General features: G+C 50.0%; 1 protein-coding gene across 1 annotated transcript; it reads left to right on the top strand.

Moving 5' to 3' along the window:
- Positions 1 to 27527: 27527 nt before the first annotated feature.
- LOC143986944 (photoreceptor cilium actin regulator-like) lies at positions 27528 to 64721 on the top strand. Its single transcript, XM_077485357.1, has 2 exons — positions 27528 to 31596; positions 60417 to 64721. Exons 1-2 carry the CDS (start codon positions 27722 to 27724, stop codon positions 60538 to 60540), a joined length of 3999 nt encoding a protein of 1332 aa, XP_077341483.1. The 5' UTR covers positions 27528 to 27721; the 3' UTR covers positions 60541 to 64721.
- The last annotated feature ends 7368 nt before the right edge of the window (positions 64722 to 72089 follow it).

Raw genomic sequence — 72089 nt, 5'->3', positions numbered from 1 at the left:
CGTTGGCATTATAACAGCTCCCGCTGGCTGTCAGTTTTTACCGTATTCGCCACAATAGGCTGACCTCGTTGGCATAATAACAGCTCCCGCTGGCTGTCAGTTTTTACCGTATTCGCCACAATAAGCTGACCTCGTTGGCATTATAACAGCTCCCGCTGGCTGTCAGTTTTTACCGTATTCGCCATAATAGGCTCACCTCGTTGGCATTATAACAGCTCCCGCTTCCTGTCCGTTTTTACCGTATTCGCCATAATAGGCTCACCTCGTTGGCATTATAACAGCTCCCGCTGGCTGTCCGTTTCTACCGTATTCGCCAAAATTGGCTCACCTCGTTGGCATTATAACAGCTCCCGCTGGCTGTCAGTTTTTACCGTATTCGCCATAATAGGCTCACCTCGTTGGCATTATAACAGCTCCCGCTGGCTGTCAGATTTTACCGTATTCGCCATAATAGGCTCACCTCGTTGGCATTATAACAGCTCCCGCTTCCTGTCCGTTTTTACCGTATTCGCCATAATAGGCTGACCTCGTTGGCATTATAACAGCTCCCGCTGGCTGTCAGTTTTTACCGTATTCGCCATAATAAGCTGACCTCGTTGGCATTATAACAGCTCCCGCTGGCTGTCAGTTTTTACCGTATTCGCCACAATAGGCTGACCTCGTTGGCATTATAACAGCTCCCGCTGGCTGTCAGTTTTTACCGTATTCGCCATAATAGGCTGACCTCGTTGGCATTATAACAGCTCCCGCTGGCTGTCAGTCTTTACCGTATTCTCCACAATAGGCTTAGCTCGTTGGCATTATAACAGCTCCCGCTGGCTGTCAGTTTTTTCCGTATTCGCCACAATAGGCTGACCTCGTTGGCATTATAACAGCTCCCGCTGGCTGTCAGTTTTTACCGTTTTCGCCATCATAGGCTGACCTCGTTGGCATTATAACAGCTCCCGCTGGCTGTCAGTTTTTGCTGTATTCGCCATAATAGGCTCACCTCGTTGGCATTATAACAGCTCCCGCTGGCTGTCAGTTTTTACCGTATTCGCCACAATAGGCTGACCTCGATGGCATTATAACAGCTCCCGCTGGCTGTCAGTTTTTACCGTATTCGCCACAATAGGCTGACCTCGTTGGCTTTATAACAGCTCCCGCTGGCTGTCAGTTTTTACCGTATTCGCCACAATAGGCTGACCTCGTTGGCATTATAACAGCTCCCGCTGGCTGTCAGTTTTTACCGTATTCGCCACAGTAGGCTGACCTCGTTGGCATTATAACAGCTCCCGCTGGCTGTCAGTTTTTACCGTATTCGCCACAGTAGCCTGACCTCGTTGGCATTATAACAGCTCCCGCTGGCTGTCAGTTTTTACCGTATTCGCCACAATAGGCTGACCTCGTTGGCATTATAACAGCTCCCGCTGGCTGTCAGTTTTTACCGTATTCTCCACAGTAGCCTGACCTCGTTGGCATTATAACAGCTCCCGCTGGCTGTCAGTTTTTACCATATTCGCCATAATAGGCTGACCTCATTGGCATTATAACAGCTCCCGCTGGCTGTCTGTTTTTACCATATTCGCCATAATAGGCTGACCTCGTTGGCATTATAACAGCTCCCGCTGGCTGTCAGTTTTTACCGTATTCGCCACAATAGGCTGACCTCGTTGGCATTATAACAGCTCCCTCTGGCTGTCAGTTTTTACCGTATTCGCCATAATAGGCTGACCTCGTTGGCATTATAACAGCTCCCGCTGGCTGTCAGTTTTTACCGTATTCCCCACAATAGGCTGACCTCGTTGGCATTATAACAGCTCCCGCTGGCTGTCAGTTTTTACCGTATTCCCCACAATAGGCTGACCTCGTTGGCATTATAACAGCTCCCGCTGGCTGTCAGTTTTTACCGTATTCCCCACAATAGGCTGACCTCGTTGGCATTATAACAGCTCCCGCTGGCTGTCAGTTATTACTGTATTCGCCATCATAGGCTGACCTCGTTGGTATTATAACAGCTCCCGCTGGCTGTCAGTTTTTACCGTATTCGCCATAATAGGCTGACCTCGTTGGCATTATAACAGCTCCCGCTGGCTGTCAGTTTTTACCGTATTCGCCATAATAAGCTGACCTCCTTGGCATTATAACAGCTCCCGCTGGCTGTCAGTTTTTACCGTATTCGCCACAGTAGGCTGACCTCATTGACATTATAACAGCTCCCGCTGGCTGTCAGTTTTTACCGTATTCGCCATAATAGGCTGACCTCGTTGGCATTATAACAGCTCCCACTGGCTGTCAGTTTTTACCGTATTCGCCACAATAGGCTGACCTCGTTGGCATTATAACAGCTCCCGCTGGCTGTCAGTTTTTACCGTATTCGCCATCATAGGCTGACCTCGTTGGCATTATAACAGCTCCCGCTGGCTGTCAGTTTTTACCGTATTCGCCATAATAGGCTGACCTCGTTGGCATTATAACAGCTCCCGCTGGCTGTCAGTTTTTACCGTATTCGCCATAATAAGCTGACCTCGTTGGCATTATAACAGCTCCCGCTGGCTGTCAGTTTTTACCGTATTCGCCACAGTAGGCTGACCTCATTGACATTATAACAGCTCCCGCTGGCTGTCAGTTTTTACCGTATTCGCCATAATAGGCTGACCTCGTTGGCATTATAACAGCTCCCGCTGGCTGTCAGTTTTTACCGTATTCGCCACAATAGGCTGACCTCGTTGGCATTATAACAGCTCCCGCTGGCTGTCAGTTTTTACCGTATTCACCATAATAGGCTGACCTCGTTGGCATTATAACAGCTCCCGCTGGCTGTCAGTCTTTTCCGTATTCTCCACAATAGGCTTAGCTCGTTGGCATTATAACAGCTCCCGCTGGCTGTCAGTTTTTACCGTTTTCGCCATCATAGGCTGACCTCGTTGGCATTATAACAGCTCCCGCTGGCTGTCAGTTTTTACCGTATTCGCCACAATAGGCTGACCTCGTTGGCATTATAACAGCTCCCGCTGGCTGTCAGTTTTTACCGTATTCGCCACAATAGGCTGACCTCGATGGCATTATAACAGCTCCCGCTGGCTGTCAGTTTTTACCGTATTCGCCACAATAGGCTGACCTCATTGGCTTTATAACAGCTCCCGCTGGCTGTCAGTTTTTACCGTATTCGCCACAATAGGCTGACCTCGTTGGCATTATAACAGCTCCCGCTGGCTGACAGTTTTTACCGTATTCGCCACAATAGGCTCACCTCGTTGGCATGATAACAGCTCCCGCTGGCTGTCAGTTTTTACCGTATTCGCCACAATAGGCTCACCTCGTTGGCATAATAACAGCTCCCGCTGGCTGTCAGTTTTTACCGTATTCGCCATAATAGGCTGACCTCGTTGGCATAATAACAGCTCCCGCTGGCTGTCAGTTTTTACCGTATTCGCCACAATAGGCTGACCTCGTTGGCATTATAACAGCTCCCGCTGGCTGTCCGTTTGTACCGTATTCGCCATAATAGGCTGACCTCGTTGCCATTATAACAGCTCCCGCTGGCTGTCCGTTTTTACCGTATTCGCCATAATAGGCTCACCTCGTTGGCTGTCAGTTTTTACCGTATTCGCCATAATAGGCTCACCTCGTTGCCATTATAACAGCTCCCGCTGGCTGTCCGTTTTTACCGTATTCGCCATAATAGGCTCACCTCGTTGGCTGTCAGTTTTTACCGTATTTGCCATAATAGGCTCACCTCGTTGGCATTATAACAGCTCCCGCTGGCTGTCAGTTTTTACCGTATTCGCCATAATAGGCGCACCTCGTTGGCATTATAACAGCTCCCACTGGCTGTCAGTTTTTACCGTATTCGCCATAATAGGCTGACCTCGTTGGCATTATAACAACTCCCGCTGGCTGTCAGTTTTTACCGTATTCGCCATAATAGGCTGACCTCGTTGGCATTATAACAGCTCCCGCTGGCTGTCAGTTTTTACCGTATTCGCCATAATAGGCTGACCTCGTTGGCATAATAACAGCTCCCGCTGGCTGTCAGTTTTTACCGTATTCACCATAATAGGCTGAACTCGTTGGCATAATAACAGCTCCCGCTGGCTGTCAGTTTTTACCGTATTCGCCATAATAGGCTGACGTCGTTGGCTTTATAACAGCTCCCGCTGGCTGTCAGTTTTTACCGTATTCGCCACAATAGGCTCACCTCGTTGGCATTAAAACAGCTCCCGCTGGCTGACAGTTTTTACCGTATTCGCCACAGTAGACTGACCTCGTTGGCATTATAACAGCTCCCACTGGCTGTCAGTTTTTACCGTATTCGCCACATTAGGCTGACCTCATTGGCATTATAACAGCTCCCACTGGCTGTCAGTTTTTACCGTATTCGCCACAGTAGACTGACCTCGTTGGCATTATAACAGCTCCCGCTGGCTGTCAGTTTTTACCGTATTCGCCACAATAGGCTGACCTCGTTGGCATTATAACAGCTCCCACTGGCTGTCAGTTTTTACCGTATTCGCCACAGTAGGCTGACCTCGTTGGCATAATAACAGCTCCCGCTGGCTGTCAGTTTTTACCGTATTCGCCACAATAAGCTGACCTCGTTGGCATTATAACAGCTCCCGCTGGCTGTCAGTTTTTACCGTATTCGCCATAATAGGCTCACCTCGTTGGCATTATAACAGCTCCCGCTTCCTGTCCGTTTTTACCGTATTCGCCATAATAGGCTCACCTCGTTGGCATTATAACAGCTCCCGCTGGCTGTCCGTTTCTACCGTATTCGCCACAATAGGCTGACCTCGTTGGCATTATAACAGCTCCCGCTGGCTGTCAGTTTTTACCGTATTCGCCACAATAGGCTGACCTCGTTGGCATTATAACAGCTCCCGCTGGCTGTCAGTTTTTAACGTATTCGCCATAATAGGCAGACCTCGTTGGCATTATAACAGCTCCCGCTGGCTGTCAGTTTTTACCGTATTCGCCACAATAGGCTGACCTCGTTGGCATTATAACAGCTCCCGCTGGCTGTCAGTTTTTACCGTATTCGCCACAATAGGCTGACCTTGTTGGCATTATAACAGCTCCCGCTGGCTGTCAGTTTTTTCCATATTCGCCACAATAGGCTCACCTTGTTGGCATAATAACAGCTCCCGCTGGCTGTTAGTTTTTACCGTATTCGCCACAATAGGCTGACCTCGTTGGCATTATAACAGCTCCCGCTGGCTGTCAGTTTTTACCGTATTCGCCACAATAGGCTCACCTCGTTGGCATGATAACAGCTCCCGCTGGCTGTCAGTTTTTACCGTATTCGCCACAATAGGCTCACCTCGTTGGCATGATAACAGCTCCCGCTGGCTGTCAGTTTTTACCGTATTCGCCACAATAGGCTCACCTCGTTGGCATAATAACAGCTCCCGCTGGCTGTCAGTTCTTACCGTATTCGCCACAATAGGCTCACCTCGTTGGCATAATAACAGCTCCCGCTGGCTGTCAGTTTTTACCGTATTCGCCATAATAGGCTCACCTCGTTGGCATAATAACAGCTCCCGCTGGCTGTCAGTTTTTACCGTATTCGCCATAATAGGCTGCCCTCGTGGCATTAAAACAGCTCCCGCTGGCTGTCCGTTTTTACCGTATTCGCCATAATAGGCTGACCTCGTTGGCATTATAACAGCTCCCGCTGGCTGTCCGTTTGTACCGTATTCGCCATAATAGGCTGACCTCGTTGGCATTATAACAACTCCCGCTGGCTGTCCGTTTGTACCGTATTCGCCATAATAGGCTGACCTCGTTGACATTATAACAGCTCCCGCTGGCTGTCAGTTTTTACCGTATTCGCCACAATAGGCTCACCTCGTTGGCATGATAACAGCTCCCGCTGGCTGTCAGTTTTTACCGTATTCGCCACAATAGGCTCACCTCGTTGGCATAATAACAGCTCCCGCTGGCTGTCAGTTTTTACCGTATTCGCCATAATAGGCTGACCTCGTTGGCATAATAACAGCTCCCGCTGGCTGTCAGTTTTTACCGTATTCGCCACAATAGGCTGACCTCGTTGGCATTATAACAGCTCCCGCTGGCTGTCCGTTTGTACCGTATTCGCCATAATAGGCTGACCTCGTTGCCATTATAACAGCTCCCGCTGGCTGTCCGTTTTTACCGTATTCGCCATAATAGGCTCACCTCGTTGCCATTATAACAGCTCCCGCTGGCTGTCCGTTTTTACCGTATTCGCCATAATAGGCTCACCTCGTTGGCTGTCAGTTTTTACCGTATTCGCCATAATAGGCTCACCTCGTTGGCATTATAACAGCTCCCGCTGGCTGTCAGTTTTTACCGTATTCGCCATAATAGGCGCACCTCGTTGGCATTATAACAGCTCCCACTGGCTGTCAGTTTTTACCGTATTCGCCATAATAGGCTGACCTCGTTGGCATTATAACAACTCCCGCTGGCTGTCAGTTTTTACCGTATTCGCCATAATAGGCTGACCTCGTTGGCATTATAACAGCTCCCGCTGGCTGTCAGTTTTTACCGTATTCGCCATAATAGGCTGACCTCGTTGGCATAATAACAGCTCCCGCTGGCTGTCAGTTTTTACCGTATTCACCATAATAGGCTGAACTCGTTGGCATAATAACAGCTCCCGCTGGCTGTCAGTTTTTACCGTATTCGCCATAATAGGCTGACGTCGTTGGCTTTATAACAGCTCCCGCTGGCTGTCAGTTTTTACCGTATTCGCCACAATAGGCTCACCTCGTTGGCATTAAAACAGCTCCCGCTGGCTGACAGTTTTTACCGTATTCGCCACAGTAGACTGACCTCGTTGGCATTATAACAGCTCCCACTGGCTGTCAGTTTTTACCGTATTCGCCACATTAGGCTGACCTCATTGGCATTATAACAGCTCCCACTGGCTGTCAGTTTTTACCGTATTCGCCACAGTAGACTGACCTCGTTGGCATTATAACAGCTCCCGCTGGCTGTCAGTTTTTACCGTATTCGCCACAATAGGCTGACCTCGTTGGCATAATAACAGCTCCCGCTGGCTGTCAGTTTTTACCGTATTCGCCACAATAAGCTGACCTCGTTGGCATTATAACAGCTCCCGCTGGCTGTCAGTTTTTACAGTATTCGCCATAATAGGCTCACCTCGTTGGCATTATAACAGCTCCCGCTTCCTGTCCGTTTTTACCGTATTCGCCATAATAGGCTCACCTCGTTGGCATTATAACAGCTCCCGCTGGCTGTCCGTTTCTACCGTATTCGCCAAAATTGGCTCACCTCGTTGGCATTATAACAGCTCCCGCTGGCTGTCAGTTTTTACCGTATTCGCCATAATAGGCTCACCTCGTTGGCATTATAACAGCTCCCGCTGGCTGTCAGATTTTACCGTATTCGCCATAATAGGCTCACCTCGTTGGCATTATAACAGCTCCCGCTGGCTGTCAGTTTTTACCGTATTCGCCATAATAGGCTGACCTCTTTGGCATTATAACAGCTCCCGCTGGCTGTCAGTTTTTACCGTATTCGCCACAATAGGCTGACCTCGTTGTCATTATAACAGCTCCCGCTGGCTGTCAGTTTTTACCGTATTCGCCACAATAGGCTGACCTCGTTGGCATAATAACAGCTCCCGCTGGCTGTCAGTTTTTACCATATTCGCCACAATAGGCTGACCTCGTTGGCATTATAACAGCTCCCGATGGCTGTGAGTTTTTACCGTATTCGCCACAATAGGCTGACCTCGTTGGCATTATAACAGCTCCCGCTGGCTGTCAGATTTTACCGTATTCGCCACAGTAGGCTGACCTCGTTGGCATTATAACAGCTCCCGCTGGCTGTCAGTTTTTACCGTATTCCCCACAATAGGCTGACCTCGTTGGCATTATAACAGCTCCCGCTGGCTGTCAGTTTTTTCCGTATTCGCCACAATAGGCTGACCTCATTGGCATTATAACAGCTCCCGCTGGCTGTCAGTTTTTACCATATTCGCCATAATAGGCTGACCTCATTGGCATTATAACAGCTCCCGCTGGCTGTCTGTTTTTACCATATTCGCCATAATAGGCTGACCTCGTTGGCATTATAACAGCTCCCGCTGGCTGTCAGTTTTTACCGTATTCGCCATAATAGGCTGACCTCGTTGGCATTATAACAGCTAACGCTGGCTGTCAGTTTTTACCGTATTCCCCACAATAGGCTGACCTCGTTGGCATTATAACAGCTCCCGCTGGCTGTCAGTTTTTTCCGTATTCGCCACAATAGGCTGACCTAGTTGGCATTATAACAGCTCCCGCTGGCTGTCAGTTTTTACCGTATTCGCCACAGTAGGCTGACCTCGTTGGCATTATAACAGCTCCCGCTGGCTGTCAGTTATTACTGTATTCGCCATCATAGGCTGACCTCGTTGGTATTATAACAGCTCCCGCTGGCTGTCAGTTTTTACCGTATTCGCCATAATAGGCTGACCTCGTTGGCATTATACCAGCTCCCGCTGGCTGTCAGTTTTTACCGTATTCGCCATAATAAGCTGACCTCGTTGGCATTATAACAGCTCCCGCTGGCTGTCAGTTTTTACCGTATTCGCCACAGTAGGCTGACCTCATTGACATTATAACAGCTCCCGCTGGCTGTCAGTTTTTACCGTATTCGCCATAATAGGCTGACCTCATTGGCATTATAACAGCTCCCGCTGGCTGTCAGTTTTTACCGTATTCGCCACAATAGGCTGACCTCGTTGGCATTATAACAGCTCCCGCTGGCTGTCAGTTTTTACCGTATTCGCCATCATAGGCTGACCTCGTTGGCATTATAACAGCTCCCGCTGGCTGTCAGTTTTTACCGTATTCGCCATAATAGGCTGACCTCGTTGGCATTATAACAGCTCCCGCTGGCTGTCAGTTTTTACCGTATTCGCCATAATAAGCTGACCTCGTTGGCATTATAACAGCTCCCGCTGGCTGTCAGTTTTTACCGTATTCGCCACAGTAGGCTGACCTCATTGACATTATAACAGCTCCCGCTGGCTGTCAGTTTTTACCGTATTCGCCATAATAGGCTGACCTCGTTGGCATTATAACAGCTCCCGCTGGCTGTCAGTTTTTACCGTATTCGCCACAATAGGCTGACCTCGTTGGCATTATAACAGCTCCCGCTGGCTGTCAGTTTTTACCGTATTCGCCATAATAGGCTGACCTCGTTGGCATTATAACAGCTCCCGCTGGCTGTCAGTCTTTACCGTATTCTCCACAATAGGCTTAGCTCGTTGGCATTATAACAGCTCCCGCTGGCTGTCAGTTTTTTCCGTATTCGCCACAATAGGCTGACCTCGTTGGCATTATAACAGCTCCCGCTGGCTGTCAGTTTTTACCGTTTTCGCCATCATAGGCTGACCTCGTTGGCATTATAACAGCTCCCGCTGGCTGTCAGTTTTTGCTGTATTCGCCATAATAGGCTCACCTCGTTGGCATTATATCAGCTCCCGCTGGCTGTCAGTTTTTACCGTATTCGCCACAATAGGCTGACCTCGTTGGCTTTATAACAGCTCCCGCTGGCTGTCAGTTTTTACCGTATTCGCCACAATAGGCTGACCTCGTTGGCATTATAACAGCTCCCGCTGGCTGTCAGTTTTTACCGTATTCGCCACAGTAGGCTGACCTCGTTGGCATTATAACAGCTCCCGCTGGCTGTCAGTTTTTACCGTATTCGCCACAGTAGCCTGACCTCGTTGGCATTATAACAGCTCCCGCTGGCTGTCAGTTTTTACCGTATTCGGCACAATAGGCTGACCTCGTTGGCATTATAACAGCTCCCGCTGGCTGTCAGTTTTTACCGTATTCTCCACAGTAGCCTGACCTCGTTGGCATTATAACAGCTCCCGCTGGCTGTCAGTTTTTACCATATTCGCCATAATAGGCTGACCTCATTGGCATTATAACAGCTCCCGCTGGCTGTCTGTTTTTACCATATTCGCCATAATAGGCTGACCTCGTTGGCATTATAACAGCTCCCGCTGGCTGTCAGTTTTTACCGTATTCGCCACAATAGGCTGACCTCGTTGGCATTATAACAGCTCCCTCTGGCTGTCAGTTTTTACCGTATTCGCCATAATAGGCTGACCTCGTTGGCATTATAACAGCTCCCGCTGGCTGTCAGTTTTTACCGTATTCCCCACAATAGGCTGACCTCGTTGGCATTATAACAGCTCCCGCTGGCTGTCAGTTTTTTCCGTATTCGCCACAATAGGCTGACCTAGTTGGCATTATAACAGCTCCCGCTGGCTGTCAGTTTTTACCGTATTCGCCACAGTAGGCTGACCTCGTTGGCATTATAACAGCTCCCGCTGGCTGTCAGTTATTACTGTATTCGCCATCATAGGCTGACCTCGTTGGTATTATAACAGCTCCCGCTGGCTGTCAGTTTTTACCGTATTCGCCATAATAGGCTGACCTCGTTGGCATTATAACAGCTCCCGCTGGCTGTCAGTTTTTACCGTATTCGCCATAATAAGCTGACCTCCTTGGCATTATAACAGCTCCCGCTGGCTGTCAGTTTTTACCGTATTCGCCACAGTAGGCTGACCTCATTGACATTATAACAGCTCCCGCTGGCTGTCAGTTTTTACCGTATTCGCCATAATAGGCTGACCTCGTTGGCATTATAACAGCTCCCGCTGGCTGTCAGTTTTTACCGTATTCGCCACAATAGGCTGACCTCGTTGGCATTATAACAGCTCCCGCTGGCTGTCAGTTTTTACCGTATTCGCCATCATAGGCTGACCTCGTTGGCATTATAACAGCTCCCGCTGGCTGTCAGTTTTTACCGTATTCGCCATAATAGGCTGACCTCGTTGGCATTATAACAGCTCCCGCTGGCTGTCAGTTTTTACCGTATTCGCCATAATAAGCTGACCTCGTTGGCATTATAACAGCTCCCGCTGGCTGTCAGTTTTTACCGTATTCGCCACAGTAGGCTGACCTCATTGACATTATAACAGCTCCCGCTGGCTGTCAGTTTTTACCGTATTCGCCACAGTAGGCTGACCTCATTGACATTATAACAGCTCCCGCTGGCTGTCAGTTTTTACCGTATTCGCCATAATAGGCTGACCTCGTTGGCATTATAACAGCTCCCGCTGGCTGTCAGTTTTTACCGTATTCGCCACAATAGGCTGACCTCGTTGGCATTATAACAGCTCCCGCTGGCTGTCAGTTTTTACCGTATTCACCATAATAGGCTGACCTCGTTGGCATTATAACAGCTCCCGCTGGCTGTCAGTCTTTTCCGTATTCTCCACAATAGGCTTAGCTCGTTGGCATTATAACAGCTCCCGCTGGCTGTCAGTTTTTACCGTTTTCGCCATCATAGGCTGACCTCGTTGGCATTATAACAGCTCCCGCTGGCTGTCAGTTTTTACCGTATTCGCCACAATAGGCTGACCTCGTTGGCATTATAACAGCTCCCGCTGGCTGTCAGTTTTTACCGTATTCGCCACAATAGGCTGACCTCGATGGCATTATAACAGCTCCCGCTGGCTGTCAGTTTTTACCGTATTCGCCACAATAGGCTGACCTCATTGGCTTTATAACAGCTCCCGCTGGCTGTCAGTTTTTACCGTATTCGCCACAGTAGCCTGACCTCGTTGGCATTATAACAGCTCCCGCTGGCTGTCAGTTTTTACCGTATTCGCCACAGTAGCCTGACCTCGTTGGCATTATAACAGCTCCCGCTGGCTGTCAGTTTTTACCGTATTCGCCACAATAGGCTGACCTCGTTGGCATTATAACAGCTCCCGCTGGCTGTCAGTTTTTACCGTGTTCTCCACAGTAGCCTGACCTCGTTGGCATTATAACAGCTCCCGCTGGCTGTCAGTTTTTACCGTATTCGCCACAATAGGCTGACCTCGTTGGCATTATAACAGCTCCCGCTGGCTGTCAGTTTTTACCGTATTCGCCACAATAGGCTGACCTCGTTGGCATTATAGCAGCTCCCGCTGGCTGTCAGTTTTTACCGTATTCGCCACAATAGGCTGACCTCGTTGGCATAATAACAGCTCCCGCTGGCTGTCAGTTTTTACCGTATTCGCCACAATAGGCTGACCTCGTTGGCATTATAACAGCTCCCGCTGGCTGTCAGTTTTTTCCGTATTCGCCACAATAGGCTGACCTCGTTGGCATTATAACAGCTCCCGCTGGCTGTCAGTTTTTTCCATATTCGCCACAATAGGCTCACCTTGTTGGCATAATAACAGCTCCCGCTGGCTGTTAGTTTTTACCGTATTCGCCACAATAGGCTGACCTCGTTGGCATGATAACAGCTCCCGCTGGCTGTCAGTTTTTACCGTATTCGCCACAATAGGCTGACCTCGTTGGCATAATAACAGCTCCCGCTGGCTGTCAGTTTTTACCGTATTCGCCACAATAGGCTGACCTCGTTGGCATTATAACAGCTCCCGCTGGCTGTCAGTTTTTACCGTATTCGCCATAATAGGCTGACCTCGTTGGCATTATAACAGCTCCCGCTGGCTGTCAGTTTTTACCGTATTCGCCACAATAGGCTCACCTCGTTGGCATAATAACAGCTCCCGCTGGCTGTCAGTTCTTACCGTATTCGCCACAATAGGCTCACCTCGTTGGCATAATAACAGCTCCCGCTGGCTGTCAGTTTTTACCGTATTCGCCATAATAGGCTCACCTCGTTGGCATAATAACAGCTCCCGCTGGCTGTCAGTTTTTACCGTATTCGCCATAATAGGCTGCCCTCGTGGCATTATAACAGCTCCCGCTGGCTGTCCGTTTTTACCGTATTCGCCATAATAGGCTGACCTCGTTGGCATTATAACAGCTCCCGCTGGCTGTCCGTTTGTACCGTATTCGCCACAATAGGCTGACCTCGTTGGCATTATAACAGCTCCCGCTGGCTGTCAGTTTTTACCGTATTCGCCACAATAGGCTGACCTCGTTGGCATTATAACAGCTCCCGCTGGCTGTCAGTTTTTACCGTATTCGCCACAATAGGCTGACCTCGTTGGCATAATAACAGCTCCCGCTGGCTGTCAGTTTTTACCGTATTCGCCACAATAGGCTGACCTCGTTGGCATTATAACAGCTCCCGCTGGCTGTCAGTTTTTACCGTATTCGTCATAATAGGCTCACCTCGTTGGCATTATAACAGCTCCCGCTGGCTGTCCGTTTTTACCGTATTCGCCATAATAGGCTCACCTCGTTGGCATTATAACAGCTCCCGCTGGCTGTCCCTTTTTACCGTATTCGCCATAATAGGCTCACCTCGTTGGCATTATAACAGCTCCCGCTGGCTGTCAGTTTTTACCGTATTCGCCACAATAGGCTGACCTCGTTGGCATTATAACAGCTCCCGCTGGCTGTCAGTTTTTACCGTATTCGGCACAATAGGCTCACCTTGTTGGCATAAAAACAGCTCCCGCTGGCTGTCAGTTTTTACCGTATTCGGCACAATAGGCTCACCTCATTCGCATTATAGCAGCTCCCGCTGGCTGTCATTTCTTACCGTATTCGCCACAATAGGCTCACCTCGTTGGCATAATAACAGCTCCCGCTGGCTGTCAGTTTTTACCGTATTCGCCATAATAGGCTCACCTCGTTGGCATAATAACAGCTCCCGCTGGCTGTCAGTTTTTACCGTATTCGTCATAGTAGGCTGCCCTCGTGGCATTATAACAGCTCCCGCTGGCTGTCCAGTTTTTACCGTATTCGCCACAATAGGCTCACCTCGTTGGCATAATAACAGCTCCCGCTGGCTGTCAGTTCTTACCGTATTCGCCACAATAGGCTCACCTCGTTGGCATAATAACAGCTCCCGCTGGCTGTCAGTTTTTACCGTATTCGCCATAATAGGCTCACCTCGTTGGCATAATAACAGCTCCCGCTGGCTGTCAGTTTTTACCGTATTCGCCACAATAGGCTGACCTCGTTGGCATTATAACAGCTCCCGCTGGCTGTCAGTTTTTACCGTATTCGCCATAATAGGCTGACCTCGTTGGCATAATAACAGCTCCCGCTGGCTGTCAGTTTTTACCGTATTCGTCATAGTAGGCTGCCCTCGTGGCATTATAACAGCTCCCGCTGGCTGTCCAGTTTTTACCGTATTCGCCACAATAGGCTCACCTCGTTGGCATAATAACAGCTCCCGCTGGCTGTCAGTTTTTACCGTATTCGCCATAATAGGCTCACCTCGTTGGCATAATAACAGCTCCCGCTGGCTGTCAGTTTTTACCGAATTCGCCATAATAGGCTCACCTCGTTGGCATTATAACAGCTCCCGCTGGCTGTCAGTTTTTACCGTATTCGCCACAATAGGCTGACCTCGTTGGCATTATAACAGCTCCCGCTGGCTGTCAGTTTTTACCGTATTCGCCATAATAGGCTGACCTCGTTGGCATAATAACAGCTCCCGCTGGCTGTCAGTTTTTACCGTATTCGCCATAATAGGCTGCCCTCGTGGCATTATAACAGCTCCCGCTGGCTGTCCGTTTTTACCGTATTCGCCACAATAGGCTGACCTCGTTGGCATTATAACAGCTCCCGCTGGCTGTCAGTATTTACCGTATTCGCCATAATAGGCTCACCTCGTTGGCATTATAACAGCTCCCGCTGGCTGTCAGTTTTTACCGTATTCGCCACAATAGGCTGACCTCGTTGGCATTATAACAGCTCCCGCTGGCTGTCAGTTTTTTCCGTATTCGCCACAATAGGCTGACCTCGTTGGCATTATAACAGCTCCCGCTGGCTGTCAGTTTTTAACGTATTCGCCATAATAGGCTCACCTCGTTGGCATTATAGCAGCTCCCGCTGGCTGTCAGTTTTTACCGTATTCGCCACAATAGGCTGACCTCGTTGGCATAATAACAGCTCCCGCTGGCTGTCAGTTTTTACCGTATTCGCCACAATAGGCTGACCTCGTTGGCATTATAACAGCTCCCGCTGGCTGTCAGTTTTTTCCGTATTCGCCACAATAGGCTCACCTTGTTGGCATAATAACAGCTCCCGCTGGCTGTTAGTTTTTACCGTATTCGCCACAATAGGCTGACCTCGTTGGCATTTTAACAGCTCCCGCTGGCTGTCAGTTTTTACCGTATTCGCCACAATAGGCTCACCTCGTTGGCATGATAACAGCTCCCGCTGGCTGTCAGTTTTTACCGTATTCGCCACAATAGGCTGACCTCGTTGGCATTATAACAGCTCCCGCTGGCTGTCAGTTCTTACCGTATTCGCCACAGTAGGCTGACCTCGTTGGCATTATAACAGCTCCCGCTGGCTGTCAGTTTTTACCGTATTCGCCACAGTAGACTGACCTCGTTGGCATTATAACAGCTCCCGCTGGCTGTCAGTTTTTACCGTATTCGCCACAATAGGCTGACCTCGTTGGCATAATAACAGCTCCCGCTGGCTGTCAGTTTTTACCGTATTCGCCACAATAAGCTGACCTCGTTGGCATTATAACAGCTCCCGCTGGCTGTCAGTTTTTACCGTATTCGCCATAATAGGCTCACCTCGTTGGCATTATAACAGCTCCCGCTTCCTGTCCGTTTTTACCGTATTCGCCATAATAGGCTGACCTCGTTGGCATTATAACAGCTCCCGCTGGCTGTCAGTTTTTACCGTATTCGCCATAATAGGCTCACCTCGTTGGCATTATAACAGCTCCCGCTGGCTGTCAGATTTTACCGTATTCGCCATAATAGGCTCACCTCGTTGGCATTATAACAGCTCCCGCTGGCTGTCAGTTTTTACCGTATTCGCCATCATAGGCTGACCTCGTTGGCATTATAACAGCTCCCGCTGGCTGTCAGTTTTTACCGTATTCGCCATAATAGGCTGACCTCGTTGGCATTATAACAGCTCCCGCTGGCTGTCAGTTTTTACCGTATTCGCCACAATAGGCTGACCTCGTTGGCATTATAACAGCTCCCGCTGGCTGTCAGTTTTTACCGTATTCGCCACAATAGGCTGACCTCGTTGGCATTATAACAGCTCCCGCTGGCTGTCAGTTTTTACCATATTCGCCACAGTAGGCTGACCTCATTGGCATTATAACAGCTCCCGCTGGCTGTCAGCTTTTACCGTATTCGCCACAGTAGGCTGACCTCGTTGGCATTATAACAGCTCCCGCTGGCTGTCAGTTTTTACCATATTCGCCACAGTAGGCTGACCTCATTGGCATTATAACAGCTCCCGCTGGCTGTCAGTTTTTACCGTATTCTCCACAGTAGGCTGACCTCGTTGGCATTATAACAGCTCCCGCTGGCTGTCAGTTTTTACCGTATTCGCCATAATAGGCTGACCTCGTTGGCATTATAACAGCTCCCGCTGGCTGTCAGTTTTTACCGTATTCGCCACAGTAGGCTGACCTCATTGGCATTATAACAGCTCCCGCTGGCTGTCAGTTTTTACCGTATTCGCCATAATAAGCTGACCTCGTTGGCATTATAACAGCTCCCGCTGGCTGTCAGTTTTTACCGTATTCGCCACAATAGGCTGACCTCGTTGGCATTATAACAGCTCCCGCTGGCTGTCAGTTTTTACCGTATTCGCCAAAATAGGCTGACCTCGTTGGCATTATAACAGCTCCCGCTGGCTGTCAGTTTTTACCGTATTCGCCAAAATAGGCTGACCTCGTTGGCATTATAACAGCTCCCGCTGGCTGTCAGTTTTTACCGTATTCGCCACAATAGGCTGACCTCGTTGGCATTATAACAGCTCCCGCTGGCTGTCAGTTTTTACCGTATTCACCATAATAGGCTGACCTCGTTGGCATTATAACAGCTCCCGCTGGCTGTCAGTTTTTACCGTATTCGCCACAATAGGCTGACCTCGTTGGCATTATAACAGCTCCCGCTGGCTGTCAGTTTTTACCGTATTCGCAACAATAGGCTGACCTCGTTGGCATTATAACAGCTCCCGCTGGCTGTCCGTTTTTACCGTATTCGCCATAATAGGCTGACCTCGTTGGCATTATAACAGCTCCCGCTGGCTGTCCGTTTTTACCGTATTCGCCATAATAGGCTCACTTCGTTGGCATTATAACAGCTCCCGCTGGCTGTCAGTTTTTATCGTATTCGCCATAATAGGCTCACCTCGTTGGCATTATAACAGCTCCCGCTGGCTGTCAGTTTTTACCGTATTCGCCATAATAGGCGCACCTCGTTGGCATTATAACAGCTCCCGCTGGCTGTCAGTTTTTACCGTATTTGCCATAATAGGCTGACCTCGTTCGCATTATAACAGCTCCCGCTGGTTGTCAGTTTTTACCGTATTCGCCATAATAGGCTCACCTCGTTGGCATTATAACAGCTCCCGCTGGCTGTCAGTTTTTACCGTATTCGCCATAATAGGCTGACCTCGTTGGCATAATAACAGCTCCCGCTGGCTGTCAGTTTTTACCGTATTCGCCATAATAGGCTGACCTCGTTGGCATAATAACAGCTCCCGCTGGCTGTCAGTTTTTACCATATTCGCCATAATAGGCTGACCTCGTTGGCATTATAACAGCTCCCGCTGGCTGTCAGTTTTTACCGTATTCGCCACAATAGGCTGACCTCGTTGGCATAATAACAGCTCCTGCTGGCTGTCAGTTTTTACCGTATTCGCCATAATAGGCTGACCTCGTTTAGGCTGGTGGTGGGACTGTAATGGCGCGGGGGATGGGGTATCACTGGTTCAGGCTAGTGGTGGGGGTGTAATGGTGTGGGGGATGGGGTATCACCGGTTGAGGCTGGTGGTGGGGTGTAATGGTGTGGGGGATGGGATATCACCGGTTCAGGTTGGTGGTAGGAGTGTAATGGTGTGGGGGATGGGATATCACCGGTTCAGGCTGGTGGTGGGGGTGTAATGGTGCGGGGGATGGGGTATCACCGGTTCAGGCTAGTGGTGGGGGTGTAATGGTGTGGGGGATGGGGTATCACCGGTTCAGGCTGGTGGTGGGGGTGTAATGGTGCGGGGGATGGGGTATCACCGGTTCAGGCTGGTGGTGGGGGTGTAATGGTGCAGGGGATGGGGTATCACCGGTTCAGGCTGGTGGTGGGGGTGTAATGGTGTGGGGGATGGGGTATCACCGGTTCAGGCTGGTGGTGGGACTGTAATGGTGTGGGGGATGGGGTATCACTGGTTCAGGCTGGTGGTGGGACTGTAATGGCGCGGGGGATGGGGTATCACCGGTTCAGGCTGGTGATGGGGGTGTAATGGTGTGGGGGATGGGGTATCACCGGTTCAGGCTGGTGGTGGGGGTGTAATGGTGTGGGGGATGGGATATCACTGGTTCAGGTTGGTGGTAGGAGTGTAATGGCGCGGGGGATGGGGTATCACTGGTTCAGGCTGGTGGTGGGGGTGTAATGGTGTGGGGGATGGGGTATCACCGGTTCAGGCTGGTGGTGGGGGTGTAATGGTGTGGGGGTGGGGTATCACCGGTTCAGGCTGGTGGTGGGGGGTGTAATGGTGTGGGGGATGGGGTATCACTGGTTCAGGCTGGTGGTGGGGGTGTAATGGTGTGGGGGATGGGATATCACCGGTTCAGGCTGGTGGTGGGGGTATAATGGTGTGGGGGATGGGGTATCACTGGTTCAGGCTGGTGGTGGGGGTGTAATGGTGCGGGGGATGGGGTATCACCGGTTCAGGCTGGTGGTGGGGGTGTAATGGTGCGGGGGATGGGGTATCACCGGTTCAGGCTGGTGGTGGGGGTGTAATGGTGTGGGGGGTGGGGTATCACCGGTTCAGGCTGGTGGTGGGGGTGTAATGGTGCGGGGGATGGGGTATCACCGGTTCAGGCTGGTGGTGGGGGTGTAATGGTGTGGGGGTGGGGTATCACCGGTTCAGGCTGGTGGTGGGGGGTGTAATGGTGTGGGGGATGGGGTATCACCGGTTCAGGCTGGTGGTGGGGGTGTAATGGTGCGGGGGATGGGGTATCACCGGTTCAGGCTGGTGGTGGGGGTGTAATGGTGTGGGGGTGGGGTATCACCGGTTCAGGCTGGTGGTGGGGGGTGTAATGGTGTGGGGGTGGGGTATCACCGGTTCAGGCTGGTGGTGGGGGTGTAATGGTGCGGGGGATGGGGTATCACCGGTTCAGGCTGGTGGTGGGGGTGTAATGGTGTGGGGGTGGGGTATCACCGGTTCAGGCTGGTGGTGGGGGTGTAATGGTGTGGGGGATGGGGTATCACTGGTTCAGGCTGGTGGTGGGACTGTAATGGCGCGGGGGATGGGGTATCACTGGTTCAGGCTGGTGGTGGGGGTGTAATGGTGCGGGGGATGGGGTATCACCGGTTCAGGCTGGTGGTGGGGGTGTAATGGTGCGGGGGATGGGATATCACCGGTTCAGGCTGGTGGTGGGGGTGTAATGGTGTGGGGGATGGGGTATCACCGGTTTAGGCTGGTGGTGGGGGTGTAATGGTGCGGGGGATGGGGTATCACCGATTCAGGCTGGTGGTGGGGGTGTAATGGTGCGGGGGATGGGGTATCACCGATTCAGGCTGGTGGTGGGGGTGTAATGGTGTGGGGGATGGGGTATCACCGATTCAGGCTGGTGGTGGGGGTGTAATGGTGTGGGGGATGGGGTATCACCGGTTCAGGCTGGTGGTGGGGGTGTAATGGCGTGGGGGATGGGGTGCCCCATCTTCTGATGGCTCCTCCCAGCAGGATAATGCCCCATGTCACAAAGCTCCAATCATCTCACCACTGGACAATGAGGTTCCTGTCCTCCAATGGCCTCCACACTCACCACATCTCATCCAATAGAGCCCCTTTGGCATGTGGTGGAACGGGAGATTGGCATCAGGGATGTGCAGCCGACAAATCTGCAGCAACTGTGTGATGTCATCAGGTCACTATGGAGGAAAATCTCTGAGGAACGTTTTTAACACCTTGTTGTATCTCTGCCACCAAGAATGAAGGCCAAAGAGGGTCCAACCCACTACTAGCAAGGAGGACCTAATAAAGGGGGTCCAACCCACTACTAGCAAGGAGGACCTAATAAAGGGGGTCCAACCCACTACTAGCAAGGAGGACCTAATAAAGGGGGTCCAACCTGCTACTAGCAATGGGGACCTAATAAAGGGGGTCCAACCCGCTACTAGCAAGGGGGACCTAATAAAGGGGGTCCAACCCACTACTAGCAAGGAGGCCCTAATAAAGGGGGTCCAACCCGCTACTAGCAAGGAGGACCTAATAAAGGGGGTCCAACCCACTACTAGCAAGGAGGACCTAATAAAGGGGGTCCAACCCACTACTAGCAAGGAGGACCTAATAAAGGGGGTCCAACCCACTACTAGCAAGGAAGACCTAATAAAGGGGGTCCAACCTGCTACTAGCAATGGGGACCTAATAAAGGGGGTCCAACCCGCTACTAGCAAGGGGGACCTAATAAAGGGGGTCCAACCCACTACTAGCAAGGAGGCCCTAATAAAGGGGGTCCAACCTGCTACTAGCAATGGGGACCTAATAAAGGGGGTCCAACCCGCTACTAGCAAGGGGGACCTAATAAAGGGGGTCTAACCCGCTACTAGCAAGGAGGACCTAATAAAGGGGGTCCAACCCACTACTAGCAAGGAGGACCTAATAAAGGGGGTCCAACCTGCTACTAGCAATGGGGACCTAATAAAGGGGGTCCAACCCACTACTAGCAAGGAGGACCTAATAAAGGGGGTCCAACCCACTACTAGCAAGGAGGACCTAATAAAGGGGGTCCAACCCACTACTAGCAAGGAGGACCTAATAAAGGGGGTCCAACCTGCTACTAGCAATGGGGACCTAATAAAGGGGGTCCAACCCGCTACTAGCAAGGGGGACCTAATAAAGGGGGTCCAACCCACTACTAGCAAGGAGGCCCTAATAAAGGGGGTCCAACCCGCTACTAGCAAGGAGGACCTAATAAAGGGGGTCCAACCCACTACTAGCAAGGAGGACCTAATAAAGGGGGTCCAACCCACTACTAGCAAGGAGGACCTAATAAAGGGGGTCCAACCCACTACTAGCAAGGAGGACCTAATAAAGGGGGTCCAACCCACTACTAGCAAGGAGGCCCTAATAAAGGGGGTCCAACCTGCTACTAGCAATGGGGACCTAATAAAGGGGGTCCAACCCGCTACTAGCAAGGGGGACCTAATAAAGGGGGTCCAACCCACTACTAGCAAGGAGGCCCTAATAAAGGGGGTCCAACCTGCTACTAGCAATGGGGACCTAATAAAGGGGGTCCAACCCGCTACTAGCAAGGGGGACCTAATAAAGGGGGTCTAACCCGCTACTAGCAAGGAGGACCTAATAAAGGGGGTCCAACCCACTACTAGCAAGGAGGACCTAATAAAGGGGGTCCAACCCGCTACTAGCAAGGAGGACCTAATAAAGGGGGTCCAACCCGCTACTAGCAAGGAGGACCTAATAAAGGGGGTCCAACCCACTACTAGCAAGGAGGCCCTAATAAAGGGGGTCCAACCCGCTACTAGCAATGGGGACCTAATAAAGGGGGTCCAACCCGCTACTAGCAAGGAGGACCTAATAAAGGGGGTCCAACCCGCTACTAACAAGGGGGGCCTAATAAAGGGGGTCCAACCCTCTACTAGCAAGGTGGATCTAATAAAGGGGGTCCAACCCTCTACTAACAAGGAGGCCCTAATAAAGGGGGTCCAACCCGCTACTAGCAAGCAGGATCTAATAAAGGGGGTCCAATCCGCTACTAGCAAGGAGGACCTAATAAAGGGGGTCCAACCCGCTACTAGCAAGGGAGACCTAATAAAGGGGGTCCAACCCGCTACTAGCAAGGAGGACCTAATAAAGGGGGTCCAACCCGCTACTAGCAAGGAGGATCTAATAAAGGGGGTCCAATCCGCTACTAGCAAGGAGGACCTAATAAAGGGGGTCCAACCCGCTACTAGCAAGGAGGACCTAATAAAGGGGGTCCAACCCGCTACTAGCAAGGGGGACCTAATAAAGGGGGTCCAACCCGCTACTACCAAGGGGGACCTAATAAAGGGGGTCTAACCCGCTACTAGCAAGGAGGACTTAATAAAGGGGGTCCAACCCTCTACTAGCAAGGAGGATCTAATAAAGGGGGTCCAACCCGCTACTAACAAGGGGGGCCTAATAAAGGGAGTCTAATCCACTACTAGCAAGGAGGCCCTAATAAAGGGGGTCCAACCCGCTACTAGCCAGGTGGATCTAATAAAGGGGGTCCAACCCGCTACTAACAAGGAGAATCTAATAAAGGGGGTTCAACCCGCTACTAGCAAGGAGGACGTAATAAAGGGGGTCCAACCCGCTACTAGCAAGGAGGATCTAATAAAGGGGGTCCAACCCGCTACTAACAAGGAGGATCTAATAAAGGGGGTCCAATCCGCTACTAGCAAGGAGGACCTAATAAAGGGGGTCCAACCCACTACTAGCAAGGAGGCCCTAATAAAGGGGGTCCAACCCACTACTAGCAAGGTGGATCTAATAAAGGGGGTCCAACCCGCTATTAGGAAGCAGGATCTAATAAAGGGGGTCCAATCCGCTACTAGCAAGGAGGACCTAATAAAGGGGGTCCAACCCGCTATTAGGAAGCAGGATCTAATAAAGGGGGTCCAATCCGCTACTAGCAAGGAGGACCTAATAAAGGGGGTCCAACCCGCTATTAGGAAGCAGGATCTAATAAAGGGGGTCCAATCCGCTACTAGCAAGGAGGACCTAATAAAGGGGGTCCAACCCACTACTAGCAAGGAGGCCCTAATAAAGGGGGTCCAACCCACTACTAGCAAGGTGGATCTAATAAAGGGGGTCCAACCCGCTATTAGGAAGCAGGATCTAATAAAGGGGGTCCAATCCGCTACTAGCAAGGAGGACCTAATAAAGGGGGTCCAACCCGCTACTAGCAAGGGAGACCTAATAAAGGGGGTCCAACCCGCTACTAGCAAGGAGGACCTAATAAAGGGGGTCCAACCCGCTACTAGCAAGGAGGACCTAATAAAGGGGGTCCAACCCACTACTAGCAAGGAGGCCCTAATAAAGGGGGTCCAACCTGCTACTAGCAATGGGGACCTAATAAAGGGGGTCCAACCCACTACTAGCAAGGGGGACCTAATAAACGGGGTCCAACCCACTACTAGCAAGGGGGACCTAATAAAGGGGGTCCAACCCGCTACTAGCAAGGAGGATCTAATAAAGGGGGTCCAATCCGCTACTAGCAAGGAGGACCTAATAAAGGGGGTCCAACCCACTACTAGCAAGGAAGACCTAATAAAGGGGGTCCAACCCGCTACTAGCAAGGAGGACCTAATAAAGGGGGTCCAACCCACTACTAGCAAGGAGGCCCTAATAAAGGGGGTCCAACCCGCTACTAGCAAGGGGGACCTAATAAAGGGGGTCCAACCCACTACTAGCAAGGAGGCCCTAATAAAGGGGGTCCAACCCGCTACTAGCAATGGGGACCTAATAAAGGGGGTCCAACCCGCTACTACCAAGGGGGACCTAATAAAGGGGGTCTAACCCGCTACTAGCAAGGAGGATCTAATAAAGGGGGTCCAACCTGCTACTAACAAGGGGGGCCTAATAAAGGGGGTCCAACCCTCTACTAGCAAGGTGGATCTAATAAAGGGAGTCTAATCCACTACTAGCAAGGAGGCCCTAATAAAGGGGGTCCAACCCGCTACTAGCAAGGAGAATCTAATAAAGGGGGTTCAACCCGCTACTAGCAAGGAGGACCTAATAAAGGGGGTCCAACCCGCTACTAGCAAGGAGGACCTAATAAAGGGGGTCCAACCCACTACTAGCAAGGAGGCCCTAATAAAGGGGGTCCAACCCACTACTAGCAAGGAGGCCCTAATAAAGGGGGTCCAACCCGCTACTAGCAAGGGGGACCTAATAAAGGGGGTCCAACCCACTACTAGCAAGGAGGCCCTAATAAAGGGGGTCCAACCCGCTACTAGCAATGGGGACCTAATAAAGGGGGTCCAACCCGCTACTACCAAGGGGGACCTAATAAAGGGGGTCTAACCCGCTACTAGCAAGGAGGACTTAATAAAGGGGGTCCAACCCTCTACTAGCAAGGAGGATCTAATAAAGGGGGTCCAACCCGCTACTAACAAGGGGGCCTAATAAAGGGGGTCCAACCCTCTACTAGCAAGGTGGATCTAATAAAGGGAGTCTAATCCACTACTAGCAAGGGGAACCTAATAAAGGGGGTCCAACCCGCTACTAGCAAGGAGGACCTAATAAAGGGGGTCCAAACCGCTACTAGCAAGGGGGGCCTAATAAACGGGTCCAACTCACTACTAGCAAGGAGGCCCTTATAAAGGGGGTCCAACCCACTACTAGCAAGGTGGATCTAATAAAGGGGGTCCAACCCGCTACTAACAAGGAGAATCTAATAAAGGGGGTTCAACCCGCTACTAGCAAGGAGGACGTAATAAAGGGGGTCCAACCCGCTACTAGCAAGGAGGACCTAATAAAGGGGGTCCAACCCGCTACTAGCAAGGAGGACCTAATAAAGGGGGTCCAACCCTCTACTAGCAAGGAGGATCTAATAAAGGGGGTCCAACCCGCTACTAACAAGGGGGGCCTAATAAAGGGGGTCCAACCCTCTACTAGCAAGGTGGATCTAATAAAGGGAGTCTAATCCACTACTAGCAAGGAGGCCCTAATAAAGGGGGTCCAACCCGCTACTAGCAAGGTGGATCTAATAAAGGGGGTCCAACCCGCTATTAGCAAGCAGGATCTAATAAAGGGGGTCCAATCCGCTACTAGCAAGGAGGACCTAATAAAGGGGGTCCAACCCGCTACTAGCAAGGGAGACCTAATAAAGGGGGTCCAACCCGCTACTAGCAAGGAGGACCTAATAAAGGGGGTCCAACCCGCTACTAGCAAGGAAGACCTAATAAAGGGGGTCCAACCCACTACTAGCAAGGAGGCCCTAATAAAGGGGGTCCAACCTGCTACTAGCAATGGGGACCTAATAAAGGGGGTCCAACCCGCTACTAGCAAGGAGGATCTAATAAAGGGGGTCCAATCCGCTACTAGCAAGGAGGACCTAATAAAGGGGGTCCAACCCACTACTAGCAAGGAAGACCTAATAAAGGGGGTCCAACCCGCTACTAGCAAGGAGGACCTAATAAAGGGGGTCCAACCCACTACTAGCAAGGAGGCCCTAATAAAGGGGGTCCAACCCGCTACTAGCAAGGGGGACCTAATAAAGGGGGTCCAACCCACTACTAGCAAGGAGGCCCTAATAAAGGGGGTCCAACCCGCTACTAGCAATGGGGACCTAATAAAGGGGGTCCAACCCGCTACTACCAAGGGGGACCTAATAAAGGGGGTCTAACCCGCTACTAGCAAGGAGGACTTAATAAAGGGGGTCCAACCCTCTACTAGCAAGGAGGATCTAATAAAGGGGGTCCAACCCGCTACTAACAAGGGGGGCCTAATAAAGGGGGTCCAACCCTCTACTAGCAAGGTGGATCTAATAAAGGGAGTCTAATCCACTACTAGCAAGGAGGCCCTAATAAAGGGGGTCCAACCCGCTACTAGCAAGGTGGATCTAATAAAGGGGGTCCAACCCGCTACTAACAAGGAGAATCTAATAAAGGGGGTTCAACCCGCTACTAGCAAGGAGGACGTAATAAAGGGGGTCCAACCCGCTACTAGCAAGGAGGACCTAATAAAGGGGGTCCAACCCGCTACTAGCAAGGAGGACCTAATAAAGGGAGTCCAACCCGCTACTAGCAAGGAGGATCTAATAAAGGGGGTCCAACCCGCTACTAGCAAGGAGGATCTAATAAAGGGGGTCCAACCCACTACTAGCAAGGAGGATCTAATAAAGGGGTCCAACCCGCTACTAGCAAGCAAGACCTAATAAAGGGGGTCCAACCCGCTACTAGCAAGGAGGACCTAATAAAGGGGGTCCAACCCACTACTAGCAAGGAGGCCCTAATAAAGGGGGTCCAACCCGCTACTAGCAAGGGGGACCTAATAAAGGGGGTCCAACCCGCTACTAGCAAGGAGGACCTAATAAAGGGGGTCCAACCCACTACTAGCAAGGAGGCCCTAATAAAGGGGGTCCAACCCGCTACTAGCAATGGGGACCTAATAAAGGGGGTCCAACCCGCTACTAGCAAGGGGGACCTAATAAAGGGGGTCTAACCCGCTACTAGCAAGGAGGACTTAATAAAGGGGGTCCAACCCTCTACTAGCAAGGAGGATCTAATAAAGGGGGTCCAACCCGCTACTAACAAGGGGGGCCTAATAAAGGGGGTCCAACCCTCTACTAGCAAGGTGGATCTAATAAAGGGAGTCTAATCCACTACTAGCAAGGGGAACCTAATAAAGGGGGTCCAACCCGCTACTAGCAAGGAGGACCTAATAAAGGGGGTCCAAACCGCTACTAGCAAGGGGGGCCTAATAAACAGGTCCAACTCACTACTAGCAAGGAGGCCCTTATAAAGGGGGTCCAACCCACTACTAGCAAGGTGGATCTAATAAAGGGGGTCCAACCCGCTACTAACAAGGAGAATCTAATAAAGGGGGTTCAACCCGCTACTAGCAAGGAGGACGTAATAAAGGGGGTCCAACCCGCTACTAGCAAGGAGGACCTAATAAAGGGGGTCCAACCCGCTACTAGCAAGGAGGACCTAATAAAGGGGGTCCAACCCGCTACTAGCAAGGAGGATCTAATAAAGGGGGTCCAACCCGCTACTAACAAGGAGGATCTAATAAAGGGGGTTCAACCCGCTACTAGCAAGGAGGATGTAATAAAGGGGGTCCAACCCGCTACTAGCAAGGAGGATCTAATAAAGGGGGTCCAACCCACTACTAGCAAGGAGGATCTAATAAAGGGGTCCAACCCGCTACTAGCAAGGAGGACGTAATAAAGGGGGTCCAACCCGCTACTAGCAAGGAGGACGTAATAAAGGGGGTCCAACCCGCTACTAGCAAGGAGGATCTAATAAAGGGGGTCCAACCCACTACTACCGGTAGCAAGGTGGATGTAAGAAAGGGGGTCCAACCCACTGCTAGCAAGGAGGCCCTAATAAAGGGGCCGGAGATTGAATACATTTTTTGATGCAGCTCAAAATCTAAATGACACATTTTTACTGGTTGTAATTTTGTTGGTCTTATTGTTGAATTCTTTGCTTCTAATACTCGCGTTGGTTTTATGGGATCCGTTGTTTGCGTTGTATGCGTTGTCTGCGTTGTCTGCGTTGTTTGCGTTGTTTGCGTTGTATGCGTTGTTTGCGTTGTATGCGTTGTTTGCGTTGTTTGCGTTGTCTGCGTTGTCTGCGTTGTCTGCGTTGTTTGCGTTGTGCATTTTTGTGATTCAACAGATGAAAATGTCGGTTTTATTAGACGGATGTTTCACGTCTCTCAGTGACAGACTTTGACTTCTATTAGGGAAATACTTCCCCTGACAAACGTGTGAGAAGTGCTGGAATGTCTTACGTGTCGCTTCGTTTCTTCGGATGAAGGATCGGTAATCTAGTAAGCTCTAAATCCTATTTGCACTTGGCATCTGTCATTGGATGGGAAAAACAAAGAGAGAGCCTTCAGTCCGTCTTCTATGGAGCTGCTGAGCTGACTGGTAACTGCTGAAAAAAAAACAAATCTTACATTGGAATCTAAGAACTACTCTAAAGAAGACGGAATATTTCAAGCGGGGGACTCGGGAGGATGAGGAGGATGGTGGAGCTCCAAGAGACCACCGAATGTTCCGACCGTTGACCGGCTTGCTGAGCTGCTACTTTTAGAGTCACACTATGGGCTGCTCACCTTCTCACAATGGGATCGTTCAAATTCTCGCAAAGAATGCAGCCAAACCTTTGAAGAAAAACAAAGCCATACTTCCACCTGAGGAGCACATCAATGGAATTACAATTCCTTTGGCCAGCGATAAATTTCCAAGCTGCCACGACCTCGGCGATGAGAATAAACAGAAAACCGGACCGAAAGATTCCGATCGCGAAATCAGCCCCCTGGAACGGGGGTTTTCTGTTGGCAGCGGTGGGCCGTCTAGGAGCGGGTCGTTGTCAGAAGACCAAAGGAAGTACGAAGCGCACGGTACGGCTGATGAAGGGATGGTCAATCTGACGTACCAAAGGAGAAGAAGTGCGAGGAAATACAGTTCCACCTGCTCAGAGCAAGAGCTGCCACAAGACGCCCAACGAGAGGGCAACCCCAAGAGAGGCAGGAAATCCAAAAGCCGTAAGTCTGGGAAGCACGGCCGCCATGCCAAGCAGGGTCACATCGTTTTTCCTGAAACAGAAAAGAAAGTTGACTTTCCAGAACTACTCGTCAAGGCTCACCAGGATGCCTACGCTTTCTTGAATCCCAATCTGTCGAAATATGAAGGTATCATTTCCATGGCCAACCAGGCAACCCAGACCCAGCTTATCATGCAGCAGATGGTTAGTTTCATGGCCCTGAGATTTGAAGAGATCAACCAGTGTTTGGGAGAAATTGTGGAAGATGGGGAAAAACTCTTGAAAGATGTGGGAGGCAACCTTATCTGGCCAAGCGCAAAAGACAACCTCACAGAACATCCGGACCTACTGCAACAGCTGCTCCAGTATACGGTAAACAGAATGCAGACTGTGAATGGCACCGTGTCATCGTTAACCACCAATGCCTTGCAGGAGACCTGTCATTTTTTACAGTCCACCGTGGACAGTTTTCAGGAAAAGCTAAAGGAAAAGAAACACCATGACGAACGCCTTCTAAAGATGATCAAGGCACTGGAGGACTCCACAGCTGGTTCTACGCAGCCCCGTCCAAATGATATGACCCTTTATTCCGAGGACAGCGGATTTGGGGGTGACGGGGAATCCATCAGAGGATACAGATCTGGAAAAACAGAAAGCCAAGCAAGCATTGCCACATCTGGATGTATAAGTTTGGCAAAAAGTGTAGGAACCATATCAAAAGGAGGGTCAGCCTGTGCAACCAACATGGACGATTCTCCAAAACAAATGGACAATCCGAGAGTTTCCAAGCAAATCAGCATAACCAGTAATAATTCAGCGAGCTCTCTTGGGACCTGTGCAACTCTAGAACAAGAGAGCGTCCATAGCCAAGACCCAGAAGATTCAAGTAGCAGCGACGACAGCTATGAAGAAAGCGATGATAACAAAAGTTTATCGAGTCTGATTACCTTACCGCAAAGGCCTCTCACCTCTCCAGCAGGAACATGCGCTTATAGGCACTCTCCTAAATGGATAGAAAACCCAGAAAATGAGGAAATGACGCTTAAAATGAAAGAAGCTATCAGTGAAAAAATCAAGTTTGTCCCTGGCAAGTCCAATAGGGACGTGTGGACTAGAGAGGAGATAAGCCCAGAGCCGGTGCGGCCTAGTTCAGCAGATGGAAGCAACAGGAGGACGGCTCGGCACAGAAGGTCCAGGTCTGCAGAGTCACTGAAAAGCCAGGGCGAAGATCCTACTCTTTTGGAACTTCAGAGGACTCAAAAAGAACTCACCAAAAAGTTGGAACAGCTGTATTTACCAAATGGAGCTAGAAACAAAGAAGCACCGCAGAACCGCAGTAGTAAATCCTTTGGGCATACAGGATGCATCAGTGCTGCTTCAACCAACAAATTAAAGGCCTGCCTTGATAAGAGGTTTCATATATTGCCTAGTCAGGAATTAATTCCTTTAAGGAAACCTAATATCGATGTAACGAAGTACCCAAATACTAACCAAGACAGTCATATGGAAAGTACACAATTACCTAAACAGGACACAAAGATTACAGACAATCCTACCACAGTGGAGCAAAGGCTGGAGGGTATTATTTCTCCGAGGCAATCTGTGCGCAAACTGATTCAAGCTTTTAGCCCAGAAGACAATTCATTGAAAAGCCTAAATCGGAAAACATTGGGACCACTTAGATGTGTTCGAAAAGTTGGAGTACCTGTCCTACCACCCACAATTCCTGCCTGTAAAGGATTACTGGATTTAGATACCATCAGTGATAATTTGTCAACCGTTGATGAGAATCCTTCAAATTCAAGTCCAAACATCATAGAAGGTTTATTTATCACTTCTTTGGGATCTTCAGCAGCTCAGGATTCTAACAGGCCTTACACTAATGAATCTGGGATTGAAGACCTGGAGAACCTGCCTCCTCCTCCCCTCGAAATACTGATGGACGATTCCTTCAGTTCACTTCAGTGTGATGGCCCTTACCGTAACAACTTACCTTGTCTAATGAGGAACGCTTCCACGGCTTCAAAAATTAAAACATCTATGAACATAAAAGACTTGTTACCAAATAAAAATAGTACTGAATCGTTTATGCCCACCTTTAAGACTTCTGGTAAAAAAGAGCCAGTCACTGGACTTACAAAATTCTCGGTGCAGTCTGATCAAAACAACAGAGTAAAAGACCTAGGACTGGACCCTATGAGGAGAAATGAATTTGAGGACGTTGCACATTTATACAGGCAGTCACATAAAATAATTCCTTTGCAGAACCCAGGTGATGGTGAAACACTGAAGTCAATTCCTCATATTGATTCTGTGGAGCAGAGTACTTTACTTAAGCAAAAGCTATTTTCTCCTATGTTACAACGGAGTGAAAAGAGTGCAGTAACACAGAGAAGAACTTCACCGACAAGAGCAACAGCTTCTTCCCCAACAAGAGCAAAAGCCTCCTCCCCAACAAGAGCAACAGCATCCTCCCCAACAAGAGCAACAGCCTCCTCTCCAACAAGAGCAACAGCATCCTCCCCAACAAAAGCAAAAGCCTCTCCCCCACCAATAGAGAGAAAAGCAGTAAGCCCTCCAACTGGCAGAGCTATGATTAAAACTCGCTCCCAGGTACACCCTAGTCCTCCGCCAGTTCAGAAAAGCACCAGTTCTTCATATCCTTCCAGAGTACCAAGCCCTCCAAATCAATCCAAGCTGTCTAGTCCTACAACCCTGCGCAAGTTGACAAGCCCTCCTCAGATACAGAGACAACAAAGCCCACCAAGTCATCAAAGAACACCAAGCCCCCCTCAGATACGACGACAACAAAGTCCACCAAGTCAGCGTAGGCTGCCAAGCCCTCCTCATACACAGAGACAACAAAGTCCACCAAGTCAGCGTAGGCTGCCAAGCCCTCCTCATATACAGAGACAACAAAGTCCACCAACTCATCAAACAATGCCAAGCCCTCCTCAAATACGAAAGCAACAAAGTCCACCAAGCCAACCTAGAGCATCAAGCCCACCAAACAGTCGACGCGAACCTAGTCCTCCTTCACATTTCACACCTTCTCCTCCACTTTCTCCATCCTTTACGCATGGGGGGCTAAGACGTAGTTCGGAGGAGTCACAGGCTTCCCCAAAAATGTTCGGCAATGCACAATCAATATTTTGTCCATCGTCTTCATCCTTATTTGAAACAAAACCTGCTTCTCCACCGTGCACAAATAGTTCAGAAACTGCACCCAACCAAGCTTCAGTTTCTGTACTGAAACACAATTTATCGGGACGCCAGTATGATGACCGGCGCAGAAGTCTTGCAACAAGTGCAGCAAATCCCCAACCTTTCGTTCGAAGATGTTACTCAGACCGTAGACCGAGAGTCCAGCTACGTCTCCCAACGTCGACCTCTACTTCTGCACTTCGTGAACCTGCTCTCCACCAAACAGGGTAAGAAATATTTACATTTATTACTGTTAGTAGTTCAATTGTGTTAAGAGGCAAGCTACAAAGTTCTATTGCAGGCACCACTCCTCCATCTCCTGCAGGCCCCACTCCTCCATCTCCTGCAGGCACTACTCCTCCATCTCCTGCAGGCACTACTTCTCCATCTGCTGCAGGCCCCACTCCTCCATCTCCTGCAGGCCCCACTCCTCTATCTGCTGCAGGCCCCACTCCTCCATCTGCTGCAGGCCCCACTCCTCCATCTCCTCCAGGCACTACTCCTCCATCTGCTGCAGGCATCACTCCTCCATCTCCTGCAGGCCCCACTCCTCCATCTCCTGCAGGCACTACTCCTCCATCTGCTGCAGGCCCCACTCCTCCATCTCCTGCAGGCCCCACTCCTCCATCTGCTGCAGGCACCACTCCTCCATCTCCTGCAGGCACTACTCCTCCATCTCCTGCAGGCCCCACTCCTCCATATCCTGCAGGCCCCACTCCTCCATCTCCTGCAGGCACTACTCCTCCATCTGCTGCAGGCACTACTCATCCATCTGCTGCAGTCCCCACTCCTCCATCTTCTGCAGGCACTACTCCTACATCTGCTGCAGGCACCACTCCTCCATACAAATTGTTTCATCTTGTATATGTAAGCACTGATGCTACTTGTAGGGGGTAAGGTCCACATTGAGTGAAATGCGTGAAAGAATGAAATGTATTGGAGCTTGCATACACCAGGTGGAAAAGTCTGGGAGGGGAGCTTCATAAACTGGAATTAAGGCATTTAAACGGTGAGCTGCCAGACATACCAGTCCTTCTATGTGATGGTGGCATTTATTTGTTCCAGGCTTTTTTTCCCCTTAATTGTCACCTGGCGATCCTGCCAGTAACAATCTTCTTTATCCCAGGATGGCAACTATTATTCACCTAAGACTGATCTCCTGATTTGGACTATAAACCCGTACCACCCACCACCCCCTCAATATTTTCCATACAGGGGAGTTGTTTTGTCATTTTTAGAAGATAGCTGGGAAAACTGATAACATTTTTGAGGTCTACGTTTAGTGCAGGGGGGTCTCCAAACTTTATAAACAAAGGGCCAGTTTACGGTCCTTGAAAAGTCAGCAGCTACAAATACTGCAGCTGCTGACTCTTAAAATAAAAACACTTACCTGTCCAGGGAGCCTGCGATGTCGGCACCCGAAGCCGATCTGTCCCTTGGTACTCGGTTTCACTTCCTGGTTCCCTACTGCACATGTGCGAATCGTGCTGCGTGCCCTCACTGGTCCCTGGTGTCTTCTGGGGACCCGCGTGTCTCCCAAAAGACTGCGGGGGGGTGGGGGGGGGGTGGGAAGTGGCATAGATACCTGTGGGTGGCTCCTGTATCTATGCCCAGAAGTGGGAGCGAAATACCTGTATTAGACTAGACTGTATTAGACTAGACTGATTAGTATCTGCTCGCCCCTCCCCCCTGCAAGGTGCCAAATGTGACACCAGAGGGGGGGGATTCCGAAAAGCGGGAGTTCCATCTTTGTGTGGAACTCCGCTTTAAGATGTGTTTAGCAGCACTGCCCATCATTTAATAATCCGCACCTCACCGTCAAAATCGGCCGATAACGAACGGTGTATACTGTGTTGAAGGCACACAGAACACCCACTAACTCCTACAGATGCCAACACACTACACAAGGCATTGATGGCGCAGTGCATTGTGGGCCGTGAGAGCCACATAAATTTGGCCCATAATGTTCGGTATTCGCCGAACAGGCGAACAGTCGATATTCGAGTCGAAGCTCATCCCTAGAGGCACATAAACTGACCACAGTATAATGGATCAGCAGCCATGATTACCGTGGTCAGCGCCCCTAGTGGGACACAGGAACAGGTAGGATCAAACGGGTATATTACCACATCGATGGGGACAAATGACACTGCAGAAGCACTACGCTGTTTATCATGCTTTAAAGGAACAGGAGCATTTTTAATTTTTTTTATAGTTACAACCGCTTTGAGTCCTTTGCAGGTGATCATTCCAGAACCTAATGAATTTCTTGAGAGGATGTGTTTTCTGATGGATTTGATGCTGGCGATTGGGATTTTCTATCTCTTCGCCCCAGTCACCCTTCTCAGGGCCGGTATCAGGACTGAGTGGCATGTTTAGTCTTTTTGCCATTTTCACATATGCAGGAACCCTGCAGTCTCTGGATTTATTGTCACCATTGTTCTGCCTCTCCAATCTAAGCTTTGAAAGTGTGATCTCTGTAACTTACAGTTGTGATGAGATATCGATAATCCACAATCTTAGCTGAATTAGCAGACAGTGACTCAATCCAGATGACAGTTTGCAGATCTTGTGAAGTTTAATCGGACCGTAAACTCTGAGGATCTTTACAGCAATGAAAGTCGGGATAGGTCAAAAGATCATAATGTGATCCACTCCATGAGACATGTGGCTGAGATGCATTACTGGGAAAAATGAAGGGTGGAGCTATCTATAAATGGTGAAACTTAGCTATCAGGAGGAGCCAGGGAAAGAAGACTATAAATAACATTTAAAGGTATATTACAAAGGATGTGAAACATGACAATCATGATTGTCCTGGGAAAAGTTGGACCCGGGGTGGGTGCCGGACTCACCGAGATGGAACCTTGGCTCATTTTTAGTTTCTGTAACATTCCTGAGGAAATCACAGAAATAGAAGGATGTCAGAAAGGGAATTCGTACTTCTATTTGTACTCTGAACCCATGGTTGATCGCCCCTGTATGCTGTATGGAGGCTTTGACACTACTGGATTCACACCACAAGCCCATTCTGCACCCGCGGCCTCCCATTCTAAAGTATAAAGAATTGAATAATAGTTTTACATAATGCAGCAACATCCACACACATGGGACCCCCAATGTTAGGCCCCAATCCCCCTGAGCATAGCGAAAATCTGCATTCCTACTCGTGTTTTTTGCGCATTTTTAATGTTAATGTGTAGCAGCCCATTCACTTGAACAATCGTAGCTCCAAAACCTTTTCGGCCGCAGAGCATTGGGCGTTTTTTTTTTTTTCAGTGTGCAAAATGCATGTCTGCTTCCCATGCTTGGGGCACCATCAACAATTAAGTGCGACCCGCGATTGCAGCGCATTTCTAAAATGAGCAGCAAAATGCGACTTTTTCTGTGTTTTGTCGCCCGTTTCTAAAATGCACATCAGTGAATGCATCCTTAGAGGCGATTTAATGAACAGATTTGTTGTATCATAGCACAGAGTGGTACTGTGGATACAAATAGGGTATAAAGGTGCCACGTCCGATAGACAATTGTATAGTTGGCAGGGCTGGACTGGGACAGAAATTTGGCCCTGGACTTCATCCAGACCGGCCCACTTTCATTTTGAGTGTCCCATCACCAGCCCCCTTACATCAGAGTGTCCCATCACCAGCCCCCTTACATCAGAGTGTCCCATCACCAGCCCCCTTACATCAGAGTGTCCCATCACCAGCCCCCTTACATCAGAGTGTCCCATCACCAGCCCCCTTACAACAGAGTGTCCCATCAGCACCTCCTTACATCAGAGTGTCCCATCACCAACCCCCTTACATCAGAGTGTCCCATCACCAGCCCCCTTACATCAGAGTGTCCCATCACCAGCCCCCTTACAACAGAGTGTCCCATCAGCACCTCCTTACATCAGAGTGTCCCATCACCAACCCCCTTACATCAGAGTGTCCCATCACCAACCCCCTTACATCAGAGTGTCCCATCACCAACCCCCTTACATCAGAGTGTCCCATCACCAGCCCCCTTACATCAGAGTGTCCCATCACCAGCCCCCTTACATCAGAGTGTCCCATCACCAGCCCCCTTACATCAGAGTGTCCCATCACCAGCCCCCTTACATCAGAGTGTCCCATCATCAGCCCCCTTACATCAGAGTGTCCCATCACCAGCCCCCTTACATCAGAGTGTCCCATCACCAGCCCCCTTACATCAGAGTGTCCCATCACCAGCCCCCTTACATCAGAGTGTCCCATCACCAGCCCCCTTACATCAGAGTGTCCCATCACCAGCCCCATTACATCAGAGTGTCCCATCACCAGCCCCCTTGCATCAGAGTGTCCCATCACCAGCCCCCTTGCATCAGAGTGTCCCATCATCAGCCCCCTTGCATCAGAGTGTTCCATCACCAGCCCCCTTACATCAGAGTATCCCATCACCAGCCCCCTTACAACAAAGTGTCCCATCACCAGCCCCCTTACATCAGAGTGTCCCATCACCAGCCCCCTTACATCAGAGTGTCCCATCATCAGCCCCCTTGCATCAGAGTGTCCCATCACCAGCCCCCTTACATCAGAGTGTCCCATCACCAGCCCCCTTACATCAGAGTGTCCCATCAGCACCCCCCTTACATCAGAGTGTCCCATCACCAGCCCCCTTACATCAGAGTGTCCCATCACCAGCCCCCTTACATCAGAGTGTCCCATCACCAGCCCCCTTACAACAAAGTGTCCCATCACCAGCCCCCTTACATCAGAGTGTCCCATCACCAGCCCCCTTACATCAGAGTGTCCCATCACCAGCCCCATTACATCAGAGTGTCCCATCACCAGCCCCCTTGCATCAGAGTGTCCCATCACCAGCCCCCTTACATCAGAGTGTCCCATCACCAGCCCCATTACATCAGAGTGTCCCATCACCAGCCCCCTTGCATCAGAGTGTCCCATCATCAGCCCCCTTGCATCAGAGTGTTCCATCACCAGCCCCATTACATCAGAGTGTCCCATCACCAGCCCCCTTGCATCAGAGTGTCCCATCATCAGCCCCCTTGCATCAGAGTGTTCCATCACCAGCCCCCTTACATCAGAGTGTCCCATCACCAGCCCCCTTACAACAAAGTGTCCCATCACCAGCCCCCTTACATCAGAGTGTCCCATCACCAGCCCCCTTACATCAGAGTATCCCATCACCAGCCCCCTTACATCAGAGTGTCCCATCACCAGCCCCCTTACATCAGAGTGTCCCATCACCAGCCCCCTTACATCAGAGTGTCCCATCACCAGCCCCCTTACATCAGAGTGTCCCATCACCAGCCCCCTTACATCAGAGTGTCCCATCATCAGCCCCCTTGCATCAGAGTGTCCCATCACCAGCCCCCTTACATCAGTGTCCCATCACCAGCCCCCTTACAACAAAGTGTCCCATCACCAGCCCCCTTACATCAGAGTGTCCCATCAGCACCCCCCTTACATCAGAGTGCCCCATCACCAACCCCCTTACATCAGAGTGTCCCATCACCAACCCCCTTACATCAGAGTGTCCCATCAGCACCCCCTTACATCAGAGTGTCCCATCACCAGCCCCCTTACATCAGTGTCCCATCACCAGCCCCTTACATCAGAGTGTCCCATCAGCACCCCCTTACATCAGAGTGTCCCATCACCAGCCCCCTTACATCAGAGTGTCCCATCAGCACCCCCTTACATCAGAGTGTCCCATCAGCACCCCCTTATATCAGAGTGACCCATCACCAGCCCCCTTACATCAGAGTGTCCCATCAGCACCCCCCTTACATCAGAGTGTCCCATCACCAGCCCCCTTACATCAGAGTGTCCCATCAGCACCCCCTTACATCAGAGTGTCCCATCACCAGCCCCCTTACATCAGAGTGTCCCATCACCACCCCTTACATCAGAGTGTCCCATCACCATCCCCCTTACATCAGAGTGTCCCATCAGCATTAAAAATAAAATAGTCTTTGTATATTGTAATTTGATGATATTGCGCTCTTTTTCTGTATGATCCATTTAAATGCAGCATTTACTTTATAGATCGTCCTCCCAATGAAGCGGTTCTTCCGCGAAACTAGTAGAGGAAACCTTGAGCACCCCTTTTTTTAACCCTTCCTGGGGGGGGGGAACCCACTAGGAACTCATCAACTATGGTGTACATACCATTGTATTGTAATGTATTTCTGTCTGTAATTGTTCTTTTTCTTTGTGTCTTTATTAAATGATATACATTTTTATCAGTTTGTCTTTTGTTGATTATCACGTACCGGCAGGGGCGGACTGACCATTTGGCTACTTGGGCACTGCCCGAGGGCCCCGGGCCACTAGGGGGCCCCATCAGGGTTGCCAGCCTCAATAAAACCAGGGACAGTATGTAAAAATCTTTGTTTTTTTTTACATCTGTCTCTGAAATGTCCCTCACCGACATCCTTTTGGTCTACAAATCCTGAGATTATAGCTGCCCCACCTCTCCAGTACCTTCTCAGCCAATAGAAACATGTCTGTGTATACTGTGTGTACATTAGGGTTGCCACCTTTTCTTCAAGTCAAACCCGAACACTTCGGTGTCGCACAGCAATTTTTTTTTCATAGTATGCATAGATAAACAATGTATAGATGTTGCTATTGAAAGAACATTTCTAATCCTATGAAGTTAATCACAAGAGTCCCCCTTTACAGAGTTCCTCTTTTTCATCTGAATCTGCAGAACTCCCCTTTTACATCTGAATCCGCAGCGCTCCCCTTTTACATCTGAATCTGCAGAGCTCCCCTTTTACATCTGAATCTACAGAACTCCCCTTTTACATCTGAATCTGCAGCGCTCCCCTTTTACATCTGAATCTGCAGCGCTCCTTTTTACATCTGAATCTACAGAACTCCCCTTTTACATCTGAATCTACAGAACTCCCCTTTTACATCTGAATCTGCAGCGCTCCCCTTTTACATCTGAATCTGCAGCGCTCCTTTTTACATCTGAATCTGCAGAGCTCCCCTTTTACATCTGAATCCGCAGCGCTCCCCTTTTACATCTGAATCTGCAGAGCTCCCCTTTTACATCTGAATCCGCAGCGCTCCCCTTTTACATCTGAATCTGCAGCGCTCCCCTTTTACATCTGAATCTGCAGAGCTCCCCTTTTACATCTGAATCTGCAGCGCTCCTTTTTACATCTGAATCTGCAGAGCTCCCCTTTTACATCTGAATCCGCAGCGCTCCCCTTTTACATCTGAATCTGCAGAGCTCCCCTTTTACATCTGAATCTGCAGCACTCCCCTTTTACATCTGAATCTGCAGAGCTCCCCTTTTACATCCGAATCTGCAGAGCTCCCCTATTTCATCTGAATCTACAGAAATCCACTTTTACATCTGAATCTGCAGAGCTCCCCTTTTACATCTGAATCCGCAGTGCTCCCCTTTTACATCTGAATCTGCAGCGCTCCCCTTTTACATCCAAATCTGCAGAGCTCCCCTATTTCATCTGAATCTACAGAAATCCCCTTTTACATCTGAATCTGCAAAGCTCCCCTTTTACATCTGAATCTGCAGCGCTCCTTTTTACATCTGAATCTACAGAACTCCCCTTTTACATCTGAATCTGCAGAGCTCCCCTTTTACATCTGAATCCGCAGCGCTCCTTTTTACATCTGAATCTACAGAACTCCCCTTTTACATCTGAATCTGCAGCGCTCCCCTTTTACATCTGAATCTGCAGAGCTCCCCTTTTACATCTGAATCCGCAGCGCTCCTTTTTACATCTGAATCCGCAGCGCTCCCTTTTACATCTGAATCTGCAGCGCTCCCTTTTACATCTGAATCGGCAGTGCTCCCCTTTTACATCTGAATCCGCAGCGCTCCCTTTTACATCTGAATCGGCAGTGCTCCCCTTTTACATCTGAATCTGCAGCGCTCCCCTTTTACATCTGAATCTGCAGAGCTCCCCTTTTACATCTGAATCTGCAGAGCTCCCCTTTTACATCCGAATCTGCAGAGCTCCCCTATTTCATCTGAATCTACAGAACTCCCCTTTTACATCTGAATCTGCAGCGCTCCCCTTTTACATCTGAATCTACAGAACTCCCCTTTTACATCTGAATCTGCAGCGCTCCCCTTTTACATCTGAATCTGCAGAGCTCCCCTTTTACATCTGAATCCGCAGCGCTCCTTTTTACATCTGAATCCGCAGCGCTCCCTTTTACATCTGAATCTGCAGCGCTCCCTTTTACATCTGAATCGGCAGTGCTCCCCTTTTACATCTGAATCCGCAGCGCTCCCTTTTACATCTGAATCGGCAGTGCTCCCCTTTTACATCTGAATCTGCAGCGCTCCCCTTTTACATCTGAATCTGCAGAGCTCCCCTATTTCATCTGAATCTACAGAACTCCCCTTTTACATCTGAATCTGCAGAGCTCCCCTATTTCATCTGAATCTACAGAACTCCCCTTTTACATCTGAATCTGCAGAGCTCCCCTTTTACATCTGAATCTGCAGAGCTCCCCTTTTACATCTGAATCTGCAGAGCTCCCCTTTTACATCTGAATCTACAGAACTCCCCTTTTACATCTGAATCTGCAGAGCTCCCCTTTTACATCTGAATCTGCAGCGCTCCCCTTTTACATCTGAATCCGCAGCGCTCCCCTTTTACATCTGAATCTGCAGCGCTCCCCTTTTACATCCGAATCTGCAGCGCTCCCCTTTTACATCTGAATCTGCAGAGCTCCCCTATTTCATCTGAATCTGCAGAACTCCCCTTTTACATCTGAATCTGCAGAGCTCCCCTTTTACATCCGAATCTACAGAACTCCCCTTTTACATCTGAATCTGCAGAGCTCCCCTTTTACATCCGAATCTACAGAACTCCCCTTTTACATCTGAATCTGCAGCGCTCCCCTTTTACATCTGAATCTGCAGAGCTCCCCTTTTACATACGAAGAGGACTCTGATGTAAAGGGGAGCACTGTGGCTTCTGGTGTAAAGGGGAGTTCTGATGTAATGAGTGCTCTGAGAACCCTGATTTACCTTGGCGTACTAACTTAGAAGCAGGAGAGAGAAGGGGGGAGGAGGGAGACTTAGTCCGGTATGAATAATGTGTCCGGGTCTCAGACACCTGAAACCCGGACGCATGATTCCAAACCCGAACTGTCCGGGTGAATCCCGAACAGGTGGCAACCCTAGTGTACATGTATATGTATACTGTGTGATTGTATACTGTGTGATTGTATAAGGTGTGATTGTATACTGTGTGATTGTGTGTGTGTGTGTATGCTGTGTGATTGTGTGTGTGTGTGTATACTGTGTGATTGTATACTGTGTGTGTGTGTATACTGTGTGACCCCATAATCTCTGATTGCCTGGGGGATCCCCATAATCTCCTATTGCCCCGGGGGCCCCATGAGTTGTCAGTCCGCCCCTGAGTACCGGTATAGTCCAATTTATGGCACTGTTGGTTAGAATTGCCTGAGGGCTAGCGTGAGCGGCTGCTCTGGCATTTTTATACCAGCCAAATCTTTTACATAAAGGAAAATTGGTCGTACGCCATGGAAGGAAGAACTTCTGGAGGATAGTTACTTTATTGTCAAAGTGCCAAAGGCCATAAACAGGACATTACAAGAACATTGGTAGACAACGAGCACGAGTTATCCGCGTGCAACTGGTCTACCTATGTTCCTGTAATGTCCTGTTTACGTCTTTTGGCACTTTGACATTGTACAGAAGTCCCGTGTCCTTCCATGTTGTGCGACCAATTTTCCTTTTTCTTCAATTACTATTGACGGTGGTGAGCTGGGGGGAAGCGCCCACGAGGAACACTTTATCCGCAGTCTGAGTGGTAAACTTGAAGATAACGGAAGAAAAGCCGGCACTCTGAATATATCATCTGTGGTCTTTATTGTATCATGACAATTAATGAATAGGACAAGCAGACGCGTTTCGGCACAAGCCTTGTTTACAGCTCCAGCTTTTCTTCAGTTATCTTCCAGTTTGCCTGTTTGGATGTAAGAAGGACATCCTGGGCCTCGGGGCACCTGGATTTTGGGCGTGCCGAAGTTATCAGTTTTCTGCTATTCAGATATCGTAGTTCAGATTGGTGTTGCTTTGTGTTGTCACGGTCTGGGTAGTGTTACACTCTTTCTAGACATTGGTTGCTAGGACCCCAGGGGTTGCTAGGACCCCAGGGGTTGCTAGGACCCCAGTGGGTGGAAGGTTGTAATGGTGCACAATGAAAACCTGTGACTTTGTGCAGCTAAAAGGCTTCATCCACCTGCTGGCTAGTATACAATTTATTATTTATTTTTAAATACATTTTGGGGCAATTTTTAGGCATTTTGCCAAGGCACCCCTGAAGAATCCTGAAGGCACCCTGGTTGAAAAAGGCCGGTCCAGATAACTGAGGATCTAGTGCAGCAGCGGTCTCCAAACTGCAGATGCGGCCCTTTGCTTGCCTTTATTGGGCCCTTGGGACACTACTCCATCCGATTACACCAAAGATGGGGCATAATTCCTGTAGCTGACACGAACAATGAGCCACTTTTCCTCCAACTGACACCAACAATGGGGCAGAATTCCTTTCACTAACACCAGTGATGGGGCACTATCCCTCCAACTGACATCAACAAAGGGGCGCTATCTCTCCAAATGACACCATCAAAAGGGTACAACTCCTTCCATTGACACCAACGATAGGGCCACTATCCCTTCAACTGACATCAATTACGGGGCACTGTCAGGGGAGGGCTGGCAGCCTTAGGCCTGGGGGGCAAGTCCAGTCAAGTGGCCCATTGAACCACTTAATCAGCTAGGTGAGTCCACTGGTTGGGGGGGGGTTTAGATAAGTCCGCTGGTGGGGGGGTGTTAGATAAGTCCGCTGGTTGGGGGGGAGGGAGTTAGATAAGTCTGCTGGTGGGGGGGGAGAGTGTCAAGTCTGCTGGTGGGGGGGAGGGTGTCAAGTCTGCTGATGGGGGGGAGGGTGTCAAGTCTGCTGGTGGGGGGGAGGGTGTCAAGTCTGCTGGTGGGGGGAGGGTGTCAAGTCTGCTGGTGGGGGGGAGGGTGTCAAGTCCGCTGGTGGGGGGGAGGGTGTCAAGTCCGCTGGTGGGGGGGAGGGTGTCAAGTCTGCTGGTGGGGGGGAGGGTGTCAAGGCTGCTGGTGGGGGGGAGGATGTCAAGTCCGCTGGTGGGGGGGAGGGTGTCAAGTCCGCTGGTGGGGGGGAGGGTGTCAAGTCCGCTGGTGGGGGGAGGGTGTCAAGTCCGCTGGTGGGGGGGAGGGTGTTAAGTCCGTAGAAAAAAAAAACACACGCTGCCACTGCAAAAATGTAAAATTGTCATGATGACTATGCATTATTAATTAAATTTACAACTGAAGCGGATTAAGCTAGCCACTGCTCCCCATAAGCCCAGCAGGTCACGTGCGACGTGACGTTCTTGACGCCGGGCGTCCCCTCCCCTGACGTGCCACACACCTGGCCTGCCTCTGAGACTCCTGGGAGGTAGGAGTTGTAGTCTGCTGTGCTCACACCAGGGGCGTACCTAGAGCATTTGACACCCGGGGCGGATCCTATATCTGGCACCCCCACCATAAAATGTAAAAACACCTACTGTGTCCCCTGCATACCTCTGCATCCTTCAATATCTTTTTGTCACTACTGTGTACCCCCCCCCTCCACAACTGCACCTCTGGACCCCTTTAAATTACACAGCACCCTGCATCTCTGGACCCCTTTACATTACACAGCACCCTGCACCTCTGAACCCCTTTACATTACACAGCACCCTGCACCTCTGGACCCCTTTACATTACACAGGACCTTGCACCTCTGGACCCCTTTACATTACACAGGACCTTGCACCTCTGGACCCCTTTACATTACACAGCAGCCTGCACCTCTGGACCCCTTTACATTACACAGCAGCCTGCACCTCTGGACCCCTTTACATTATACAGCTCTTGTACCTCTGGACCCCTTTACATAACACAGCACCCTGAACCTCCTGACCCCTTTATATTTCACAGCCCTTGTACCTCTGGACCCCTTTACATTACACAGCACCCTGAACCTCTGGACCCCTTTACATTACACAGCCCTTGTACCTCTGGACCCCTTTACATTACACAGCACCCTGCACCTCTGCACCCCTTTACATTACACAGCCCCTCACAGCTCTGGACCCCCTGCATGTTACACAGACCCCCTACAGTGCAGACCCCCCTCCCTACCATACAGACCCCCATCTACAGTACAGAATCCTCCCCTACAGTGCAGACCCTCCTACAGCACAGACCCCTCCACCCTACAGCGCAGACCCCCCCCTACAGTGCAGACCCCCCCCCCTACAGTACAGAATCCTCCCCTACAGTACAGAATCCTCCCCTACAGTACAGAATCCTCCCCTACAGTGCATACCCTCCTACAGTACAGACCCCTCCACCCTACAGCGCAGACTCCCCTACAGCGCAGACTCCCCTACAGCACAGACTCCCCTACAGTACAGACTCCCCTACAGTACAGAATCCTCACCTACAGTGCCGAATCTTCCCCTACAGTACAGACCCCTCCCCCTACAGTGCAGACCCCCTACAGTGCAGACCCCCCTACAGTGCAGGACCCCCCCTACAGTGCAGGACCCCCTCTACAGTGCAGGACCCCCTCTACAGTGAAAGACCCCCCCTACAGTGCAGACCCCCCCTACAGTGCAGACCCCCTCTACAGTGCAGTCCCCCCCTACAGTGCGGACCCCATCTACAGTGCGGACCCCCTCTACAGTGCAGGACCCCCCCTACAGTGCAGGACCCCCCTACAGTGCAGGACCCCTCTACAGTGCAGACCCCCCCTACAGTGCAGGACCCCCCCGACAGTGCTAGACCCCCCTACAGTGCTGGACCCCCCCTACAGTGTGGACCCTCTCTACAGTGCGGACCCCCTCTACAGTGCAGGACCCCCCCTACAGTGCTGGACCCCCCCTACAGTGCAGACCCCCCTACAGTGCAGGACCCCCCCTACAGTGCAGAACCCCCTCTACAGTGCAGGACCCCCCACAGTAAGGAAGGACCTAAGGACCCATAATGTACCTTGAGCCCAAGGCAGTGGCATTGCAGGGGGGAGGTGTGAGCAGCACCCGAGTGGAGTGACATCTGTCGGCTCAGTGATCCGGGACCCGGCGCAATAATCCCCTTCTCTCTGTGGTCACGTGACTCACGTCGCGCCGTTCTGATCAGTCTTGGGCAGCGGCTGTCACTCACAGCCGAGCAGAGTGAAGCCGCCTCCCCCTCCTTGTCTACACAGTGCTGTGCATGGAGGAGGGGGAGGCGGCTTCACTCTGCTCGGCTGTGAGTGACAGCCGCTGCCCGAGACTGATCAGAACGGCGCGACGTGACCACAGAGAGAAGGAGAAGGGGAAGGGGATTATTGCACCGGGTTCCGGCTGCCCGTCACAGCGTGGAAAAAAAAAGAAAAAAAAGAAATGAACAAACTGCCAGCGGCCGTTTTAAACATAATATAGGCACCGGCCTGGGGGGAAATTTCCACCCTGCCCCCCGGCCCAGCCCGCCCCTGGGCACCGTCCCTTCAACTGACACCAACAATGGGGCAGAATTCCTTCCGTTGACACAATCGATGGAGCACTATTCCTCCAGCTGACATCAACGAAGGGGCACTATCTCTCCAACTGACACCATCAAAAGGGTACAATTCCTCCCATTGACACCAACAATAGGGAACTATCCCTCCAACTGACATCAATTATGGGGCACCATCCCTTCAACTGACACTATCAATAGGGAACAATTCCTTCCATTGATAACAACACTGGGGCCACTTTTCCTACCACTGACACCAACAAAAGGGCAAAATCCCTCCAACTGACACCAACAATAGGGTAGAATTCCTGACATTGACAGCAAGGTTGGGACACTGTTCCTACAGCTAATATCAATGATGGGGCACTGTCCCTTCAACTACCACTATCAAAAGGGCACAATTCATCCCATTGACATGAATGATGGGACACAATTCCTTCCATTGATACCAACAATGGGCCTCTTTTCCTCCCACTGATACCAACGAAAGGGCAAAATCCCTACAACTTACACCAACAATGGGGCAGAATTCCTTCCATTGTCAGCAACGATGGGGCACTATCCTTCCAACTAACACCAAAGATAGGCCAGAATTCCTTCCATTAACACCAACGATGGGGCACTATCCTTCCAACTAACACCAAAGATAGGCCAGAATTCCTTCGATTGAAGTCAAAGATGGGGCACTATCCCTCCAACTGACACCAACAATGGGGAAGAATTGCATCCTTGGACACCAAAGATGGGGCACTATCCTTCCAAATGACACCAAAGATAGGGAATTGTTTACTCCCATTGGATACCGAGACATTTTCTATTCCCACTGGGCACAGTCTGACCCCCTCCTAAAGTATGAAGGACAGTAAACTGGCCCTTTGTTTAGAATGTTTGGAGACCCCCACCCCGCGTTCTGGTGTATATAAGGACATTTCAGCTAAAAAAAAAAAGGGATACATTTTTCCTGGAAATCAATCCTGTGATTATTTTGTATCATTCTCTCAGATACGTAACAAGTTCTTCTTCTTTCCTCCGCTCCACACCCAACAATTGCGCACTGCGAGGAGTTTTGCCAATAAACAACTCAGATTGATGGCTCAGTTATGGATGGGGGGAGGGGGCGTTGCAAGTGCTGTCATGCTAATCCTTTCAACTTTTTCCAATGCATTTAATGCTACACAGCAGAGCCATATAATTAAGTAAATTGGGAGGATGACAAGACGTTTGCGTTATTAATGGCAGGCGCGGGAAATGACTTTTTTTTCCGTCCTATTAAAGGACGGAGAAAAAGTTCTCGATAAAAGAACGCGGCAGATCTTTTCTTCTGGAGGAAGTGCCGGCTCCCCCTAGAAGTGAATTATTGTTTCCAGTTATTTATGAATTGTGATTTATCCTGTCACTGTACTGTTTACGGCGGGGGGGGGGGGGAGTTCACTTTAAGCACCGCCACTAATTTTGACAAATAACCCGCGGAAATGGCTGTTTTTTTTATTATGCAAATATTCCGGTGAAAACATCTGCGCCCTTCATTCCTCAATGCCGTTTTAGTAGGTTGGTGAATCAAAGTGTTGGGGTCAGGGCGCGCTTTATGCTACCGGGAGGGGGGCGTCCGCGATGTGAAAAAGGAGCGACCATTTTATCGTTATGCTAATTTCTCGGAAAGTCGATCCGGAGATTGGAGGTGGAAGGAGACACCTTGGTAGGATGACTTCATCACTTTGAAGGCCAAGTTCTAATATCCAGAACAATAAGATACCCGACCACTAGCACTCTTTTATTAAAGTGGTTGTAAACCCTTACAAACCACTTTGACCTACAGGTAAGTCTAGATTAAGGCCTACCTGTAGGTCCAAGAAATATCTCCTAAACCTACACGGCTTAGGAGATATTTACCCGAAGACACCCACCGATGTCTACGGCGCATGCGCCGTAGACAGCGGTGCGCAGGCGCACTGGGTAAGCCGCAGATCGCAGCGATATGCGGCGAGTGTCGGCTCCCGTGCGCATGCGCAGGAGTGACGTCATCGCTTCTCCGGCGAATCACAGCGCTGGAGCAGCGAGACCCACCAAGAAGATGGACGCTCGGAACTACAGGGGACAGCGGTGACTTCGCTGGCTACTGTGTCAGGTAAGTGACACATAATGGACTACTATGCGATGCGATGCAATGCGATGCACAGTAGTCCATTATGCTTTACCTTTGCAGGGAATGAAAGAGGAAGTAAACTCATCAGGGTTTACTTCCTCTTTAACCTCTTGCCATCCAGGCAACGTGTGCCGAGGGGGAAGAAGGTGGGCCTTAACGGCCACATGGTGCATATATGTGTGAATGGGTTTCTTTGCTGAGGGTGCGCTCATTGCACGCTCCCAGCACAAAGTCAAAGATAGCTCCAGGGTCTCTAAATGGCCAGGAGCCTTCGGGACTAGCTCCCACTCATGTGACCAATGTGACAGCCAATCACAGTGGTCGCTTGATCAGATATATATATATATATATATATATATATATATATATATATATATATATATATAATATATTTTATAATAATATAATAATATAATATAATATAATATAATATAATATAATAATATAATATAATATAATATAATAATAATATTATATATATATATATATATATATATATATATATATATATATATATATATATATATAAAATGTAAAAAAGAAAAAAATATTATTTTTTTTGTTTGTTCTGTCACCAGCCAGTGTCCCTGATCACCGCCACACCGTATGATGATGCTGTACTGCACTGGTGACAGTATGTAAAAAATAAAATAACATTTTAAATAGTTTTCATTTTTTTAATTTTCCAAAAAAATCATGACAAAAAATTACAACTTCCAAAAGCTCACCATGCCTCCTACTAAATACCTTGGACTGTCTACTTTCCAAAAAGGGGCGATTTGGGGGGTATTTGTACTTTCCTGGCATTCTCGGGGGCGGGGCCTCAAGAAATTAGAACGGCCATCAGTACATCAGGATTGATCAATTTTCATATATATATATATAAATAGATAGATAGATATAGTTTGTGGACTTTATAGCTGTCCTACAGACTAGATAATAGATGCTGATTTGGGTTATTTTCACCAAAGAAATGGAGCAGATTATATTCTGACCTAAAGTTATGAAGAAAGATTATTTACTGTATTTGCTAAATTTTATAACAGAAACAAAGATAAACTTTTTCGAAATTCTCTGACTTTTTTTGTTTATTTAGCAAAAATTAAAAAAAAAAACCCCTAGAGGTTATTAAATACCACAAAATAAAGTTCTATTTGTGTGAATAAAATGATACAAATGTCATTTGGGTACAGTGTAGCCTGACCGTGTAATCGTCATTCAAAGAGTGAGAACGCTGAAAGCTGAAAATTGGGCTGGGGGGGGGGGGGGGGGGGTTGGTGCCCAGTATTGAAGGGGTTAAAGAGGTTATTTTATACACTATGGAGGGGTTTCCACTTTTATCCTTAATGTGTCAGTGACGGGACGGATTTCTGAATGAGGAGTTTTCCCCTTACAAATGATCAGGATGTTTTCATTGATGACTACATGAAGACCTGCATGGTGGTTTATATCTAATGCTCGCTATTCTTTATGTTTGGACGCCACTTTTCATTTTATTTCACTTGGATTTGGTTATTCAATTAATGAGCACTTTGATTATTACCGTATTTATGGACGTATAACACGCACATTCATTTTAAGAGGGAAGTTTCAGGAAAAAAACGTACATTTTATATAAGGAACTTTGAAGCAAAATAAGGGTCAGTGCCCATCTGCAGCCTCGCCATTGCCATCGATGCAGCCTCGCCATTGCCATCGATACAGCCTCACCATTGCCATCGATGCAGCCTCGCCATTGCCATCGATGCAGCCTCGCCATTGCCATCGATGCAGCCTCGCCATTGCCATCAATGCAGCCTCGCCATTGCCATCGATACAGCCTCGCCATTGCCATCGATACAGCCTCACCATTGCCATCGATGCAGCCTCGCCATTGCCATCCATGTAGCCTCGCCATTGCCATCAATGCAGCCTCGCCATTGCCATCGATGCAGCCTCGCCATTGCCATCGATGCAGCCTCGCCATTGCCATCCATGTAGCCTCGCCATTGCCATCCATGCAGCCTCGCCATTGCCATCGATGCAGCCTCGCCATTGCCATCGATGCAGCCTCGCCATTGCCATCGATGCAGCCTCGCCATTGCCATCCATGTAGCCTCGCCATTGCCATCGATGCAACGTCACCATTGCCATCCATGCAGCCTCACCATTGCCATCAATGCAGCCTGATTGATGCCCATCTGCAACTTAGAGGGGGCAGGGAGGGGGGTGGGAGGAGCACAGACAGATTACATACAGTGAGAATCTCCTATGATAGACAGAACAGGGGTCCAATGGCGGCCCAGGAGACGGGACTTCCTATTACAGAGGCCACCAAGTAAACAGGAGATTCTCACTGTATGTAATCTGACGGCGCCCGTCCCTCCCCCTCCCTGTCCCCCCCCCCCCCCGAGGCAGATAAAATTGAAGTATTGGCGTATAACACGCACACGCTATTTGCCATCGATGCAGCCTCACCATTGCCATCGATGCAGCCTCGCCATTGCCATCGATGCAGCCTCGCCATTGCCATCGATGCAGCCTCACCATTGCCATCGATGCAGCCTCGCCATTGCCATCGATGCAGCCTTAGCATTGCCATCGATGCAGCCTCACCATTGCCATCAATGCAGCCTGATCGATGCCCATCTGCAGCTTAGAGGGGGCAGGGAGGGGGGCGGGACGAGCACAGACAGATTACATACAGTGAGAATCTCCTATGATAGACAGAACAGTGGTCCAATGGCGGCCCAGGAGACGGGACTTCCTATTACAGAGGCCGCCAAGTAAACAGGAGATTCTCACTGTATGTAATCTGACGGCGCTCGTCCCTCCCCCTCCCTGTCCCCTCCTATTGACGCACACGCTATTTGCACCCGATTTTCATGGTGAAAAGTGAGTGTTATACACCAATAGATACACTACATGTTTATACTTTGAGAAATTTTCCATATTTGGATATTTGCACATCATTTTTGTTTATAATTATAAATTTCCGAACAACCCTGGAATTCAAGAGGTTAAAAAAGAGTCGCAGAGCTGCTGGCGCTCCGGCCTTGGTGTGAATCGTCAGAGGCGGTGAAGGGCTTCCAGGGGAAAGTGACCCGGGCATCTCTAGAGATCACTGAGGGCCCCTTCCGTGGGTGCCGCTTTGCCACTAGGGTTGCCACCTTTTCTTCAAGCCAAACCCGAACACTTTAGCAGCACAGGGCACATAGGATTATAAAAGACCGGGGACACCTTTGGGTGCCCCCCAATTAGAGTGGTTACACAGCGTGCTGCGACAAAGTGGGTGTGGCCAAACTGTTCTTGCTAACATCCTGCCCCCCCCACCCCCAGTGAGGCCAAACCTGCCCTCAGAGAGGGGGCTGCAGCTCCCGAATGGCAACAGATTTTTGTGTGACTATCTCAGTTACTTGGGGAGCCACAACCCAGTCTAAATAATGTGTCCGGGTTTCAGGCAGACTGAAGATTCCAAACACACTGGGGGGGGTGTCAGGCCGGCGTTGCCCGCTGTGACAGTTTTAATTTGACTCGCTGGGCGCCCGCCGTCACACAAAGTCTGGCCTCCCGGTTTGGCTCCTTTGATAGACCGCACACTTGTCCAACGTCGGGACATGTGCTGTCTATCATGGGTAGTTGCCGGTAGGCGCCCGGAAAGTCAAAATAAACCTGTCACAGTGAGTGATGCCAGCCTGTGTGATGATCCAGCCGGCTCTCCTCTTCCTCTTTTTCCCTGGTCTCCTGCACTGGTGAGGCTGCATTGCTGGGTACAGGTGAGGCTGCATTGCTGGGCACTGGTGAGGTTGCATTGCTGGACACTGGTGAGGTTGCATTGCTGGGCACTGGTCAGGATGCTTTGGATGGGCACTAGTCAGGCTGCATTTATGGGCACTGGTGAGATTGCGTAGATGGGCACTGGTGAGTCTGTATTGCTGAGCACTGGTCAGGCTGTATAGCTGGGCACAGGCGAAGCTGCATTGCTGGGCACTGATGAGGCTACATTGATGGGCGCTGGTGAGGCTGCATTGCTTGGCACTGGTGAGGCTGCATAGATGGGCACTGGTGAGGCTGCATTGATGAGCACCGGTGAAGCTGCATAGGTGGGCACTAGTGAGGCTGCATTGATGGGCACTGGTGAGGCTGCTTAGATGGGCACTGGTGAGGCTGTATAGGTGGGCATGGGTCAGACTGCATTGCTGGGCACTGGTGAGGCTGCATTGCTGGACATTGGGCACTGGTGAGGCTGCATAGATAAGCACTGGTGAGGCTGCATAGATAAACACTGGTGAGGCTGCATTGCTGGGCACTGCCGAGGCTGCATAAATGAGCACTGGTGAGGCTGCATTGCTAGGCACTGGTGAGGCTGCATAGATGGGCACTGGTCAGACTGCATTGCTTTGCACTGGTGAGGCTGCATAGATGGGCCTTGATGAGGCTGTATAGGTGGGCACTGGTCAGACTGCATTGCTGGGCACTGGTGAGGCTGCATAGATGGGCATTGATGAGGCTGTATAGGTGGGCACTGGTCAGACTGCATTGCTGGGCACTGGTCAGACTGCATAGATGGGCACTGGTGAGGCTGCATTGGTGAGGTTGCATACATGGGCACTGGTGAGGCTGTATAGGTGGGCACTGGTGAGGCTGTATAGGTGGGCACTGGTCAGACTGCATTGCTGGGCACTGGTCAGACTGCATAGATGGGCACTGGTGAGGCTGCATAGGTGAGGTTGCATACATGGACACTGGTGAGGCTGAATACATGGGCACTGGTGAGGCTGCATTGCTGGGCACTGGTGAAGTACTTTAGCAGTTGATATACAGTGCTGTACAAGATCACAAACACTAAAAGTAATTCAGAAATAATAATTCAATTCATACACTAAAAACAATGCATAACAAATCTGCAGTGATGAATAATAAGTGACGGATATCCCATAAGTATAAATATTCCGATGTGGTCCCCGAAGACCTTTATATGGAAGTATTGGAGATCCTCTCAGGTGAGCACAGCAGGGGATGGAGGAAAGAGGAGAAGAGAACGGGGGACCCCAACAGTGAAGTATAGAAGACGAGTATTTATTCTTTTACAGAGAAAATAAGGTAAAACGTGAACGAGCAGCGAGCTCGCGGCCTGGCGTCCCTTCCGGTGCCCATCTATTCCGACGCGTATCGCCACGATCACGCGACTTCATCAGGGAACACATATGAGCCCTGGAGGTGTCCTTAAACCCCCCTTCCTGCCCAGACCAATCCTCAGCTTTCAGCGCTGTCACACTTTGAATGACAATTACGCGGTCATACAAGCTGGCATTTTTATTTTTTGCCAAACAAAAACGAAAAAAGATGGAAAATTTGGAAAAAAATAAAAATCATGTTTCATAGTCTGTTGTAAAATTTAGCAAACGGGTAATTTTTCTCCTTCACTGATATGTGTTGATTAGGCGGCACTGATGGGCAATGATAGGGCAGTAATGATGGGCACTGGTAGGTGTTACTAATAGGTACCACTGATAGATGACACAGGTGGACACTGATATGCTGCACTGATGGGGACAAATAAGGCGGTAGTGATGGCCACTGATAAGATGGCACTGATGGGCCCTGATGGGTGGCACTGATGGGCACTGGTAGGTGACACTGATGGCCACTGGTAGGTGTTACTGATAGGTACCACTGATAGATGGCACTGATAGGCTGCACTGATGGGGACAGATAAGGCAGTGGTGATGACCACTGATAAGATGGCACTGATGGGCCCTGATGGGTGGCACTGATGGGCACTGGTAGGTGGCACCGATGGGCACTGGTAGGTGACACTGATGGCCACTGGTAGGTGTTACTGATAGGTACCACTGATAGATAGCACTGATGGGCACTGATAGGTGGCACTGATGGGCACTGGTAGGTGGGACCGATGGGCACTGGTAGGTGACACTGATGGGCAACACTGTTGATTAGGCACAGATTGGTGGCACTGTGGGCACTGATGAGTGGCACTGGTAGGTAGCACTGATGTACACTCGTAGGTGGCACTGGCAGGTGGCATAGGTGGGCATAGATGAGCTGGTGGCAGGTCCCCTTGATCGGGACAGATGTCCCTCTGAGAGCCGACGGCGATCGCTTTTTTTTTTTTTCTCTATCAGCGCGAGGAGAAAAAATAGCCGATTACCGATCTTCTGTTTACATCACATGATCAGCTGTCATTGGCTGACAGATGATCACATGGTAAGGGTTGGGATCGTGCCATAAACCCGCTGATCATAGAGCGCGCAGCGAGTGACCCCTGCGGAGGGCGCACAGGCCGCTCGGGCGCGGGAGGACGTCTATTGATGTACTCCCGGCAAAGTAGATTCTCGCTGTAGCCGTCATTCGGATATAGCGCGGACCTGAAGACGTTAATGTTATGTGCTGGTGAGCGGGCATTTTCTTGAAGTCCTACAATTAAAACAATATGGCGGCCATTTTTTTTAGTAGATGTGCATGAGAGTACAACTGCGGCCATTTTCTTGTAGCCCATCATAAGTTATATGCAATGTAATCTGCAAGGGATGCCGCAAGACTGGCATTTGTTGGGTGCTGAGGCACCTCAGTGCATGAAAATATTTTGCTATTGTGCCCCCCCCCCCCTCCGATGGGTCAGGGGCCACAAATCAGGGTCTGTATTATTTTCCAGTTGCCCAGTACTGGTTCGGAGGAATAACAATGTTACATTGTAGCGCTCCCATCAGGATTATTGTCTTCTCTTCAGAAGATTCGTGTTTTTGGCGTTGGGCGTTTTCTCGCCCCTCCTGGTAAATGTTTATTTGTTCTTTTTTGATGAAAAACGCGGAATGTTCGGGGAGGAAAGCTGGCGTTGTATCTGCATATAAATGAGGGTTGGCGCCGCGCACCGCGCCCCTCTCTAATGCCGCTTGTTCAAACTTGTGATGGAAGATCGATCGTCTTCTCTGCCGGAGAGCAGGCCGCTCCTCCTCTCTCCTCCGGGATTCACCCCCCGTCATTCTTCATAAGAAATACTTCTCATCATCGGTCATGTGTGGAAGTCACACCAATCACTGACGTCCTTCATAGGATTTATTTCCCGGGTTTGGGGGAGAGACGCACGGCGCTAATTCTAATCGGTCTGCTCCCCAGGTGACAAGGAAAACGAAATCTCATACAAAAGAAGCAAATTGTTGCAGCTCTCCGATCATTAATACATCGCTACATAGATTCATAAATACAAGCCGGGCAAGTCCCTGAATGTGACCTGCAGTCCCTGTACAGCAGAGCTGGAGGGTGAGAGGAAGAAGCAGCACAAGCAGCCAATCAGTTCCGTGTGCTGACAAGAAGGGAGAACAGTGGCGGTGCGTCTATTAAGGGCACACGGGCACCACCCCCTCTCTTCTGCTCACCCCTCTATCACTAATAGATTCTTGGCTGCCTCCCCCTATTCAGGAGCCTGAATTACAGTGGGGGGGGAGGGGATTGAGGTGTGTTTTTGAAGCACCTGATTGGAGCCAGAGACTCTAATGGGCGTCAAAAAAAGTGACCTGCGAGCTCCATGCTGGGCAGTCGCAGGTCACTCAGCTGTGTAAGGAAATGGAATGAATATTCTCTTTCCTAACATTAAACTGCATCTCCACCAATCAGGTGCTCGGGTCTGTTACCTGTCACCTGATTGGCTGAAATGACAGGCGCCTATCAGGAGGAGAGGCTGGGAGATGAGGACGGCAGGAGACGCACAAAGGGCCCAGCTCATCACCATCACCCGCCTGCCCCACCAAGACAGGGTAAGTGCTGGGCAGATGGCAAGCGGGTGGCGGGTCACACTGGGGGCATTTAATGGGCACACTGGCAGCATATGATGGGAACACTGGCATTTGATGGCACATTGGCAGCATTTAATTTTAATTTTAATTTGGCACAGTGGCGCCAACTGATGGCACAGTGACAGAATTTGAGGGTACAGTGACAGTGTTTGAGGGCACAGTGGCAGCATTTGGGCACAGTGGCAGAATTTGATGGACATAGTGGCAGTGTTTGGGCACAGTGGCAGCATTTTATGGGCACAGTGGCAGCGTTTGGGCACAGTGGCAGAATTTGATGGGCATAGTGGCAGTGTTTGGACACAGTGGCAGCGTTTTATGGGCACAGTGGCAGCGTTTGGGCACAGTGGCAGAATTTGATGGGCATAGTGGCAGTATTTGGGCACAGTGTCAGCGTTTGACGGTACAGTGGCAGCATTTGGGCACAGTGTTAGTGCTTGAGGGCACAGTGGCAGCGTTTGGCACAGTGGCAGTGTTTGGGCACACTGGCTGCGATTGATGATATTTTTGGCCAGTGCACAGAGCAAGGTCCATAAAGACATGGATGAGCGAGTTTGGGGTGTATGAACTTGACTGATCTGCACAGAGTCCTGACCTCAACCCGATAGAACACCTTTGCGATGAATTAGAGTGGAGACTGCGAGCCAGGCCTTCTCCTCCAACATCAGTGTCTGACCTTACAAATGCTCTTCTGGAAGAATGGTCAAACATTCCCATAGACACCCTCCTAAACCTTGTGGATGGCCTTCCCAGATGAGGTGAAGCTGTTATAGCTGCAAAGGGCCAACTCAATATTGTACCCTCCGGACTAAGACTGGGGGGGGGGTCATTAAAGGTCATGTGTGTGTAAAGGCAGGCGTCCCAATACTTTTGGGATGGAACGTCTGAACTAAGGTAACAGTGGGGAATTAAAAATCATCCTGAGGGTCAGATGCAGGTGATAGCTGGCTTCACCCAACATGACCAGCAGTGGCGTCCCGTCCATACGGGGTGCGGGGGTGCCACCCCCCTAATCCATGTGCCCGGCCCCTAATCTCCATGCCGGGTGCGGGACGCATGAATTTCAATGTTTTTTTTTTTTTGTTTTTTTTTTTAAGCAAGTGATTGGAGCCTGAGGCTGTAACTGGCTTCGGGGGGCGCAGAACACGGAGCCCACCCTCTTGTGTGACAATAGCGAATTCATTGCAGCAGAATCTCTGACCTCTTCCGGTCTAATGAGAACCTTCATGGCCAAAGACAGCCGACATCCTTCAATATGTGGTGGGTTGTGAGCAGGGCAGCCATCAGGGGGGTACAGCCGATACAACTGTAAGGGGCCCGATCATCTGGAGGGGCCCTGGCAGGAGCAGGTGGAGGGGAACCCAGTTGGGGGGCTCACATGTATACAGGTGAGGAGGGGGCCTGACATGTATACAGGAGGGGCTGGCATGTATATAGGTGAGGGGGCCCAACATGTACACAGGTGTGAGGGGGGCCTGACATGTATACGGGTGTGAGGGGGGCCTGACATGTATACGGGTGTGAGGGGGGGCTGACATATATACAGGTGTGAGGGGGGCCTGACATGTATACGGGTGTGAGGGGGGGCTGACATATATACAGGTGTGAGGGGGGCCTGACATGTATACGGGTGTGAGGGGGGCCTGACATGTATACGGGTGTGAGGGGGGGCTGACATATATACAGGTGTGAGGGGGGCCTGACATGTATACGGGTGTGAGGGGGGGCTGACATATATACAGGTGTGAGGGGGGGCTGACATGTATACGGGTGTGAGGGGGGGCTGACATATATACAGGTGTGAGGGGGGCCTGACATGTATACGGGTGTGAGGGGGGCCTGACATGTATACGGGTGTGAGGGGGGGCTGACATATATACAGGTGTGAGGGGGGCCTGACATGTATACGGGTGTGAGGGGGGCCTGACATGTATACGGGTGTGAGGGGGGGCTGACATATATACAGGTGTGAGGGGGGCCTGACATGTATACGGGTGTGAGGGGGGCCTGACATGTATACGGATGTGAGGGGGGGCTGACATATATACAGGTGTGAGGGGGGCCTGACATGTATACGGGTGTGAGGGGGGGCTGACATATATACAGGTGTGAGGGGGGCCTGACATGTATACGGGTGTGAGGGGGGGCTGACATATATACAGGAGTGAGGGTGGGAAGCCAACATATATACAGATGTGAGGGGGTTGACATATATACAGAATTGGGGAAGGGAGCTGGGTGCGTAAAAGGTGTGAAGAGGGGGGCTCACATATATACAGGTGTGAGGGGGACGGAGTGCATATTCGGTGGCATGGCCGTGGGCAGGCCCTGGGGAATGTTGGTGGCCAGGCTGGGGGGGAGGGGCAGGCCTAAAGCTGTGTAAAGGGCCCAAAACAATTTCAATTGGCAGACTCCGAGACTTTAAAGAGGAAGTAAACCCTGATGAGTGTTACTTCCTCTTTCATTCCCTGCAAAGGTAAAGCATAATGGACTACTGTGCATCGCATCGCATCGCATCACATAGTAGCCCATTATGTGTCACTTACCTGACACAGGAGCCAGTGAAGTCGCCGCTGTCCCCTGTAGTCCGACGCATCCATCTTGCTGGTGGCGTCTCGCAGCTCCGCCGCTGTCATTCGGCGAAGCCGTGATGACGTCACTCCCGCGCATGCGCACGGGAGTCGACACGCGCGGCAGCTCCATTCTTGGAAATGCCGCGCTCAGTGACAGTAGACAGCGGTGCCCGTTTTCGGGCAAATATCTCCTAAACCATATAGGTTTAGGAGATATTGCTTGGACCTACAGGTAAGCCTTTATCTAGGCTTACCTGTAGGTCAAAGTGGTTTGTAAGGGTTTACAACCACTTTAATAGGAGGACATCCATACAGGGAAAGGCCCCAGTAAGGTGCCACTTCTGCACATGCAGGTTTGCCGTCTCCTATGGCAACAGTTCCTAACACAAACTTCAACAGTTCTCTGCGCTTCACTACAATGTCCACTTGCAGCTCTTCAGCCCCTTGAGCTCCCGGTCTCTCATTGGACTCTCTGATTCACTGACTCTGAATCCCGGGAGCCCCTCAAGGCTGGTATCTCCCTCCAGCATCACCCCCGCTTCCCTGGTTGGGTCCCTGGCTTGGCACTCCAGATACCTTTCAAGCTTCACCCCACTGGCCTGCTCGGTCCCTGGCCGGACACACAAGGCTGCTCTGCAAGCCTCACCTCCGCTGGTTGGGTTCCTGACTTGATCACCGCCTGAAGTCCCCCGATTCTCCACCGTGCCCGTTCGGTGAGAATACGGCTCCGGTACTTGCTTCAGTTACTCATTGTGGTCCCCGGTAATATGGTGGTTGGTCCCGTTGTGGTGACAGCTTCCCCTCTACCTCCAACCACAACAGGTTCTCCGGCCGGCAGAACCGTCACTTCCTGTTGGACTGCAAGCCCCAATCCCAACCCTTAATTCTGGATAGGCCCTCAGACAGCCAGATGCCCCCAGGATAGGCCCAAACTCCGGCCTAGCATCCCGGGGCAACACGACACATGTCTACCCAGGCAGCAGTCTGGGTGGCACAGAACACAGATCACCTGACTCCACCCAAATATATAGGTTCTCCCAGCAGGCCAAGAGATTCAAGGAAACCCCCGCGGCCCATTGGTTGAGATATCCCATATACCCATAACTTGACCCTGAAATGACCTTCTCACATCTAATGCCACCAAGTGCCCGGCAGAAGTGAAAGGTACAACAAGGCCAAACTTAGGGAGAAATCAATGGATCTCTAACAACTATCCACAGTAGCCACTCCTGACAAGGAATTCGGTGAGGGGCTCCCAGATTAAACCCCGGGGGCCCTACAAAATATTTGCTCATATCTGCCTCTTAAGGTAAGGAGGCCTTTGTCCGTCCCTCTCCCCCAGGGGGTGGTGCTGGTTAGACGCCACTGATAACCAGAGACAGCCAGATATAATCCACGAGGAGGGCATTCTGGGGCAATATCCAGAGCTCTCCTTATTTACCCCCAGAGAAGGTAGGTCAGCAGGATAACGACCCTACTATGGATAGGGGCAAATGTGGAAAGGAAGAATAAAGGAAGGTATGAAAGAAGGGAAGGAAGGAAGGAAGAAGGGGAGGGAGGAAGGAAGGAGGAAAGGAAGGAATGAGGAAAGAAGGAAGGAGGAAAGGAAGGAGAGGGAAGAGAGGAAGGAAGGATGAAAGGAAGGAAGGAGAAAAGAAGGAGGAAAGGAAGGAAGGAAGGGAGGGAAGAAGGAAGAAAGAAGGGAAGGAAGGAAGAGAGGAAGCAAGAAGGAGGGAAGGAAGGGAGGAAAGAAGAAGGGAAGGAGGGAAGGGAGGAAGGAAGAAGGAGGGAAGAAGGAAGGAAGGAGGGAAGGAAGGAAGGAAGGAAGGAAGGAAGGAAGGAAGAAAGGAAGGAAGGAAGGAAGGAAGAAGGGAAGGAAGAAGGGAAGGAGGGAAGAAGGAAGGAAGGAGGGAAGGAAGGAAGGAAGGAAGGAAGGAAGGAAGGAAGAAGGGAAGGAGGGAAGAAGGAAGGAAGAAGGGAAGGAAGGAAAGAAGAAGGGAAGGAGGGAAGAAGGAAGGAAGAAGGGAAGGAAGGAAAGAAGGAAGAAAGAAGGGAAGAAGGAAGGAAGAAGGGAAGGAAGGAAAGAAGAAGGGAAGTAGGGAAGAAGGAAGGAAGAAGGGAAGGAAGGAAGGAAGAAAGAAGGGAAGGAGGGAAGAAGGAAGGAAGAAGGGAAGGAAGGAAAGAAGAAGGGAAGGAAGAAGGGAAGGAAGGAAGGAAGGAAGGAAGGAAGAAGGGAAGGAGGGAAGAAGGAAGGAAGAAGGGAAGAAGGAAGGAAGAAGGGAAGGAAGGAAGGAAGGAAGGAAGGAAGAAGGGAAGGAAGGAAAGAAGAAGGGAAGGAGGGAAGAAGGAAGGAAGAAGGGAAGGAAGGAAGGAAGGAAGGAAGGAAGAAAGAAGGGAAGGAGGGAGGGAGGAATCTGCAGATTCATAACATAATGTTCCTAGCTTCCAAGTACAAAGCAGCTTGCATGACTAAAGAGGAATCTTCACATACCTTGAGATATGTTTTAAAATGTTTTAAGGGTTCAAAAATCTGAGGAGATCAGTTATGCAAATAGTGACTTTGGATCTGCAGTCAGAGAATGGACCCGCCCACTCTTGCATGCGTACTTCAGTACTATTGGCCTATTGTGATATAAGGCCTAAGTGATGGATAGGGGTGAGGGCGAGGTGAGATTCACAGATCCGACTTCTGAGTTAAAGAAACAATTTACAGAACTCAGCAGCCAGGCATATATATATATATATATATATATATATACAGTATATATAGTTATCTTATATGTATAGTTTTAATGAATGGATGTTGTTGCGGTGCTTACAAAGGAATGTTTTGCTCGGAGAAGAAAAAAGCTGTTGCAGTAAATTTAGCCTCCAGCAGATTAGCGTGTCCCAGTACATGTCTAGTAATGCGATTAGCGCTGAGTGCTTAACACAATAAAGTCGTTTCTCATTAGTGTCTCCATAATCCTCTTTTCTCATTCCAGGCCCGACGAAGCTGCGTGGAAAGACGGCCAATCACCGACCAGTCCGGGCTTAACGGATCCCAAAACTTCCAGCCTGAATTCTACCTCTTCCAAGCTGTGTGTGGTGGGACAAGGCCTTCAGTGATGCCCCTCCGGAGCTGTGTGTGGTGGGACAAGGCCTTCAGTGATGCCCCTTCCAAGCTGTGTGTGGTGGGACAAGACCTTAAGTGATGCCCCTTCGGAGCTGTGTGTGGTGGGACAAGGCCTTCAGTGATGCCCCTTCCAAGCTGTGTGTGGTGGGACAAGGCCTTCAGTGATGCCCCTTCGGAGCTGTGTGTGGTGGGACAAGGCCTTCAGTGATGCCCCTTCGGAGCTGTGTGTGGTGGGACAAGGCCTTCAGTGATGCCCCTTCGGAGCTGTGTGTGGTGGGACAAGGCCTTCAGTGATGCCCCTTCGGAGCTGTGTGTGGTGGGACAAGACCTTAAGTGATGCCCCTTCGGAGCTGTGTGTGGTGGGACAAGACCTTAAGTGATGCCCCTTCGGAGCTGTGTGTGGTGGGACAAGGCCTTCAGTGATGCCCCTTCGGAGCTGTGTGTGGTGGGACAAGACCTTAAGTGATGCCCCTTCGGAGCTGTGTGTGGTGGGACAAGGCCTTCGGTGATGCCCCTTCCAAGCTGTGTGTGGTGGGACAAGGCCTTCATTGATGCCCCTTCGGAGCTGTGTGTGGTGGGACAAGACCTTCATTGATGCCCCTTCGGAGCTGTGTGTGGTGGGACAAGGCCTTCAGTGATGCCCCTTCGGAGCTGTGTGTGGTGGGACAAGGCCTTCAGTGATGCCCCTTCGGAGCTGTGTGTGGGGGGACAAGACCTTCAGTGATGCCCCTTCGGAGCTGTGTGTGGTGGGACAAGACCTTCATTGATGCCCCTTCGGAGCTGTGTGTGGTGGGACAAGACCTTCAGTGATGCCCCTTCGGAGCTGTGTGTGGTGGGACAAGACCTTCATTGATGCCCCTTCGGAGCTGTGTGTGGTGGGACAAGATCTTCGGTGACACTGTCATTGTTTACTCCATAAAACTGTCACTAAACGCTAGATTGCTGAATCCGGGCAACAAACCCCCTCTGGTTCCCACTATACCAAGCCTGAGTTTTATGGGAGCAACCAAATGGGGTTTCTGGGTGGTTCTGTGCCTTCAGGTCACTTGATTCTCTTCTCCATATATAATAACAGTGCAATGATGTATTATACAGGATTTGTATCACACCCACAGCTTGTGTAGCTCTTTACAATATAAAGGGAGAAAGGACACTTACATAACAATTCAATACAAGGAGGTTATTTATTGAAACATTTAAATGCAGCTGGGGGTAGTACTTTGGTATCATCCTCCTGTGATCTGGAGAGGGGGCACCAGTACTATCAGCCAATCATCAGTCTCTGCAGCTGCTTACAGAACCTACAGGCAGACAGGAAGAGTGCCCAGAGGAGTGACCTCATCAGTCTCCTTCTGCTCCTTCATTGTCCAATTACCAAACGGGGGTGTGTCCTGGCCCTGCTGTAGTGCTTGCTGCTGCAGTGGAGATTTCAGACCACCTGGCTAAGCTGTGTGCCAGGGGTGCCTGAATCACAAGCTGCATACAATGTATTGAATCGTTTTGGTAGGTAAAACACGTCCCATCTGTGTGTTACCTGGAATTCAGCTTTCCTTATCAGTTTTTTTATGGAGTGTCCCATCCAGGGGCGGACTGACAACTCATGGGGCCCCCAGGCAATCAGACATTATGGGGCCACACAGTATACACAAACACACACAAACACAGTATGCACAGACATGTTTCTATTGGCTGAGAAGGTACTGGAGAGGCGGGGCAGCTATAATCTCAGGATTTTTAGACCAAAAGGATGTCGGTGAGGGACACTTCAGAGACAGATGTAAAAAAAAAAACACAGATTTTTACATACTGTCCCTGGTTTTACTGAGGCTGCCAACCTTGATGGGGCCCCCTAGTGGCACGGGGCCCTCGGGCAGTGCCCGAGTGGCCCAATGGTCAGTCCGCCCCTGGTCCCATCAGATACTTTGTTTATGGGGAGACCCTAATGGCTTCTTATACTGATATCAGTGTGTCCGAAGACACTGGGAATGAAGCCCCAGCGGGTGGGAGGAGCTCAGGACTGCGCCCCGCTAACGCCTGCCCAAAACTGACCTATCCCATTGGGGTGGACCAATCCTTCAAATCCAATTCTGGGGCAGCCTGAGAATGAGGTGTCTCCATTGTTCAAGTGCTTTATTAGGGAGCCTTCCCTTCATAGACTTGATGTTTGTAGCGTCCAGCGTCATTGTTTCCAGTTCTATCGAGTTATAAAGATGTCGGGGGAATTTTTTTTATTTATTTTTTTGCCAAAATATACACATCGATTTTCCAAATATTGATCTTTTTTTTCTTTTTGTATTTTTTTTTTTTTAATATTTAAACAGAAGTTGGGGAATTGGTACGTAGGGTGCGGGATGATATTTTCTGAACCGTAAAATTGCGACCGTCTTCCCAACTTTAGTTACAGTGTATATAAGGCCAAAACTTCTCGTTGTCTTCAGTTTAGGGGAGACCAGAGAAAGATGAGGACCCCTTCCATTGGGGGGGGGGGGGGGATTCCTTTCACTTCCTGTCCCTGAGAAGCTACAGGAAATGAGAGAAAATCTCTCCAAATGATCGGAAATTCCTTCTTACCTGACACTGGAGAAGATGTCCCCATTAGGAGACTTCCCTTCACTTTCTTTTTAGTTACAACCATAAAAATGTTGAATTTCCTATCACTTCCTGTCCTGTTTATAGTCACCGAGACACAAAGAGTGAATCTATAGCAATAAAAACATGACAGGGGAGCTAAACCTTCCCCGGTCTACAAAAAAATATATATATATTTTAGCTTCAGATACAAAAGGTCAGAGGACGCAAATCGGCTTCTTTAAGGCTTGGTTCACATATATGAGGTGCGGGAAACGCAGCGAATCCCGCGCGACTTCCATTGTATTCGCACTGCGTTCTTGTGGACCACGGCGGGTGTAAATGTTTAGTTATCAATTCCCCCCGAAATGGTCCGCAAAATGAAATGCGATTCTCAGAATCAGATATATATATATGGATTGAATCGCATCGCATCCGCGCAAAAAGGGTGCAGGACCCTTATTTTTATCACCGCACTGGAATTGGGTCGCATTAATGGTCGCACACGTGTGATCCAATTCCAGCGCGGGGGAAAAAAAAAGTTCCTGCACCTATTTTGTGCGCGATGCGGTGTGATGCGAGCCATACAGATCAATGTCTCAAATCGCACTGCACAGACATCGCATCTACACTGGGGGGGAATAACGATCGCCTCCCCCGAGGATTGTGCGAGTTTTGCCCCCTTACATAGAAATGAAGGGTCTATAATTGTATTTTATATGATGGAGACAGAAGATCAACCAAAACTCCAGAGAAATCACACAATACAAATGTTATAAATGGAGTTCAGTGAGTAAAATAAGTATTTGATCCCCTTAGTAGTTGGTGGAGAAACCCTTGTTGGTGATCACAGAGGTCAGACGTTTCTTGTAGGTGGTGATGAGGTTCGCACTCATCTCAGGAGGGATTTTCTCCTCTCTTCTCTACAGATCTTCTCTAAATCCTGAAGGTCTCTTGGCAACTGGAAGTTTCCGCTCCTCCATAAATTCTCTATAGGATTAAGGTCTGGAGACTGGCTAGTCCTCCATGACCTTCATGTGCTTCTTTTTGAGCCATTTTTTTTCCTCCAAACACGGCGAGTCCCCCTCCTTAGGAAGACACGTGTATAGGCCCCCCTCCTCAGGAAGACACGTGTACAGGTCCCCCACCTCAGGAAGACACATGTACAGGTCCCCCTCCTCAGGAAGACACGTGTACAGGTCCACCTCCTCAGGAAGACACATGTGCAGGTCCCCCTCCTCAGGAACAGGAAGACACGTGTACAGATCCCCCTCCTCAGGAAGACACATGTACAGGTCCCTCTCCTCAGGAAGACACGTGTACAGGTCCCCCTCCTCAGGAAGACACATGTACAGGTCCTCCTCAGGAAGACACATGTGCAGATCCCCCTCCTCAGGAAGACACATGTACAGGTCCCCCTCCTCAGGAAGACACATGTACAGGTCCCCCTCCTCAGGAACAGGAAGAAACATGTACAGGTCCTCCTCCTCAGGAAGACACATGTACAGGTCCTCCTCCTCAGGAAGACACATGTACAGGTCCCCCTTCTCAGGAAGACACATGGACAGGTCCCCCTCCTCAGGAAGACACATGTACAGGTCCTCCTCCTCAGGAAGACACATGTACAGGTCCCCCTCCTCAGGAAGACACATGTACAGGTCCTCCTCCTCGGGAAGACACATGTACAGGTCCCCCTCCTCAGGAAGACACATGTACAGGTCCCCCTCCTCAGGAAGACACATGTACAGGTCCCCCTCCTCAGGAACAGGAAGACACATGTACAGGTCCCCCTCCTCAGGAAGACACATGTACAGGTCCCCCTCCTCAGGAACAGGAAGACACATGTACAGGTCCTCCTCCTCAGGAAGACACATGTACAGGTCCCCCTCCTCAGGAAGACACATGTACAGGTCCTCCTCCTCGGGAAGACACATGTACAGGTCCCCCTCCTCAGGAAGACACATGTACAGGTCCCCCTCCTCAGGCCAATGTGTATTGTAAGATCTTGGATGAGAACCTTCTTCCCTCATCCAGAACACTGAAGATGGGCCATGGATGGGTCTTCCAGCATGATAATGACCCAAAAACATACCGCCAAGGCAACAAAGTAGTTGATCAAGAAGAAGTACATGAAAATCATGGACTGGCCCGGCCAGTCTCCAGACCTTAATCCTATAGAAAATGTATGGAGGAGCTGAAACTTCGAGTTGCCAAGAAACCTTCAGGATTTAGAGAAGATCTGTAGAGAAGAGAGGAGCAAATCCCTCCTGAGATGTGTGGAAACCTCATCACCACCTACAAGAAACGTCTGACCTCTGTGATCACCAACAAGGGTTTCTCCACCAACTACTAAGGGGATCAAATACTTATTTTACTCACTGAACTCCATTTATAACATTTGTATTGTGTGATTTTTCTGGAGTTTTGGTTGATCTTCTGTCTCCATCATATAAAATACAATTATAGACCCTTCATTTCTATGTAAGGGGGCAAAACTCGCACAATCCTCGGGGGAGACGATTGTTATTCCCCCTCTGTATGTGAACCGAGCCTCAGGATGAATTCCAGATAGGATAATTTTTACAGCTTAGAACAATGTAACAATAGATAGTTACTGTGTACCATATCTATGGGATCCCCATGGAAGCTGGAAATCATTGAAGTAGACATTGCTACTACATCACTACTACACCACTACTACAGCAGTGGCGGCCCTTCCATTAGGGGCACCCGGGCACCGCCCCACTCTCTGCATGCCACCCCCTAAATGACTAAGTAACGGTCACTGCTGCCACCCCCTATTCAGGTGTCCGGACCCTTTTTGGACTCCGGGCGCCTGAATTACAGCGGCGGGGGAGGGGGGGTGTATTTTTGAATCACCTGATTAGAGCCAGAGGATCAGAAGACTTCAGAATATGTGGAGCAGAGCATTGCGCTCCGAGCCCAACCAGGTGTTACAACAGTCAATGAATATTTGCTGTCGTAACACTGATGCTCAATCCAGCCAATTAGAAGCAGGGCTGAGACCCGTTTTCTGATTGGCCTAGAAAGAGAAGACTCCTGATTGGCCGCTGAGAAGGGGGAAACGGAAGCCTGAGCCGTTGCTTGTGGAGACTGCAGAGCAGGAGAAGGGAGAACCTCGCTGCCGACGATAGCCCGAGAGAAGCACTGATGGGGTAAGTGCACCAGACCTGCCCGCCAGCCGACCAACTTGGGGGGTACTATTTTCTGCCCCCCCCAAAGAAAATTACCACCGGCTGCCACAGTACCACAGTGATCTCCACTAACTTTCAGTGGCGGAGGGTGTTTTTTTGTTTGGGGAGGGGCGGCAAACAACCCCCCCATCGCTGTCTGCTGGTCCACTGGTCCATCTAGGTGGTGGGCACACTGGGCAATGGTGGGGATCGAGCACATCGGGTAATGGTGGGGATCGGGCACATCGGGTAATGGCAAGGATCGGGCACATCGGGTAATGGCGAAGATCGGGCACATCAGGTAATGGCAGGGATCGGGCACATCGGGTAATGGCAGTGATCGGGCACATCGGGTAATGGCGGGAATCGGGCAATGGCAGGGATTGGGCACATCAGGCAGTGGTGGGGATTGGGCACATCGGGTAAAGGCGGGGATCGGGCACATTGGGTAATGACGTGGTTCGGGCACATCGGGTAATGGCTGGGGATCGGGCACATCGGGTAATGGCTGGGGATCGGGCACATCGGTCAATGGCGGGGATCGGGCACATCGGGCAATGGCAGGGATCGGGCACATCGGGTAATGGCAGAGATCGGGCACATCGGGTAATGGCAGGGATCGGGCAATGGCGAGGATCGGACACATCGGGTAATGGCGGAGATCGGGCACATCGGGTAATGGCGGGGATCGGGCACATTGGGTAATGGTTGAGGATCGGGCACATCGGGTAATGGCAGGGATCGGGCACATTGGGTAATGGCAGGGATCGGGCAATGGTGGGGATCAGGCACATCGGGCAGTGGTGGGGATCAGGCACATCAGGTAATGGCGGGGTTCGGGCACATCGGGCAATGGCGGCTGATCAGGGCATCGGCGGACATCAGGCTGAGGCGGGCATTGGACAGCGGATCCTGTGTCTTCTCCTCCTCCTTCTTACGCCGTGTGTCTCCTCCCCTCCTCCTAGGCATCCAATAGGATCACCTGTCCTTTCAGCCATTTGGGGGAGGGGTATCAGACCTGCTTCCTGATTGGCTGGTAGGAGGATCAGTGTTGCAACAGCGAATATCCATTTGCTGTTGTAACACCTGGATGGGCTCATGGTACAATGCTTTGTGACCTGAGCCCCCTGCCCCTCCCCGTTATTTTTAAGCCTATTAGAGCCTCTGGCTCTAATCAGGTGCTTTTAAAAAAAACGTAATTCATGTGCCCGGCATCCTGAAAGGGGCTAGACGCATGACTAGGGGGTAGTAGCATGTGGATCATAGAGCATTAATTAGGAGGTGGCGGCCGTGGATAGAGGGGGCGGCACTTGGAAACCCCTAATGGATGGGACACAGGTAATGATACAAATCTTCCAGAGGTTCTAGCACTTCCCTAATCTCCAAAAATTCTAGAAACCAATGGAATCATGGGAAGAATAATTATCCAGACTTTGATACCCAAACTACACCGGGCCCTGGGTGCAAAATTGGGAGCAGTTAAAGAACTGCACACCATGGTGCGTGAATCAGACTACATACTGGTCCCGGGGGGAGGGGGAGGGGGAGGGGGAGCGGGGTACCTCTCCTGCCTCACTGAGTGTGATTTCTGTCCCTGGAACTAGTATGTGGCCTGGGAGTCACACTAATGGTCAAACCCAATGAATATCATCAACCTTTTCCCATAAGGAGGGAAATAAATTTCAATGGGCGGCACCTCCGCCTCTCCTTGTCTCCGGTTTTGGCAGAACACTGTTGTAAAACCAACGTTGCCTGTCTCTGGTATTAAAGGTTTTACTCTGGAGACAGAATTGATCACCCCGGGGTGCCTTTCATGAACATCGCTGTCATTCTTCTCTAAAAATAAAACTTAAAACCTTATACTTGGCTGTGCGTCTTTATTCCTTGGCTGTGCGTCTTTATTCCTTGGCTGTGCGTCTTTATTCCTTGGCTGTGCGTCTTTATCCCTTGGCTGTGCGTCTTTATTCCCTGGCTGTGCGTCTTTATTCCTTGGCTGTGCGTCTTTATTCCCTGGCTGTGCGTCTTTATTCCCTGGCTGTGTGTCTTTATCCCTTGGCTGTACGTCTTTATTCCCTTGGCTGTACGTCTTTATTCCCTTGGCTGTGCGTCTTTATCCCTTGGCTGTGCATCTTTATTCCATGCCTGTGCGTCTTTATTCCATGCCTGTGCGTCTTTATCCCTGGCTGTGCGTCTTTATTCCTTGGCTGTGTGTCTTTATTCCCTAGCTGTGCGTCTTTAGTCCCTGGCTGTGCGTTTTTATCCCTTGGCTGTGCGTCTTTATTCCCTGGCTGTGCGTCTTTATCCCTTGGCTGTGCGTCTTAATTCCATGCCTGTGCATCTTTATTCCCTAGCTGTGCGTCTTTATCCCTTGGCTGTGCGTCTTTATTCCTTGGCTATGCGTCTTTATTCCCTGGCTGTGCGTCTTTATCCCTTGGCTGTGCGTCTTTATTCCTTGGCTATGCGTCTTTATCCCTTGGCTGTGCGTCTTTATTCCTTGGCTATGCGTCTTTATTCCCTGGCTGTGCATCTTTATTCCTTGGCTGTGCGTCTTTATTCCTTGGCTATGCGTCTTTAGTCCCTAGCTGTGCGTCTTTATCCCTTGGCTGTCCGTCTTTATCCCTTGGCTGTGCGTCTTTATTCCATGCCTGTGCATCTTTATTCCCTAGCTGTGCGTCTTTATCCATGCCTGTGCATCTTTATTCCCTAGCTGTGCGTCTTTATTCCTTGGCTGTGTGTCTTTATTCCCTGGCTGTGCGTCTTTATCCCTTGGCTGTCCGTCTTTATCCCTTGGCTGTCCGTCTTTATCCCTTGGCTGTGCGTCTTTATTCCATGCCTGTGCATCTTTATTCCCTAGCTGTGCGTCTTTATCCATGCCTGCGCATCTTTATTCCCTAGCTGTGCGTCTTTATTCCTTGGCTGTGCGTCTTTATTCCCTGGCTGTGCGTCTTTATCCCTTGGCTGTGCGTCTTTATTCCATGCCTGTGCATCTTTATTCCCAGGTCCTGGCTGGTTGGACACACATATATAAAGATACAGCTGTCCTGCCTATCATCTCAGTTGTCCTCCCCGGGAAAGGTGCCCAGGACTGTAGGTGGCACCCGACCCGTGTACCCGAGGAAACACGTGTAGATACTTCAACTTAGTGCACATAGTAGAAATTGACTGTAGTTATAGAGCAAGTCTAAAGGAAAAAACTCAATTTGAAAGAGCCACATCCCTCTTAAAGTAGAAAAACACAGAAAATAACTTTTTTTTGGGGGGGCGGGACTTTTTAAGCGCATACATATGCAAAAGGAGAAATATATATAGAAAAATATAAATTTTATTCAATTAAAAAATCCATAAACAAGGATAAATTGATCAGTAATAGATACCACTGTACGTATAAATGGTTATCTCTACATGTTTCGACTGTTGAGGCTTCCTCAGGAGATTCTTATGAACACTGTAGGTGTGGACTGATCACTACAATAAAAAAAAGATGTATATCAAAACAAACAATTATACAAAGTAAATACATGTAAAAAACAACAAAAAAAACAAACGCAAATTGAATACATAGTTTAACCACCTCAATACCGGGGGGGGCACTTAAACACCCTTCTGCCCTGACCAATTTTGAGCTTTCAGCGCTGTCGCACTTTGAATGACAATTGCGCGGTCGTGCTACACTGTACCCAAATGAAATTTTTATCATTTTTTTTCCACAAATAGAGCTTTCTTTTGGTGGTATTTGATCTCCTCTACGGTTTTTATTTTTTGCTAAACAAATAAAAAAAGACCGAAAATTTTGAAAAAAAGGGTTTTTTTTGTTTCAGTTTCAAAACTTTGTAAATAAGTAAGTTTTCTCCTTCACTGATGGGCACTGATGGGGCTACACTGATGGGCACCGATGAGGTGGCACCAATGAAGTGGCACTGATGAGGTGGCATTGATAGACACTGATATGTGGCACTGATAGGTGCCACTGATAGGTGGCACTGATGGGCGACACAGAAACAGATGGGCATGGATGGGCACTGATAGGCGGCATTGTATTATACTGTACTGATGGATGCCAATCAGTGCCAAACAATAAGGGCCGGTTCACACAGCGATGCGCGGCGAGGCGTCTCCGACTTGCCTCGCCGCGACCTGCACGGACCTCAGCGGCGACTTGCAGAGGACTTCTGCATAGAAGTCAATGCAAGTCGCCCCCGAAGTCGCCCCGAAGTAGTACAGGAACCTTTTTTCTGAGTCGGAGCGACTCGAGTCGCTCCTCTCAGAACGGTTCCATAGCACTGAATGGGGGCGACTTGCGGGAGCGAGGCGAGGCGAGCCGTGTCGCCTCGCCTCGCGTCGCAGTGTGAACCGGCCCTAATGCATGCAAATCAGTAATGCCCATTGTGGTCCTCCTAGTCGTCAATGGGTTCCTGGCAGCCCAAAGAAACGGCAAGTGCCACCTACAGGTTGCAGGATAAACTGCAGCCTCCGCTTGCCTACATGATGTTGAAATGCTTCTGGTTGCATGTGGAGCAATTGCTTGCAGTGGCTCCAGCCTGGCTCCTTAGTGGCTCCACCCTGGCCCCTTAGTGGCTTCAGCCTGGCTCCTTAGTGGTTTCAGCCTGGCTCCTTAGTGGCTTCAGCCTGGCTCCTTAGTGGCTCCAGCATGGCCCCTTAGTGGCTCCTGCCTGGCTCCTTAGTGGCTCCAGCATGGCCCCTTAGTGGCTCCTGCCTGGCCCCTTAGTGGCTCCTGCCTGGCCCCTTAGTGGCTCCTGCCTGGCTCCTTAGTGGCTCCAGCCTGGCTCCCTTGTGGCTCCAGCCTGGCTCCCTAGTGGCTCCAGCATGGCTCCCTAGTGGCTCCAGCATGGCTTTGTTGTGGCTCCAGCAAGTCTTGATCTAGAGGTATCTAACATTGGTTGTGAGTTCTAGGAAGACAAAAAAGAGGGTAATGAACTGTTGTGTGTGCTGCACAAGTTTAGAGGTTTAGCGGTACCCCGTTGGAGCTGCTGAGTATTGTGGTCCATCTGTCACCCTTGCCCCAGCCAGGCACACACTTGTCATTCATCCAGACACATGAAGGCAGTCCTTGTGCTTTGTTTTTATGTTTTATTGAGGGAGATTGAACTTGGATAGGGATGGGGGCTTCTGAGATGCCCATGGAAACAAAACATCAACGATTGGGACTTTATATACATCCTGTATAGGGATGAGCTGGGCGTTCCACTCGAACACCGGCTTTTCGCCCGGTTGGTGAAACCAGAATTTATGGGCCGTTCTTACCACATTCGAGTGGTGCTCACAGCCCATAATGCACTGCGGCATCACAGTGCATTGCTGGCTAGTGATTGGCCAAGCATGCACTATGACCCGCATGCTTGGCCAATCACAGCGCAGTCAGCAAAGAGAGCTATAATTGCCCACAGGAAGGATGCCTGTGGTCAATTAGGGCTCAGGGGGTTTAGTACACACCCCACACTATATAAGGCCACAATTACAGTCGGTGTATTGTGCCCCCTGCACAGTGTACACCTGAAGCTATCCCAATTGCTGGTGTTGTTCTGGGCCTATGCCACAGGCAGCTGCAGCAGTTACAATCGGTGTATTGTGCCACCTGCACAGTGTACACCTGAAGCTACCCCCAATTGCTGGTGTTCTTTAGATCCTATACAACAAGCAGGCAGCTGCAGTAATTACAGTTGGTGTACTGTGTCATCTGCTCAGTGCAGGGGTGGATCCGGGGGGGGGGCAATGGGACAATTGCACCCTCTGAGAAAATAATGAGCAAGCGGATGGGCAAT

Source organism: Lithobates pipiens, unplaced genomic scaffold (assembly GCF_037356315.1).
Source record: "Lithobates pipiens isolate NorthernLeopardFrog02 unplaced genomic scaffold, aLitPip1_a1.2 Scaffold_18, whole genome shotgun sequence".
Taxonomy (NCBI): Eukaryota; Metazoa; Chordata; class Amphibia; order Anura; family Ranidae; genus Lithobates; species Lithobates pipiens.
Note: the sequence above shows the minus strand (reverse complement) of the source record. Positions and strands in the feature narration are given on the sequence as shown.

Excerpts from the sequence above, each read along its gene's own strand:
- LOC143986944 (XM_077485357.1), top strand. The coding sequence starts at position 27,722 with ATGGGCTGCTCACCTTCTCACAATGGGATCGTTCAAATTCTCGCAAAG. Across the intron at positions 31,597-60,416 it reads CCTGCTCTCCACCAAACAGG|GCCCGACGAAGCTGCGTGGA; the intron begins GTAAGAAATATT and ends TTCTCATTCCAG.